The 72,089-nt window shown below is 44.5% G+C and overlaps 1 protein-coding gene across 3 annotated transcripts; it reads left to right on the top strand.

Moving 5' to 3' along the window:
• Window positions 1–13,808: 13,808 nt before the first annotated feature.
• Window positions 13,809–61,131, top strand: LOC115163536 (protein C-ets-1). Of its 3 annotated transcripts, none has more exons than XM_029715520.1 (10): window positions 13,809–13,900; window positions 15,121–15,215; window positions 18,557–18,713; window positions 48,439–48,558; window positions 49,238–49,438; window positions 50,007–50,084; window positions 50,548–50,793; window positions 52,206–52,466; window positions 59,050–59,168; window positions 59,617–61,131. In XM_029715520.1, the coding sequence occupies exons 2-10, from the start codon at window positions 15,147–15,149 to the stop codon at window positions 59,830–59,832; spliced, it is 1,467 nt and encodes a 488-aa protein (XP_029571380.1). In that variant the 5' UTR covers window positions 13,809–13,900; window positions 15,121–15,146; the 3' UTR covers window positions 59,833–61,131. The 3 variants fall into 3 exon arrangements, with proteins under 3 accessions (XP_029571380.1, XP_029571379.1, XP_029571381.1); XM_029715519.1 differs by having other exon boundaries at window positions 18,557–18,725; XM_029715521.1 differs by lacking the exons at window positions 13,809–13,900; window positions 15,121–15,215; window positions 18,557–18,713 and adding an exon at window positions 29,200–29,708.
• The last annotated feature ends 10,958 nt before the right edge of the window (window positions 61,132–72,089 follow it).

The following is a 72,089-nucleotide window of genomic DNA, read 5'->3' as shown; positions in this document are numbered from 1 at the left end:
CGTTCTGTCTCCTAGAGATGAACGTACTTTGGTGTGAAAAGTGCAAATCAATCTCAGAACAACAGCAAAGGACCTTTTGAAGATGCTGGAGGAAACAGGTAGAAAAGTATCTATATCCACAGTAAAAAGAGTCCTGTATCGACATAACCTGAAAGGCCGCTCAGCAAGGAAGAAGCCACTGCTCCAAAACCGCCATAAAAAAGTCAGATTACGGTTTGCAACTGCACATGGGGACAAAGATCGTACTTTTTGTAGAAATGTCCTCTGGTCTGATGAAACAAATATAGAACTGTTTGGCCATAATGACCATCGTTATGTTTGGAGGAAAAAGGGGGAGGCTTGCAAGCTGAAGAACACCATTCAACCGTGAAGCACAAGGGTGGCAGCATCATGTTGTGGGGTGCTTTGCTGCAGAAGGGACTGGTGCACTTCACAAAATAGATGGCATCATGAGGAAGGAAAATTATGTGGATATATTGAAGCAACATCTCAAGACATCAGTCAAGAAGTTAACCACTACAGAATTACCAGATCATCTGCAAACAGTAAACATTTGACTACCAAGTCTAGTAGGGTGAGACGGGGTGCTACAGAATGTTCTAGTACCCTTGCCAAATTATTTATATACTCTATATGTTGAAAAGAGTGGGGCTCAAGCTGCATCCCTGTCTTACCCCACAGCTCTGAGGAAAGAAATCTATGTGTTTATTGCCCATTTTAACTGCACACTTGTTGCTTGTATACATTGATTTTATAATATTGTATGCAACACCACTTTCCATCATTTCAAATCGAGTCAAAAGCTTTTTTGAAATCAGTCAAGCATGTTAAGACTGCTTTTGTTTTGTTTTGTTTGTTTGTTAGTTAGGGTGTATGCCTTTTCTGTCATACAATATTTTGTAAAAAATATTTGACATTTGCTCAGAACATTGTCGGAGTCTTTTGTTGAGGATTTTTCAGGGGTTCCTGTTGATGCCGATTCCATTGGTAATTATTGGGGTATCATGACTTCCACCGAAGTCGGTTCCTTTCCTTGTTCGGGCGGCGTTCGGCGGTCGGCGTCACCGGTCTTCTTCTTTTTACAGTTGAAGTCGGAAGTTTACATACACTAGGCCAAATACATCTAAACTCAGTTTTTCACAATTCCTGACATTTAATCCTACTAGAAATTCCCTGTCTTAGGTCAGTTAGAATCAGCACTTTATTAAGAATGTGAAATGTCAGAATAATAGTAGAGAGAATGATTTATTTCAGCTTTTGTTTCTTTCATCACATTCCCAGTGGGTCAGAAATGTACATACACTCAATTAGTATTTGGTAGCATTGCCTTTAAATTGTTTAACTTGGGTCAAACGTTTCGGGTAGCCTTCCACAAGCTTCCCACAATAAGTTGAGTGAATTTTGGCCCATTCCTCCTGACAGAGCTGGTGTAACTGAGTCAGGTTTGTGGGCCTCCTTGATCGCACACGTTTTTTCAGTTCTGCACACAAATTTTCTATAGGATTGAGGTCAGGGCTTTGTGATGGCCACTCCAATACCTTGGTTTTGTTGTCCTTAAGCCATTTTGCCACAACTTTGGAAGTATGCTTTGGGTCATTGTCCATTTGGAAGACCCATTTGCGAGCAAGCTTTAAAAGCAGAAGACACATTTCAGTTGAGAAAATAAAAAGATAACTATTTGACACACTGGAAAGAATAAACCAAAAAACTGAGCAGACTAGAATGCTATCTGGCCCCAAACAGAGAATAGAAAGTAGCAGAATACCTGACCACTGTGACTGAACCAAGGGGACGGGGTGGAAATTGTGTGTGTGGGGGGGGGGGGGGGGGGGGGGGGGGGGTTAGGTGGGCATGGGAAGGGGAGCCAAGTGGGATAGTCAGGAGGAAAGCTTGTGAGAAACACTACTCCGGAGGACAGTTGTGATGGGATAAGACTGAGTGTGAGTGAGAAGGGGTGAGATGGAGAGGAGATGGGGGCATTATTTATGTAGTTGTAATCTAACCCCCTGGCTGTATCTATCTACCTCCACAGAACAAAACCAGGACTCAAATGAACTATCCTGTCATTAATTACAGGCTCTGGCTCTGTAAACACTTCTCTAAGCCTGGCCTGATGGAGGGGAAGGAGGGAGTGGAGGGAGAGGAGGGAAGGGAAGAGGGAACCAGGGGTTAGGGGCTTCTGCTTTTCTCAGGATGAGCATTAGCAGGCCTCCATTGTTGGGAAAGTGTGTCTTGTCTTGATCTCTGCTGTTGCAGCTGGAGTACCTGCAGTATTGTGGGGCATTGTAGAGCAAAGTTCACATCCATTCAGATATGTTAATGAAACCAAGGCCTGGTAAGAATAAGGGAGAGTATGAGTGAGGGGTGGCAGGAGTGATGTATTTCCCTGGGCAGACAGGAAGACAGCACAGGCTCTGGACTGGACACTACCCAGACCCTGGTGAAAATCACTCACTGACAAGCAGCAACGTCTTCCCTCTCATCGCCCTGCCGTTGATAAGCCTCGCTGCACCTTCACAGATCACAGCGTAGATGAGCTGAGTGAGGCTGACAGATCTGCTTGTGCCACTTATGTTGCTATAAGTGCTAACACAACTGGACTAGGATGGAGTTACTGATTGTCCAAAACACACCGAAGAGAGAGTCACAAGGGAGGCTGTTTTACACTGTCATCTCCCTCTTTTTTCAAACCAAGCAAGCATCTCCAGCTGACCCCTCTCTCTCATCCTCCTCTCCAGCCCTCTTCTCTCTTCACCAGCTTTCTTGCACGTCTCTAATGAGAGTGTGTTTCACAAGCATTCAGAAAACCCCTCTTCTAACTACATGGCAAGCAGTTCTGGGCGGCTAATGAAGAAGAATAGCTAGTGCTGGCGCTGGGACTGGGGCCCAGGCTGGGGCTGAACAGAGGAGGGGAGGGGGGCTGCGTGGGTGTTTGTTTTGGAGCTCTGCCAGCAGCTTATCAAGGGCACGCTGGACTGAGCATCTTGTTCTCCCTCCTCTTTACTCCGTCTCCCGTCTGTCTCCCCCTTCTCTCATCTTTCTTTTCTGCTTCTTGAGCTAGAACTACGTTTATTGCAGTTAGTTAACTCACTGAAATGTTTCATAACACTGTTGTATTTGAAAAGAGACATAAGGAGGGGATGATTTTAATCCCTGTGTTGCAACTTGCAGTCACTTGGTACATTTGATGATCTTGAATAAAAATTCTGAGAACAAACATTCTATTGGGTCAAAATCAAACTCTGTACACGTGCCACCATCTCCAAAAATGGCAAGTCAAGTCCATACATGTGAATTGCTCTTCTAAAAGGTTTAACTTTTACTTTCTGGTCTTTCACTCAAGAGGTGAAGTGGGAAGCATTTGTTTTAATAGTACTGTGACAGTGTCAGTGTCATATTTCAAGACAACAACTTGTCTGCTGAGCTGAGCAACAGTCAACCACTATCATCTGATCCCAGGTCAGATGCAGGGAACAATGCTCTTCAGATTGAACTAAACACAGTCCCTGATGGGGACGGGGGGGGGACGGGGACTCAGCATGTGATTCTGTGGAACCGGGTCTGTCAAGGCAACGCTTAAACAGAAGATCCCTGTCCTGGGTACAGAAACATGAACCATCTGGGGCGAGTGCACGCTCCCAAACCATCAAATACTGAGGATGTTAGTCTGATTTAGTAGCCCTATTTAGGCCTGTTTAGACAACTTGCCAAAGGAATTGGTGTCTTAATTAAAGATAATATATCTCCCAAGACCTCTGCTTCATAGTCAGACTGCAACAAAGTCACAATTCTTTGGGTCAGAGTGTGACCTAACCTACCTAACCACTGCCACTTCTGTATAAACCCACTCAAACCAATACAGAGAGCCTTTCCATGACTTGAGTATTCATTGAGTTTAGTACTCCAATGTTTCTTTCTTTTTACCAATGCCAATATAGTATCTCAGCTTTTTCAACAACCTAAAACTCTACCATAGTGATCGCACATTGATACTGTCATAAAATATTACATCCTCACTTTAGTCATTTGAATTGGGTCTTTAATCTAAAAATATCTCGGCAAGGAATAAAACAAGTTTTGAGCAGAAAGATTAGGCCTCTGCCTCTCAAAGCACCACATCTCGGAAACAGAAACACACAGGGACCAAAATAGACGTTCTCCTCATAAAGAGCTCCTTCTTTGTAGTCGGCCTAGCAACATCTGCGGGGCAGTTTCTTCGGTAGGGAAAGGATTCGGGCGTCATATCAAAGAAAATGGCCATCTCCTGTGTGAGGGGAGTGGGAAGAGAACTCACCATTGTCATTCTCTCCCCTGAAAGAGACAAACGCAGCCCAGGCAGGTTTACCGACAGCAATCAGAACACTGCTAATAAAATACCATTAATATCACCTGTCAGCTCTATCTCTAAAATATCCCAAAATGACAAAATGAGACAAAGGCTTCTTGGTCTACACCCACTCAACATACCACAGCACACCATTGGGGAGAGGGGGAGGGTGTTGATTAAAACAATATTGGGAATAGGATGACAAAGGCATACTGTCAATGAGGCGACATAAGTACAACACACAGGACTGAGAGATCTTCTAAATTATATTCTTATTTTTCATTCACATTTTTTAGAGGGTGGATCAGCTTTAATATTGCAGATAGATTGTAGTTTCCATCAATGTAATTGTCTGCATTATTTCCAATCCCCCATATATCTGTTTTGTAAATATATATACTGTACCATTCAAAAGCTTGAACACACCTACTCATTCAAGGGTTTTTCTTAATTTTTTACTATTTTCTACATTGTAGAATAATAGTGAAGACATCAACTTTATGAAATAACACATATAGAATCAGGTAGTAACCAAAAAAGTGTTTAACAAATCGAAATACATTTTATATTTGAGATTCTTCAACGTAGCCACCCTTAGCCTTGGTGACAGCTTTGCACACTCTTAGCATTATCTCAATCAGCTTCATGTGGAAATCACCTGAAATGCATTTCAAATAGCAGGTGTGCCAGTCAATCCGGAAAATGTCAAGAACTTTTAAAGTTTCTTCAAGAGCAGTTTTAAAGTTTCTTCAACCATCAAGCTCTATGATGAAACTGTCTCTCATGATGACCGCCACAGGAAAGGAAGACATAGAGTTAGCTCTGCTGCAGAGGATAAGTTCATTAGAGTTACCAGCTTCAGAAATTGCAGCCCAAATACATGCTTAACAGAGTTCAAGTAACAGACACATCTCAACCTCATCTGTTCATAGGAAACTGCGTGAATCAGGCCTTCATGGTCGAATTGCTGCAAAGAAACCATTACTAAAGGACACCAATAAGAAGAAGACACTTGCTTGGGCTAAGAAACACAAGCAATGGACATTAGAGCGGTGGAAATCTGTCCTTTGGTCTGATGAGTCCAAATGTGAGATTTTTGGTTCCAACCGCCATGTCTTTGTGAAACGCAGAGCAGGTGAACGGACAATCTCTGCATGTGTGGTTCCCACCGTGAAGCACGGAGGAGGAGGTGTGATGGTGTGGGGCTAGTTTTCTGGTGACACTATCTGTGATTTCTTTTGAATTCAAGGCACACTTAACTAGCATGGCTGCCTCAGCATTCTGCAGCAATACACCATCCCCTCTGGTTTGCGCTTAGTGGGACAATCATTTGTTTTTCAACAGGACAATGACCCAAAACACCTCCAGGCAGTGTAAGGGCTATTTGACCAAGAAGGAGAGCTGACCTGGCCTCCACAATCACTCGACCTCAAGCCAATTGAGATGAATTGGGATGAGTTGGACCGCAGAGTGAAGGAATAGCATCCAACAAGTGCTCAGCATACGTGGAAACTCCTTCAAGACTGTTGGAATAGCATTTCAGGTGAAGCTGGTTGAGAGAAATCCAAGAGTGTGCAAAGCTGTCATCAAGGCAAAGGGTGGCTACTTTGAAGAATCTATATGTATTTTGATTTGTTTAACACTTTTTTGGTTACCACATGATTCCATATGTGTTATTTTATAGTTTTGATGTCTTCACTATTATTCTGCAATGTAGAAAATAGTAAAAATAAAAAAAAACCTTGAATGAATAGGTGTGTCCAAACTTTTGACTGGTTTTATATATATATATATTACATTTTTTATACATAGATTTTCCTTTATTATATTCCCCTAACCCTACCACCCTAATTGGAGTAAGTTATTGGACAACAACACTTAGGATTCTACTTCCAGGTTATACATTCTATTTACATTTTGCAGACAAGTGTATTTTACAACAGTTATCTTTTGTTTGTTTTTAATCCCATCCAGCTACCCTCAACCCCTTCCATCTGTCTCTGAAGACCATCCAGTTTTGATTTCTATTTGCCATATATTTTTAACTGTGCTGTTTCAGAAAAGTTCTGAACCTATATACATTTTACGGACACAGTATTTTTTAGTCCCACCCTTCAGCACCACTCAACCCCTCCCATTATAAGGGCACATATAGTTTATTTATAATCCAAAAGGAGTAGGCAAGAGAATGGTCGTGGACAGGCAAAAGGTCAAAACCTGATTCTGAGTCCAAGAGGTAAAGAGTGGCAGACAGGCTCGATGTCAGAGCAGGCAGAAGTGTCAGGCAGGCGGGTAAGTCCAGAAAAAACAGGCAAGGGTCAAAACCGGGAAGACTAGAAAAAGGGAATAGAAAACAGGAGCACGGGGAAACACGCTGGTTGACTTGAAAACATACAAGATGAACTGGCACAAAAAGACAGGAAACACTGGGATAAATACACTGGGGAAAATAAGCGACGCCTGGAGGAGGTTGAGACAATCACAAGAACAGGTGAAACAAATCAAAGTTTATTTGTCACGTGCAGCGAATAAAACAGGTGTAGACCTTAGAGTGAAATACTTACTTATAGGCTCTAACCAATAGTGCAAAAAAGGTATTAGGGCCTGGAAACAGATCAGGGCGTGACAGTAATCCCCTCTAGGGACTCCACCTGGCGTCCTACCTGGGGGCATACCTGGCTGACTGGGGTGTCGGCTGTGAAAATAGGCGATGAGGGCCGGGTCCAGGATGTCTTTAGCAGGAACCCAGCACCTCTCCTCCGGACCATAACTGGAAACCCCTGCCCCATGGTCGAACCCTCAGGAGGTGTCTCACCGTATATGTCGGCTGGCCATCGATGACCTGGGGGGAGGGATGGGCCTAGAAACAGAAGATAGAGGCCTCTGAGACAAGGGCTTAATCCTGGACACATGAAAAGTAGGGTGAACACAGAGGGTACGGGGCAACAGCAGACGGACAGCAGTGGGATTAATGACTCCAGAAATGGGGAAAGGACCAATGAAACGTGGAAAGTTTACGGGATTCTACCCGGAGGGGTAGGTCCCGAGTGGAACCAGAGTCCGGTGGTGGTCTGCTTGTCGACGATACCTGGAGGTTGTCTTGAGAAGAGCCGCCAGCTCTTTTCCAGGTACGCCAACAGCGACGAATGAACATCTAGGCTGAAGGTATGTTGACCTCCGCTTCTTGCTCTGGGAAGAGCGGGGGCTGATATCCCATGGAGCATTCGAAGGGGGATAGTCCAGTAGCCGGGTAGGGGAGAGTGTTCCTGGCATATTCTACCCAGATCAGTTGCCGACTCCAGGCGGTGGGGTTATTGGAAACAAGACACCGGAGGGCAGACTCCATATCTTGATTAGCTCGCTCCGACTGGCCGTTGGACTGGGGATGAAACCCCGTGGACAGGCTGACCGATGACCCGATAAGGGTGCAGAATGCCTTCCAGAATCGGGACGAAAACTGAGGACCCCGATCCGAGACAATGTTGACCGGGAGTCCATGGATTCGGAAGACGTGCTGCACCACGAGATGGGCCGTCTCCTTGGCGGAAGGTAATTTAGGAAGAGGGATGAAATGGGTGGCCTTGGAGAACCTGTCAACTACCGACAGGATGGTGGTGTTGCCATCTCATGGAGAAAGCCCAGTGACAGAATCCAGGGAAATATGGGACCAGGGGCAATGAGGAACAGGAAGTGGCTGAAGGAGACAGACGGAGCTTGCCGTGGAGTCTTGCTTTGGGCACACACCATGCATGCAGCGGTGAAGGCCGAGACATCAGGAGCCATGGTGAGCCACCAGAAGCGCTGTCGGAGGAAAGCCAGGGTACGACGAGCACTGGGATGACAGGTACGCCTGGAGGAATGAGCCCATTCCAGGACTTGGGACCGGACCGAATCAGGAATGAACATCAGATTATCGGGCCTCCCCCAGGGTCTGGCTGGGTACATTGTGCTTTGCGAACCAGAGCCTCAATACCCCAGACAACTGCAGCTGCCAAAAATGAGGCAGGGAGAATGGTCTCTGATTCCAAAGGTGTGGCAGCGGAACTGTACAGGGGGGAAAGGGTGTCCGGCTTCACATTTTTGGACCCTGAGCGGTAGGGGATGGTGAAATTAAACCTAATGAATAACAGAGCCCACCAGGCCTGCCTAGAGTTAAGGCGCTTGACTGTGCGGAGATATTCCTAATTCTTGTGGTCGGTCCAAACCAAAAATGGATGATCCGCCCCTTCCAGCCAATGCCTCCACTTCTCCAGGGCCATCTTTACTGGGAAAGAACGGCCCCTACTCCCACGTCGGAAGCGTCAACCTCCACCACAAACTGATGGGTCGGATCCGGATGGATGAGGATGGGGCAGTGGTGAATCGTTGCTTCAATTCCACAAAAGCCTTGTTTGCGGCTGGGGACCATGTGAACGGTACCTTGGGAGAGTTGAGTGCAGAGAAGGGAGTCGCCAGGTTGCTGTAGCCCCGAATGAAACGGCGGTAAAAATGAGCAAACCCCAGAAACCGCTATAGCTGCACCCTGGACATGGGTTGGGGCCAATCCACCACCGCTCTCACTTTTTCCGGATCCATCTGAACATTCCTTTCAGAGATGACGTATCCCAGAAAAGTGATTGTGGAGCGGTGGAACTCGCACTTCTCCGCTTTAACAAACAACTGGTTCTCCAGAAGATGCTGAAGAACTTGTCACATATGGAGAACGTGTTCCTGGGCAGAACAGGAGAAAACCAGGATGTCATCGAGGTACACAAAAACAAACCGAATCAACATGTCCCGGAGCACATCATTAAACAGAGCCTGGAAGACAGCAGGAGCATTATTGAATCCAAACCGCATGACCAAGTACTCATAGTGTCCATTTGCATATTGAAAGCAGTCTTCCACTCGTCTACTTCGCGTATCCGAACAAGGTGGTAGGCATTCCGGAGATCCAGTTTAGAAAAGATGGTTGCCCCCTGGAGAGGTTCGAATGCCGATGAAAGGAATGGTAGCGGGTACCGGTTCTTGACCTTGATGTCATTGAGACCCAGGTAATCAATACATGGACGCAGGGTCTTGTACTTCTTTCCCACAAAGAAGAACCCTGTGCCAGCAGGAGAGGCCGAAGGGCGAATACTTCCAGCCGCCAGAGAGTTATCAATGCACTCCTCCATAGCCTTGGTCTCAGGGCCAGACAGGGAATAAATCCAGCTTCAGGCGGTGTGGTGCCCGGGAGGAGGTCAATCGCACAATCGTAAGGACGATGTGGAGGAAGGGAGGTAGCACGAGCCTTACTGAAAACCTCCCGGAGGTCATGATACTCTGTAAGAATGGCAGAGAGATCCGAGGCCAAACTTAACCCAGCAGGCAGACGTTTATGGGAAGTCTGCGCTGCCTTCAGGCAGTTTGAGTGACAGAACGGGCTCCAACCCAGGATTGAACCTGTGGTCCAGTCAATATTGGGATTGTGCTTCTGGAGCCAAGAAAATCCCAAAGCCACAGGGATGTGAGGAGACTCAATGAGAAGCAGCTGTATTGACTCACTGTGATTACCAGATATCCGCAGTCATGGGAACTGTGCTGTACATGACTCTGCCAATGGAACGGCCGTCCAGTGCTCTGGCATCCTTGGGAACGGAAAGGGGTTGAGTGGGAATACCTAGTTCAGATACCAGGGTATTGTCCATGAAACTCTCATCAGCCCCAGAGTCAATGAGCACCCGAAAATACTTTGACTGGTCTCCCCACAGCAGAATAACAGCAAAAGGGGTAAGGGCAATTGAAATTCCCAGTCTGACTCACCAGAGTACTTGTACCTACTAATAATCTAGGTCTCCTCACTGGACAGGTAGCAATGAAATGCCCCGCAGCACCGCAATACAGACAACTGTTGGAGCTTAGCCTATGTGAACGTTCCCTAGGCAATAATCTAGCTCTTCCCAGTTGCATAGGTTCTGGTGTAGCTGACTCACCACTCGTCAATGATTCTCGAGGGAGCTCGGGTGGCATCGGATCCTCTTGGAAAAACCATCCTCGGGGACTTCCGGGATCCCTTGGAGGTGAGCGAGCCACTGCAGATGAACGAGTGTGCCCGAGACCAGACCTCCTCTCACTCCTGCGTTCCCTTAGGCTTCCATCAATTCTAATGGTGAGGGTGATGAGGGAGTCGAGGTCCACCGGTAGTTCCCGAGCAGCTAGCTCATCTTTTACCAACTCAGATAATCCGTGAAGAAAAGTATCGAAAAGAGACTCCGATTTCCAGGCACTCTCGGCGGCCAACGTGCAAAAATCAACCGTGTAGTCTGCTACACTACAGGAGTTTTGAAGTAATTCAAGAAGTTTACTGGCCGCCTCTCTCCGGGATACCGGAGAATCAAATGCCTTCCTCCCTTCTGCCATGAAATCCTACAGATGACAAACGGCGGATTATTGCTCCCAAACTGCCGTAGCCCAGGAAAGCGAGCTTCCCGACATTAGCATAATAACATACGCTATCTTAAATTGGTCTGAAGGAAACGAAGATGGTTGTAGCTCAAAAATAAGAGAGCACTGAGAAAGAAAACCCCCGCCAGGGTCCCCAGAATATTGCTCCAGAGGAGGTAAGCGGGATTATTGGGGAGCCGGGGTAGGCTGTACAAGTTCACCACTAATAGGGATAAATTACTGGGTGATTTGGGTTTCTCAGAGGTAGGACGCAGCCTCTGAGTTAACTCCCTGATTTGCTCTATAATCTCCTTAAACCCTTTGTCGTGGCGTTCCGTCAAGGAACAGAGCCCTTCCAGAAGGTCCTGTAACAGCTCCTCATGTCTCCCAAAAGTGGCTCCCTGCAGGGAGACAGCGTGGCGGAGCTGGTCTAAGTCTGCTGGGTCTGTCATGGCCAGTTCGTACTATAAGGGCACAAGACGAGACCCAGATGCAGACACAGGAGGCAGATGGTTAGAGTCTTTGTAGTTCATTTATAATCCAAAAAAAGTAGGCAAGAGAATGGTCGTGGACAGGCAAAAGGTCAAAACCAGATTCTGAGTACAATAGGTAAAGAGTGGCAGACAGGCTCGATGTCAGGTCAGGCAGAAGGGTCAGGCAGGCGGGTACGAAGTCCAGAAAAAACAGGCAAGGGTCAAAACCGGGAAGACTAGAAAAAGGGGATAGAAAACAGGAGCATGGGAAAACACACTGGTTGACTTTAAAAAAGACAAGATGAACTGGCACAGAAAGACAGGGAACACTGGGGAAAATAAGCGACACCTGGAGGAGATGGAGACAACCCCAAGAACAGGTGAAACAGATCAGGGCGTGACACCCATCTATCTTTGAACACCATCCAGGTTTGATTTCTATTTGCCATAACGATATTCTTAATGATTTACTCATGTTCTACTGGCTCATCTGGAGAGTACTGCTCTTACTTTTCACTTCAGTTTAAACACAATAGTTCACCCAAAATCTTAGTTTGTTAGATGTTTTTATACTTCAATAGTGTTCCAACTTTACCATGCCAATCCTGTGCCAGTTCACTGAGGACTGACACCTGCAGAACTCTCCTGATGCCTATAGACAACAGATGGTTTGGAAATGGGTTCAGTTTGACTTCAAACCACATTTGCGGTATGAAAATGTCTGCCAAACTTTGGGTGAACTATTCCTTTAATACCCAGAAGAGTCTGTCTGATGGCCTAGTGACTAACAGTAGGGTAGACTTGGGCTTCATGCAGAAGACATAGCTAACCATGAAGCAAAAAAGCAAATAGCCATCTCAAAGTAAAACATAGTGAAATAAATAAGCAGAGTACATATAACTGTAGTTTCACTAAGACAAAAAACAGGAGGGAAAAAATTTACGTCAAGTAACACCATGACATTGGTGAAAGGTACAGTAGGCAATAAAAAAGTTCCTACTCTTTGAATTATGGGGCTTACTGGTGGTGATGGCATGGTGTTCACTATCTGTTTAATGTAAAGCATGACTGCAGTTGAGCCAGAGAGAGAAGGAAAGAGTGAGAGAGAGAGTGACTGAGCGTAAAAAGGTGGCAGAACAATGGCATGAGGTTAAGTGATGAGAGTTGCTTCATGTGGAGCAGAAGTGTATTGGGGCCTCCCCTTTGAACTCCCAATGCCGATAATTGAAACAGCATTGAGGGGGCATTAGAATAGATCTGGATCGCATTCCTGCCCCTTTATTCAATTTAGTTCATCAGAGGGGCGAGCCCGATCTCCTCTTTTCGCATGGCAATAACTCATCCCCTCCCCTTTTGCCCCCGACGTGTTGCCCATCTGTGCCCTGAGGGGGCCAAGGTAGAACAGGGGGGGCCGGGGGCGAGGGGCCCACGTCAGGGCTTCAAACGGGATGCTGAGAAAGCGCAGGCCACGCGCCCCAGCCCAGCTTGCCACTGGGCTCCTTGTCTACAGCACTCGTTCACGCCTTTCACCTTGGACTTGAACAAGATGTACTTTCAAGAGGCAGTCTCTGCCAGGGGCACTTTATCATTCAAACAAATGTTCTACCAGGGTCAGGAGAACATCACAGAGTCACAAGGTGTTTCAGATGAGTCGCAAGTGTTGAGCTGATAAATCCCTGCTTTTCGCATTTCACCATCATGTTTTCCAGTAGAATGCTTTTTTACAGATAGAAAAATACTTATAGTGCAGTTAATAACCAGATGAATAGATACATATCATGTTGTTTCCTGTGTATCACAGCACCCTATCAGATACAGAGGGCTTGTAGACTTCCCGGCATGTGGAATCACCTCTTCTCATTTCGTAGATGACTGGCTGAGGTTTCCGTCAGGGCTCTAATCAGCGTCACACACGCATGGCCTGGGATGGGGCAGAATGGCGATGAGGCACCAGCCACTAGAGAACTGTGGAGGGGCAAATAGATGACAAATATTCAGGAACCAGATACCTCTCAAGGGTATCCTTTATAGACCCGGAGGCAGCCATGAGCCGCAGCTACATGTGCTGTTTGAGACACCTTGGTGGTGGCACACTGTTGATGAGCACATGCCTTCTGACACCAGGCAGGATAGAAAGGGCTCTTGGCCTGTATGTCCTAACAACTGACTGACCACTCCCTAGGTCTCACCCTTTCCTGACACTTCACTGATGTGATACTGTGTGGCCTGTGTGCACATAATTGGGGACTTTTTCCAGGCCACCCAGGAAGCCTATTCATTGTCACCAAGTTCCAACTACACCTGCAAAACCAAGCGAGATGATCATATCATTGGCTTGATAGTAAGAATTCAAGATGACACTGAAAAAAGTCTATATGATTATCAAACCTGCATAGGACTGATGGTGAAAACCCAGATGTGTCAGTAAACAATAACACGTTTTTCTATTTGGATAACAACAGTTCGGTTACTCAGCGATTGTGTGGAAAACCCCGAAGGGAATTTGAGTGGGTCTCGGTATGATTCGAGGGTGGGACTTAAATCCGGCAAGTGCATATTCCTTCCTCCTTGGACTCACTATAAGCCCAGGTACAGCATCAGTGCATTGAGTCTGTCTACCGCTGAACTGTCACAGCCAACTAGCCTACAGAGCGTACCACTCAACAAACCTGCAGAAAGTTTCACTCACAACACGGTAAGTTTATACTCTTACCAATTTTACAAATCCAGTAGATATATGTTGGTAGATAATAATGTTGTTTACATATACATAGGAGAAACAACAGGAGTGTGATGTGTCGGGTTGTAAAGCTCGCTTTGAAGTGCAGTCGCGTTTCCCGTGAGGAATGCTGTTGAAGCGTGAATGAACCGTGCAATCTGGTGCATTTTGAATTAAACGGAGAAGACCGCGTTTATTTGATCAAACGTACATCAAAATAGTTGAATAGTTAATAGTTGAAAAAAATGTTAATTACAGCTTAATAATATTTGTGGTATATCTGCATTGATATGCAATAGCATATCACGTGCGTCTCTGTTTGGATTCTCTGCTGTGCCATTGGCCATTGACCCAGTCATTTGGAAAATATGTTTATATAAAATGTTTTACCTCACAATAAACCTTGCATTGAATGCAAACTATTGGTGTCCTAATGTAATTTTGTGACTTTGGCTGCATATATTTATGATATATATTTTTCTATTGTAGTCAATTACAACAGTTATCACTTGACAATGATAAAGTATTTGTGATGTGTGCTATATAAGGCATACATTCGAAGCTACTTGTCCCTACCCACGTTGTCTGTCAGCTCTCCTCTCAGCTGGGTTCCTGTTCCCCGTCTGTTGATGTTTCTACTAGTAAACACATGATAATGAGATGCCCAAAGTGAGTGGGAGGGAAGGAAGGAGAGTGGGAGGGAGGGACAGAGGAGGGGGAGGTAAGGGGGGGGGTGTAGTGTGACTTAACATGTTCAGCCCTGAATATTGAAAAAGCTGCCTCATATAAATGTCCAAATATGGCGACACACTAGCAACTGAATTCATTATAATCTTGACTGGGATGTTGTAGGCTAGAATTTAGTATCTGTTATTGCATTGTTGTCCATGCTAATTTTTGTATTTTATTTTTTCCCCATGCAAAGAGGAAATGATCAAGTTGTTATTCATTAAAGATCCTCTATTTCTAAACCCATTTCCATCAAGTGATTATGTAATTTAAAGTCAACATTGCAAAAAGGAAGAATTATCACAATGTTGTTTTGGATGTCTGCATTAGATGTTACACAGGGCAGTTTGGGGTGGTGCCACTCTATGTAGAACTGTGGTGACAGCTTATTGTAGTCACACAGTGTAAACAGTGTGTGATTGATAGGGGCTCCGCCTCGGTTGTTTGTATGCTGATCCCTTCCACAGGCCTGCTGCTCCATCCAGACCCCAGGATGAGTTACTACATGGATCCAGTTTCCTCCTACTCGACCCTTCACCCCTGTGACCATCTGGGCGCGATGGTAAGACTCCGACCACCATAAATCACACTCCCGTTACAGCCTGTGGACGGGCTCGCTAGCTACCTACCACATGCCACGGTGTAGGAGGAGTATGCAAGTGTGTGTTAGCAATGCACCTCTGGATTCCATCAACCTACTGCAACACTAGAGCGTTGTTAAGTTTACTATAAAAAATCGGCACTTTATTTGTTGTTAAAAAAATGCTGCTATCAGTTCTTCATTCTAGACCACTATGGACCAGAGGTGAATGTAAGGTAGACATTGTCTTGGGAGGCTGCAGTGGAATAAGAGATGGACAACGAAGACCAAGGTCTGAAACCAATAGTTTCAATCAACTCTGCTCTGCAAAACAATTATTACCTCCTAACCATATCGGCAGTAAATGCTTTGACGTGGGGGCCCAACCATCACTGAGTCTATTTGGAGTCATGCAGAGCACCCTCACAGAAAAACACTTTACCATGTAATACCTTCTTGATGTGCCATAGAGCAGGTTATTTAGGCTATTTGTAAACACAGTCTTTTTAACACCATCCAAATGAAAGGACCATATGAATACAGCCTGTCAGATCACAGGAATCAGGGACATTGGGATTCCTGTCAGGTGAGCTCTGAAAGGTGAAGGCCGGGAAGCGCTGGCAGAAATGTTCCCATTTGTATGCAGAATGCAGCCCTGTTAGACAAAGAGGACGAGGTCACATGCAAATATCAACCCAACCTGGCTCTGGTACAAAACATAGAGGGATAAAGCTCCCTCGCCCCTAATTGGCTCAGGTGGTTCTGCATGCCTTTGAAATTTAGATTACTGTACCCGAGGCTGACGTGGTCAAAAGGTGAACCTAGGTTGCCACAGCTTTTCCTATGAATTGACATGTATTAGTAGAGAAAGGTCCTCTGATTTCCCCGCCCTCTGCCTTTGTGATTTTCCATGTTATTCTGGATGCAAAGAGGTTGTTTATGTGAAAGAAATGGCCAAGGTTTCTTCCATGTTTTGTGACCATGTCCTGTAAAATGAGACTGTGGAAGAGGCTGTAGTTGAATTGCCCCTGACTCTCATACTTTCACATATCAGATGTGTGGCCTCAAAGGTTCATCCACACAAGGGATGGAGGACTCATGGCAACCTACTTTTGCTGGTCCTCCAATATCACTTTGGTGGTTGATGTATTTGATACCATTCCACCTATTCCGCTCCAGCCATTACCATGAGCCCGTCCTCCCCAATTAAGGTGCTACCAACCTCCTGTGCTTAACAGTGCCGATACGACTGCCCCCTTCCCCTGGCTATCACTCCCCTCTCCCTGCCAGACTGGACTGATAGTGCCGTCATCGGCCCACGTACCCCCTAGAGACTTCACTAGATTAGACTCCACTCCACAGTCCCCTCTCACTAGTAGCTGGCTGTAAAGCTGACAGCCTACTGATAAACCCGGCATCGCTTTAACAAGAGTCCTTATCAGATGGGCAGTCATTCAGGTACCCTGATCTGAGGTCTCTACTCCTAGCCATGCCTGTTGTGAAGACCGACCAGCCAGTAGTCAGTTAAGTGGCGAGGTTACAGGAGCCACCACTATTGTCCCTATGGTGAGCTGATAGAGCTGATAGATGGAAACTGCTACTGTAGAGGCTCCTATGCTTCTTGCTACTGGTGATCACATCCCTGCCAGGTATGCATCAGATATCACTTTCAGAGGGTCACCAGAGTATGATCACCCATTTCTTGAAGTAGTGCATCAGAACTACATCATGTTCCATGTGCTTGCTTAGTGCGATTTTGAGTCAATGGAAAATGTTCTCAGAATAGTCCTGACCCGTTATCTACTCTCCTGCTATTTCTTGTATCCACATACGTACAGTTTCCTATATGGTCCTCCTCCCAACTACTCATTCACTTTGGACTTCCCCTCAGTCCAATCTGAGGGGACAACAGATTGAAACAAAGATAAACCTATTGAATCAAATTTAGCCTTCGTTTTATCTGTACTGAAAGCATAAAACAAAACCATCTCCACTCCAAAATAGTATTTTTTAAACTCTAGCTTGGTCTCTTCCCCCCTTACAATCGAGCTCATTGATATTCTTACAGTAACTCAGTAAACCTTTTACTCACATGTACAGTAAGCAAACACAGTTTGAAAGTAAACAAAATGTGAGGTTAAGATATACTGCATCTGTGCCTTGCTGTTGCTGTGCAGTAGGAACCAGGTTAGGGTTGGGAGATATATCATCTTTTAAGGTATGGATCCACACACCGGTATGGATTTTTACAGTACTAAATACCGTAAATTCCGGACTATAAGCCACAACTTTTTTCCCAGCTTTGAACCTCGCGGCTGAAACAATGACGCGGCTAATATATGGATTTTTCCCGCTTTCAATTTTTTCTCCTCCAAAAAAACACAATCTGTGACGTGCTCAGTTTTTTGGCGGCATGAAGCTTTCATTAGACCAATGAAATTGCCGAACGGGTTAAGGTCAAACAACTTTTTTGTTTACTGTTTAGATTAAATCGAGCGCTCTCAAACTTCCCATCATTCTGATTACGATAGTCATTTTGTCACCCTCATCATTGCAAAGACACGGAGAAATGCATATGATGCAGCTTTCAAGTTGAAGACGATTGATCTGGCTGTTGGAAAAGGAAATAGAGCTGCTGCACGGGAGCTTGGTCTTAATGAGTCGATGATAAGACGTTGGAAACAGCAGCGTGAGGAATTGACTCAGTGCAAAAAGACAACTAAAGCTTACTGCTAATTTTTTATTTTTTGTTACAAGCCGTGTTTCGTTAAAGCCTATTTATTTTTGTTACAAGCCGTGTTTCGTTAAAGCCTATTTATTTTTGTTACAAGCCGTGTTTCGTTAAAGCCTGTGTAAAGTTCATTTGTTTCAATGTACCGGTAGGCACCTGCGGCTTATAGACAAGTGCAGCTTATTTATGTTCAAAATAATACTTATTTAAAAATTCAGTGGGTGCGGCTTATATTCAGGTGCGCTTAATAATCCGGAAATTACGGTATAAAGGTAATTTATTACATTGTTAAATAAATGAAAAGTTCTACAAATTGGACTACTTCATTGTCAGGTTTGTCCTAGTTTGGTTGAGTATAAAACTATCATAATGGAGAAAGCTCATTAAAACTACTTAGAATTAATTTGTTGCCATCCTAAGGTCATGCACTACTCATAAAACATTTAAAACATATTATTCAGAAACATAAAATACCACCATGCTGTCAAAAATAAGAAACATATTGTGATATAATATTTTGGGCCATATTGCCCAGACCTAGACCATTTCCAGGCTCAGTTAGTTAACCCCCTGTTTTGTGTTGCCTTTACAGAGGCAGAGTGGAGGAGTGGCTATGGGACCACTGACCCAGCTCCCTGGCATGGTGGTTCACCCCCAGCAGCAGCAGCACTACCCCCCATCCAGAACCTTTTACCCCCAGGACATCACCCTGCAGGAGGTCCCCAATGGACACGACCTCGTACCCACAGGTAGGAGCCAAAGTAAGCCTCTGACTAAGAACAAATCCTACAGAACACAGTTGTTTGCCTGTTCGATCAGGTCACTGTACTTAATACAGTGAATTAAGCAAGCAAAGTGAAATCTGCCTTTTAAATTTCTCAAAGGATTACATGGATTGCCTCATATAAACGGAAACTAGATTGGGGTAAAATGGAACTGAGATTGGGGGTGAAAGAGATTGTTCATTGTGGATTAAGTGTTCACTGCAAACAAATTACTTTGAGTGGAGAGGGGTGGCAAATGAACTGTGACTCACATACAGGCACACACACACCTCATCCCCACATCTTACATGGACACACACACACACACACACACACACACACACACACACACACACACACACACACACACACACACACACACACACACACACACACACACACACACACACACACACACACCAGTCCAGGCAGTCCGTCTTGCTCCAGAGTGCTGCATACAGAGCGGCCGGCTGAGCAGCCCCGGGCCCCCCTGTGGGTCTCCTCCCTGGGGACCATGGTGACGTTGACCCCAGGGCCGATGCCTTTACCAGATGCCTCCTCCTCTCCTCCTCTGGGGACCTCCACATGCCCCGCATTTTTCTGCCTGCACTCTGTTTTTTTCTGCCGTTTATTTTAAACTGGAACATTCCTCCCAGTGCATTGCCTCTGTTTGACTCTGGCCTCCCTCTTTCTTAAGAGTGATTTATTCAGGGGACTGGGACACACGCCATGGGGGATTGGGGGGGTGGTGCTTAGGCCAGGCACCAGCTTTCTTCCGTCTCCTCCCAGGCTGGATGCAGGGGCACAGGGGAAAAGAGGACAAAAGGACAGCCGTCTTTTTCCCAAGCCTCTGGTTCCCCCCGGGGGATAAGGTCGGGGTTGGATCTGATGGGATTTGCTGATGTTTGTTGCTGGAGACACACTCCTTTGGAGCCTCCAGTGGTTCCAGCGCTAAACCGTTGACATAAACATTATCACATGGAAAAAAACGACCTCCAGTTGACCCCCTCTCCCTCATGATGGTGATCAAGCAAACCACTGCCGTTCATTCGTCTGCGCAATGCAACCACCTGTAGACGCAATTAGAGTAATTTGGTGACCGCACAGAGTGTTATATACATGTTGTTGCTGTCATTGAAGTGTAGCCTCCCAGTGTATGGAGCTGAAACCTCCTAACCAGTAACCCTTGACATACTCCACTTCCTAAAACCGTTGATCTGACCTATATGTTTCTTAACCACAGTCGTTCCAGGTCATCTCAATAACCTGTTGAGAAAACCAACTATATAGTAAGGATAGAAGTGAAGAAGTCTTCTTTGGCTGTCTGTGCCACCAGCAAACGTGCTCTTCCTTTCCTGAAGCCACGCTTTACCGTGTGTGTAAGTTTGGCCTGAGACCACTCCTACACCTTGCTTAGCTTTGAACACATTTGCGTGTGCTTCCCTTTCATATTTTACAGCCCAAGTCACTGCGCACAATTAATTGGCAACATATTTCTGCTATTGAATATTTTGCCAGCTATTACATGTTTCCTTTCGTGGAACCAATGCAATTAAACACAGATACCACCTCAACTGCTGTTGAGTCACGCTAACATTATGGAAAATGACTGCCTGTGTGTCAGTATCCACCTAGAATGTCCAATACAGTATACAACTTGTGAAGAACCTCTTTGTGTTTCACTATGTATACGGCCAATAGAAACTGCCCTGGTTCTCTTTCATAGAAATGACAGCTATAATATCAGCACAGGTGCACTGAGTACTGGGGCCGGTAATGAAAATGTTCTCTACTTTTTATAGAGGACCACAACTTAAAGTTTGAAAGACTGAGCTCCTAACACAGTACTGTAACACCCTTTTAGTTTACATCGCTTGGATTTATAGCTTGTTGCTACAGTAACTGTGAGAGACCTGAGAGCTGATGTGGTGAAGGGATGTTGTATGTTAAAGGGCCTTTGCATGTTTGGCCCTGAGCCCACTGTCACACAGAGCTTCCAGACGTCCGCCATACCATGGCACTGTTTACAATAACCCCCCTCTCACCTTCCTCTCTTTTCCACTCATCTCCTTTCCAGTCCTCTCTGCTCCACTCTTCTCTTCTCCACTCCTCTCTTCTCCACTCACAGAAACCTAGACACTCTCACACCGCTGGGTCTGATCATAAACACCCACTTAGAGATTCATGATGTGTGTGCTGCACAGTCTCACTGAAACCCAGAAACACACAGACACACATACACACACACTTTACTTCCGGTAGTCGCTCACACCCCACATAGTCATTCATTAAATTCACACCAGTTCTCTGGCATGTATTGTATTACTGTATCCTCCCATTCAGTAAAAAGCCCACTTCCACACACATCCACTCCCAGGCACTCAGGATCTCACTGTACATTTAAACATCCACTCCCATTTAGAACACAGCTGTGATATGGAACCCAGGGACCATTGGTCTGGGTTTTATTTTACGTGATTTAACAGCTGGATAGTAGGGAGGGGGGATGGTCACAGGGCCAGGGCTGGGGGTGGTGGGTTGGAGGGAGGGAGGGAGGGAGGGAGGGAGGGAGGGAGGAGGAGAGTAAAGGAGTAAAGGAGGGGAGGGGGGAGAGATTGGGGACAGGGGGGTGGGCGTCTTCGCCTCTGATGAGGGGCACGTCCTCACGGGCGCAGGCCTATTTATTTTTTCTAAGAGTAAACAAGCAGCCTGCGGGGGTCTGGAGGTTATGGGAAAGGAGGAAACAGCGATGCTAATCAGGCCGAAGCACACTTCCCCCAACAATAAAACAAAATGAGGGGAAAAAAGAGAGACAACTCTGAAGCAGAGGGTCGCAGCGCAGCCCCACTTCGCTAGGCTATGTTTTTGTGAGTGGTTGTAGTAGTGACATTGGCTTTGTTTGTAGTGATAGCTGATAAGCTGGCATTGGGTCGGGGATGGCACAGCCATTAGGCATATGTAAAAATTGTTCCCTAGAGAGCCTCTGTACATAGCTGCATAGACCAGTTCTGGTAAGGGTAAGTGGGGTCAGTTCCTCTACGGTGACTAACGAGTGACCACATATACAGAACATTCAGTCCTCAAGGACATACAGTACCATCATGGGAAGAGGTGATGCAACTAATGCCAGCTCATCGGAAAGGTGGAACATGTGGGTATGATCCAAGAAAAGACCTCTATTGTAAAAATGCTATTATGTGGCTTAGTAATACCTACTGTCATTATACCCTTATGAGTGTGTCAGGACTGAACAATGTGTCAGTGTAGATAACGGGTAATGAGTATATTGTTATTACCATAATGGTATCATAATCATATCACATTTGGTATAGTGTGAGCTTTTATAGTCAACCAATGAATCCATCTAGTGATGTTAACACTATATTGTAATGCAGACCAGCTTCTAATTAACAGGCTGTAGTCTAACTGGGGATACGAGGGGCTTTCCTTTAGCTGCGGGGGGTGGTGGAGCTTCATCAGTGAGCTCTCTCTCTTTCTGTGAAAGAGAAGGATGGAGGGATGGAAAGAAGGAGGGAGACCTGGGAGGCTCAGAGACTCCGGGGGAGGGGGGGGTAATTTAATTATTTGCACAATGGAGTGATGGGGGGCACGTGGTGGCGCTAATGGAGGAAGAGACGTCCTTTTTAGTGAAGGCAATTGTTCAGAAAGAGCTGAGGGAGGCCCAGAACCACCCCCAGCATACTCACTCAAACACACACACAGTCGCGCACATTCTCACACACACACACACACACACACACACACACACACACACACACACACACACACACACACACACACACACATACACACACACGCACACGCACACACGCACACAGCCTGTGGTCCTGTCCCTACTCGAGGCCTATGATCTCAGCAGAACTGCATCCAGCTTATGGCATCCCCAGACGGCTAAGAGACCAGGGCCCACAAGGATCCCACTGTCTCGTTAGTGTGTGTGAGTGTATGTGTGGTGTGCTGTGTGTGTGGGTGTGGGTGTGTGTGTGTGTGTGTGTGTGTGTGTGTGTGTGTGTGTGTGTGTGTGTGTGTGTGTGTGTGTGTGTGTGTGTGTGTGTGTGTGTGTGTGTGTGTGTGTGTGTGTGTGACAGTTAACCCCTGGTAGCAGCAGCAGGGCCTTTCAGCTAGCTAACTGTCAGTTAACCTCTGGTAGCAGCAGTAGGTCCTTTCAGCTAGCTAGCTGTCAATTAACCCCTGGCAGCAGCAGGTGCACCAGTTATATGTCTGGATTAAGGAGAAGCAGGCAGCCATAACAGATGTGCCTGAGGAGCAGCTTTGCTTTAGCTATAGCTGCTAAACTGCAATGCTATTGCATGAACCCCTAACTGTCAAAACCATGGCAACAGCATTTGCCAGGTAAAGAAGCTAGACATTGAAACCCAAGTGCACATGTTGCCTGATCAGTGGGAGATGATGGTGGTGCTGCTCAGTCTCATGGGAGGGCTGTCACTTACACGTACAATGACATGTACAGATGTTTTCATTTCCATATCTATTCTTCCTGTAACTGTACAATGTATACATTACAGTACAAAGACCAGTGACTAATGTATTTGGGAAAGGGAAACCTAGTCAGTGGTACAACTGAAATATGTCTTCTGCATTTAACCCAACCCCTCTGAATCAGAGAGGTGCTGGGGGCTGCCTCAATCAACATCCACAGCACCCAGGGAACAGTGGGTTAACTGCCTTGCTCAAGGGCAGAACAACAGATTTTTACCTTGGATTCAATCCAGCAACCTTTCAATGACTGGCCCAACACTCTAATCACTAGGCTACCTGACGTGGTAGTATCCAGGAAACTGCATGTTTGGGTAAATAACAATAGCCCTAGTTCTTACAAATGTAGGATCTTCATTTGAGGCAGTTTGCTACAGGAGGAAAATAATCCTGCAGCAACAGGAAATGTGAATGATTATGTGGATTACAATTAATGGACATTTTTGTTGGGGTTGATACATTTTTCGTAAATTTCAAACTTCAGAAGCCTTTTTAAACCTCAAATGCACTACAAGTTGTACATTTCCTGAATTTCACTCCTGCAAATTAAGATCCTACATCTGTACCTGGCTTTTGTAATGATAGTGTTTTATTTATTTTAATATTTCCTCTCAGATTCTGTCTTTGAAGTGTTTTAGTAAAGGGAGACCCAGCTCTTATTCACTCTGTTGTAACCCTCATGGAAATGAGTTTAGCAGGTCAGAAAGATAATACTGAATGAAAACTAGGGTGTATCAACCAAGTAGAAAATGGGTACATCAGTCTACCTGCACTTATATGTGTCTGTGGAGCTCTCAAAACATTAAACAGAAGTTTATATTCAACTTGACCTATTTGCAGAACTTAGTAAGTTTCAAGCTAATATATTAAGTACATAGATACATTAATACCCACTTTAAATGTTCACCATTAACACATGGATGATACATATAAGGGAGCGAGAGGGGGCATAACGCACCCCCATTGAAAAGGCCACTCTGCTAGCTCCAGTCCAGATATTAGTCAGCAACGCTATTAGTCTTAATGGCTGTCCTCAGGCACAAAGGATCTGGGCTGTCCTTTTAAGAGTAGATACAAGGAGCTCATTAAGCCAAAACAAAGAGGGGCAGTGAGAGGGAGAGAGAGGAGAGTGACTGACTGAAATGAATTGAAAGGTACCCCTCCCACCCTCTTGACGGCCCCTTGTGATGAGCAGTGAGACCGCAGAGGCCACACGACATCTCTGCCTGGCATTTCCACTACGGCTGATCTGTCAAGTGAAACATTATCCAGGTTCGCTAATGGAGACGGTGAAAGATTTCTATTTAAAAATCCATACATGATCAATACCCCTGGCTCCCCTACCTCCCAATCCCATTTGGAGGTATACTGTAGCTACGTACATGCATAATCATGTTGCCTTGCATATTAGGATGGACCATATTGACTTATCTAGCTAACCATGTTATTTTGTGTATGCAGACCTGTGTAGATTGGATGCTGATACACTTGCTAAATCCAATGTCACTGTATTGTTTGTTTGAGGAATTAATTACACAGCTCAAAAACAATGAAATGATTGGACTTTAGCTGTCTACTTCTACCAGTAATATTGTCTTGGACAGACCATCTTACTGTTGTCAACATCGCTAGGTTCCACTAAAGAAGCAAAGAGACCTGCATGTGACAATTGCAATGACAATCTGTTGCCATGGCAGGTAATTTCCATATGGTTGTCTTTGTTCCAAGTGGAGCACCAGCACTCTTTCACTCTTGCTCATATATTCAGTCATTTTCCTACAAGAGGCAGAACTAAATCTTGATTCAATTTTTGAAATAACACGCTGCTTGTCCCTCATCGGAGTAGCCTAAAAAACGGACTAACACATAAAAAGTAGCTTATAGATAAAACAGTAACCCTTACAAATCAAATTAGCTGTGATGGCCATGATGACTGGGGCCCCAATTTGATTTGTGTCGATAAAGAGCCAATAGATCCATTTATTTTGAATTCTCTGTGTCCACTGAGCAGTGGCGATTTTAGCATTTATATCTTGGTGGGGCAAACTCCCCCCAAATAATGTTTTTATACATGCCAGGAAATCCACTACACAACACAACACTAAACAATACATGAATTGCACTATAACGGTGACAAACAGTGCCCACAAACTGTTGGGGCCTACATAAAGCTGTCCCAACAGCAGAGTCCCAACAGCAGTCCCAACACCTTACCACTGCTACACCTGGATATTAGCAGAGCCTTGTCTGGCAGTGAAACTGTTCATTCAGCCTTGTTGTGCTGTGCTCACTTGAACAGGAAGGTGGTGCGGCGGCCCTTCGTAGGCTAATTTTGTCATCAAACTTCATAATGAAAGTCTGGCATTCTCTGGATTTATGGGGTTTTCAAGACAACTGGGAACTCGGAAAAAAACAAGGTTGAATCATGACGTCAGTGATCTTCAGGTCAAAGCTCTAGAAAGAGGCCCGAGAATCCCGACTTGGAATTCTGAGTTGGATGCTCTTTTTTTTCAGAGTTCCCAGTTGTCTTGAACTCACTGAAGTATGAGAGTTCCCGGTTCCAAGTTTCCAGTTGTTTTGAACGCAGCATAAGTCATGCTGGATTGACAACTTGGCCAATGTTGAATGTTTATCCTTTCAAGCTTGGGAAAAAGACCCCTAAACCCAGACTTGGACCACGCACCCACTCCACTGAATAGCAGGCTAGTGATTTCTTTGCAATGCTTGCAGTTAGCCATTGATTCCTTCCAAACCACTCATTGTTGCAATTTCAAACTTGTGTAATGTTTACGTCCAATGGCCGATGAGCACCAATACGTTTTATGTATAATTTCTCTTCATATGACAAGGATTAAAAATAAATTGCCAGTAGTAGCTTGCTAGCTAAGATTTTGAAAGTATGATGTTGACATAATCAGTCCAATCAAAGCAACGGTAGATATAACGTGATTAGACATAATTTTATATGTGGCCAATGACCATGAGCCTTCTTGGATGGGCACTTCTAATGTAACCCTGCCATAGCAGCACCCAAGGGGCTTACATTTTCGAGCTCTCCCCATAGATTTTGCGGTGGTGTAGTGTCCCAATGAGTGATAGAACACTAAGCCAATCACAGGTGCAAATACAGAATATTACCAACCCCTATGCTCCATATGTTCTGCTGGCTGCCCAATCACCACAGAAAGCACTGAGCTAGGCTGAAACACCTGTTTGTATGGATGCTTTATTAACTCAATGATAAAACATTTTTATATTGTTTGCAAACTGATATGTGACACATATTAGTGCCAAAATAACATGCAAAACAGGGACAACATTTTTTAAATAATATATATATTTTGTGGCGGGGGGGGGGGGGCAAAATAGGCTCTGCCCCACTTGCCCTGAATGACGGGTCGCCACTGCCACTGATTGATTTTGGATATGTTTCAAGTTTCAGCAGCATCAAATCCTGTGCATTCTCCCAAGACGTCATCCCTTTTCAAAAGCCTAAGAGGCAGTTCTGTAAAAAGACAGGCTAGGTTTTTATTGATCAGTACAAGGTGAACAGGAAATACTCTGAGGTGTTTATGAGGACGCTTGGACCCTTGGAGTTGGACACAGATGGTCACCTTAGCCTGAAATGCTTGCTACAGTGCCTTCAGAAAGTATTCAGACCCCTTGAATTTTTCCACATTTTGTTAAGTTACAGCCTTATTTTAAAATTGATTAAATTGTTTTTTTCCCTCATCAATCTACACACAATACCCCATAATGACAAAGCAAAAACAGGTTTTTAGAAATGTTTGCTCATTTATATTAAAGAAAAAAACTGAAATATCACATTTACACAAGTATTCAGACCCTTTACTCAGTACTTTGTTGAAGCACCTTTTGCAGCGATTACAGCATCGAGTCTTCTTGGGTATGACGGTAAAAGCTTGGCACACCTGTACAGTACTTAGGGAGTTTAACCCATTCTTCTCTGCAGATTCTCTCAAGCTTTGTCAGGTTGGATGGAGAGCTTTGCTGCACAGCTATTTTCAGGTCTCTCCAGAGATATCCGATCGGGTTCAAGTCCACGCTCTGGCTGGGCCACTCAAGGACATTCAGAGACTTGTCCCGAAGCCACTCCTGCGTTGTCTTGACTGTGTGCTTAGGGTCGTTGTCCTGTTGGAAGGTGAACCTTCGCCCCAGTCTGAGGTCCTGAGCGCTCTGGAGCAGGTTTTCATCAAGGGTCTCTCTGTACTTTGCTCCGTTCATCTTTCCTCGATCTTGACTAGTCTCCCAGTCCCTGCTGCTGAAAAATATCCCCACAGCATGGTTCTAGCAACACCATGCTTCACCGTAGGGATGGTGCCAGGTTTACTCCAGATGTGTCGCTTGGCATTCCAGTCAAAGAGTTACATTTTGGGTTAGTCAGACCAGAGAATCTTGTTTCTCATGGTCTGAGAGTCTTTAGGTGCCTTTTGGCAAACTGCAAGCGGGCTGTCATGTACCTTTTACTGAGGAGTGGCTTCCATCTGGCCACTCTACCATAAAGGCCTGATTGGTGGAGTGTTGCAGAGATGGTTGTCCTTCTGGAAAGTTCTCCCATCTCTGAGGAGTGGCTTCCATCTGGCCACTCTACCATAAAGGCCTGATTGATGGAGTGTTGCAGAGATGGTTGTCCTTCTGGAATGTTCTCCCATCTCCACAGAGGAACTCTAGAGCTCTGTCAGAATGACCATCGGGTTCTTAGTCAAATCCCTGTCCAAGGCCCTTCTCCCCTGATTGCTCAGTTTGGCCGGGCAGCTAGCTCTAGGGACAGTCTTGGTGGTTCCAAACTTCTTCCATTTAAGAATGATGGAGGCCACTCTGTTCTTGGGGATCTTCAAAACCCTTCCCCAGATCTGTGCCTCAACACAATCCTGTCTTGGAGCTCAACAGACAATGTGTTCGACCTCATGGCGTGGTTTTTGCTCTGACATGCACTGTCAACGGTGGGAACTTACATAGACAAGTGTGTGCCTTTCCAAATCATATCCAATCAATTGAATTTACCACAGGTGGACCCCAATGAAGTTGGAGAAACATCTCAAGGATGATCAATGGAAACAGGATGCATGTGAGCTCAATTTCGAGTCTCATAGCAAAGGGTCTGAATACTTATGTAAATAAGGTATTCCTGTTTTTCCTTTTTATACATTTGCAAACATTTTGAAAAACCTGTTTTCGCTTTGTCATTACGGCGTATTGTGTGTAGATTGCTAAGGATTTTTATTTATTTAATCAATATTAGAATAAGGATGTAACGTAACAAAATGTGGAAAAAGTCAAGGGGTCTGCATACTTTCTGAAGGCACTATACTGGTCTGTATACTTGTCTATCAGACGCTAAGTAACCCTCCCTCACCTTTCTTTTAACTTGTGCCTTAGGGTGACAGTGAGACGTTTCAGAAACAATGGGAATTGTATAGGGTTATTGACTCACTGTATTAGGTATCTGGATAATATCTCTATCTGGATAATTATGTAATTTGTTCAATATTGTAATTGAGGACCTTCTTATAATGTTTCAGAAAAGTTGCCTTATGGGTGAGTCTTTGACATTAGGGTTATAGAACATGGATGAACTTCTGTGGGCCTATTGTTGTGTGTGTAAAATCTGTAAACAAAACGAATCTCTTAATACAAGAAATAGCCTAACTAATCAGCTGTCCAAAATAGCCTACTATCAGCCTCCGAATTGGACTAATTTGCGGGAACATGCGGATGATTGATTCTCATAGAAAGACAGCAGGCAAGAATGTAATTGAATTGTGAATCACTGGTGGAGTTCGTTTGCATGGCCCGATGCTCCGGTATGTTGGGGATTTCACTTAAAGGCCAATGGAATGGTGTAAAATGAGAACTCTGCTTACCCGGGGAACCGGGCCATGCAAAACGAGTTTGACCACTGGCGGTAGAAACGCCGCCCCTTCAGATGCCGGTGGTACATTTAGGCTCCACGGAGGGAACAACACAACCTCTTTCGTACTGCTCAGTCAGAGCGACAGAAACGCCCTGACGGAGATAGATAGAGGGAGGGAATGAGTGAGTGTGTGAGAGAGAGAGAGAGAGAGAGCGACAGAGAGAGAGAGCGACAGAGAGAGAGAGAGAGAGAGAGAGAGAGAGAGAGAGAGAGAGAGAGAGAGAGAGAGAGAGTGTAGCGGACAGAGAGCGATTGAAAGAGAAGTTTGTAGCCTACTGGATACATTTTGGTGGAGATAAATTGAAGCGGGAGGACAGGAAAAACGCAATATTGTTTTTGAGTAAATCAAAACTTTATTGGACGGCAAGGGAAGAAAGCAATTTTTTATAAATTATCACGGAATTATTGTGTTAGAGAGAGAGACAAAATTGATCATCCCGTTATCGAACAAATTGATCTGATGATCATGACGGCAGCTGTCGATATGAAACCGACATTAACCATCATAAAGTCTGAAAGAATGGACGGTGAGTAAAGAAACTTTTGTATTTTGACATATAACATTGTAATTACAGTTGCCTATGATCCCTCCGTATGTTTCATGTTGTGTGGCGCATAGCGGCTTGCATTTAAAACTCGGGTCAACTTTTGTAAGGCAAATGCCATCCTATGTAGTGCAACATGTATCAGTGGAGGTAATAAGTATTTCCCTATGATAAAGCCATCATTTAGCCTAACGGGATATGTCCGTGTCCTATCGCGTCTTCACAATTGTTGTGCATGCAAAACATTCATTTGTTTATTGTGTAAATGTTTGTGGATCCAGACAGTTGTTCTGGATAAAATAAGGGACAAGGGGAAATACATTATTAGTCTTATGCAATTTAGTCTAAATGGAATCCCCGTTTACATAATTGTATTTCTTAATCGTCAGTCTCATGTTCTCAACATACCGGTCTAATGCTCTGTGTCACACGGCTAGACTGTAAGCTAAAGCTGCAGCTGCTGAACCCTGCATTAGACTGACAATCATATTTCATGGATGAAGAGTTCATTTATGAGGAGGCATGATTTAATACATTAAAAAAACAGGCGTATGTGACCAACAAAATTTGATTTGATTTGAAGAGTTAATTTACGAGGAGTCATGATTTAACTATTTAACCTATATGAAAACTTAGTTAAACTATGGCAATGAACATGAGACTAAAGCAAGCAGTATGACATTGTGCCTACTAGTGTTTGAAAAGTTCCTGTGTGTTTAAAAAAATGATGTTCATTTGACAGTTGACACTTCTACTCAGTCATAAAAGGTTTGTTAATTTGAACACATTATTTATGGAGCTGTACAGTAGCCTTGTGCCTTTAGTATGTGCCTTTGGTTTTCAAATGAGTTCCCTCTCTAGAGAGTCAGCCTTCTCTTTCATGCTGAGTAGATCTTGCCTTGCCGGGGCACCTACTATCATAGTCCCATCTCCCTCCCTGGCCACCCAGAGTAGCCCCAGTCCAGGGAGGGGGGTGTCATATCAGGCATGCTGCTGTCTGCATGGGAAACCACCACTGGTGCCCAGTCATCAGTACTACCCCTCTCCTTTCCCCCTCTCCTCTCCTCCTCGTGCTGAGTGGTTTAGCCAGAGTCTCAAGAGAACCAGAGGCAGACGGGGTTGATGAGTGTGCAGGCCTGAAGGCTGGATATCCTGCCTGTTGCCCGTAAGGCCAGGTCATGGTTGCACTGGGCTGGGGCATGGAGTGCAAGCCCACATAACACAGTGTTTGAGTCTGTATTTAGAATTCAGTGGTTTCATTCCCTTCAAAGTGACTCTGTTCTTTTACATTCAGAGTCAGGTTGATTTCACTCTTTCTTCCTTCATTAAGAGGGCTGACTGGGCTTTAATAGCTAACATTAGGCTAATATTCAAATCTCTACGTTTATGGCTTCAGAAGTGTGCCAGCTGTTAAGGTGGCAAAGGCTTGAGACGTCATGGAAACATGATACATACACTTCTCCGTAACCCGTTATGCAGAAAAATAGGAAGAAAGTGTAATGACTCCTTGAGGTGAAGCACCTCGCGTGCGCACGTACACACACACACACACACACACACACACACACACACACACACACACACACACACACACACACACACACACACACACAAACACACACACACACACTCATGGTAACGCACTCATATCAAAAAGTTGCTGATAGCTGCAGTGGGGTTGCCAAAACATACCGCTATCTTGCAAAGCCATTTCGCAATGCTAGCTTCCTCTGCCGACCGTGTGTGCTGGGGTCAGGCTGTAGCTGTCAAGACTCTCTACATCAGACATACACATTACATCTACTCCTTCCCCGTTTCCGTGTAGCTAGCTTCTCTCACTGTAAATAGGACAGTAGACCAGTGGCCCACTGATGAAGTGAACCCTTCCTGCTCCTTCTGATCAAAAGAGGAAATTGCGATGTTCCCCCGTGGCTGAGTTATACTGAGTAGGCATGACAGAACATGACAGGATCTTTGTGAATGGTGGAAAGGGTTAAGTGAGCTATAGTGATGATACCTAGGCAGAGGATTTTGTTATTCTCTATCTATGTGCACACACACACACACACACACACACACACACACACACACACACACACACACACACACACACACACACACACACACACACACACACACACACACACACACACACACACACACACACACACACACACACACACACACACACACACACTCTCAAATCAAATGTATTTATAAAGCCCTTTTTACATCAGCAGATGTCACAAAGTGTTATACAGAAACCCAGCCTAAATCCCCAAACAGCAAGCAATGCAGATGTAAGATCACGGTGGCTGGGAAAAACTCCCTAGAAACGCAGGAACGTAGGAAGAAACCTAAAGAAGAACCAGGGTCTGAGGGGTGGCCAGTCCTCTTCTGGCTGTGCAGGGTGGAGATTATAAGAGTACATGGCCATTAAGGCCAGATTGTTCTTCAAGATGTTCAAACATTCATAGATGACCAACAGGGTCAAGTAATAATCACAATGGTTGTAGAGGGTGCAACGCACGCGCACATATACACACACACACACACACACACACACACACACACACACACACACACACACACACACACACACACACACACACACACACACACACACACACACACACAGCAAGACAATAGGATTAAGTGGTTGGAGTACATCTCATTGTCTTGTTTATTTTTCTATCTTTGTGAAGGTGAAGTGAGTGTCAGTTTACTGAAGCTTTTTTCACTATATCCCACTGAGATAATTTATTTTAAGTGCCTACAGACTGTGGAGGTTAGGGGTGATCCCAAACAAAGCTGTTTATATACCAAAAAGCAGGTTCCTGGGTGTTACTGTATAAGTACTGACATAGTAGATCCTTCATTCCCTCACAGAAGTCAGATTTTTGGGGAATTTGAAATGAGTAGCGTCAATGATATATTGGGAAATACAAGTGAAAGATTTCTACAAGCAAGTGAATACTTGGCAATAAAGTGCTGCTATATTGAATTTGATTTGACTGTAAGCCCAGTCCAGTGTAGAGCATGGTGCAGTAGCTGATTACTCAGTTTATCAAGTAGCCATAACAAAACGATAAAGCTAAGGAGTGGAGCTGCGAATGCTAAGATAAGTCCGATTCCTTCTGAAGATGGAGGGTGTTGGATTGCAAAATAACAGGGCCCCTTTTTCTGATTTCAAAAGAATGTAGCTCATGGCTTCTTTACAGTACTGTACTTACACTATTCCTACCACTCTGTATCGTGTATAAGGACATGTGCTTTCCTGTACTGACTGAGTCCTCCCTGCATGGTCTAGGATCCCTCTCTCTCTGTTCTGCAGGTCTGCAGGTCAGGGTTCATTGACTGAGAGGAATGTGTGTGGCAGGCAGGCCTGCTGGGTGCGAGTCTCCCTTTTATCCGGTTAAGACGCGGCTGCTTGTCTTAACTGGCATGCTGCACTACCGGGCCGGGCGGCTACACTCAGGGCCCCCTATGCCATCACATACCCATGTCACATACAGCCAGCCAGGGTCCACAACGGGCCAGGTGCCAGAGGCTGACGCCCGACTGTCCCTCCCCATTTTGGTGCCTGTTGGCATGGTGAGGAGTGTTTTCCTTCTGGGCAGGGTGGCTTAAATAAGCATGTGTCAGCTGAGGGCTGGTTTGACAGTGTCAGCACTCCTTCAGTAGTGCTGTGTAAAATGCAAAATGTGCCCGTGTTTGAGCCCGCCTGGCCGTTTGGCAGCTGTGCAAATAGCGGTGGGGCGATTCAGCCTCCTCTGATGTGGGTTGGCGCTGCTGGACCCAACAGAACAAACAGGTATGCAGAAGTCCATTTCACTTTGCCGAATCAAGCAATGGCCAACCAGGATGTTCGATCCAAAGCACTTTTTGGTGTCTGGTATTTGGTGCTTTGCCCATAGTAATTAGACAGTTTTTAGCTAAACAATGTCTCCATGATGCCAGGCTGCTGTTGTGCCCAGTGGGCACTGAATGCCCAGTCTCCTGAATGGGCCTCAGACTCATCCCATGTGGGGCAGATGTTTCAAAGGCTGGGCTGTTGGTAGAATGGTTGTCTATGAAGAGCAATACTTTACTACTGGCCACAATGACCCAGTGTCTCTGCTGTGAATGGGCTATGATGTCACCCTATAATATCATTAAATGGGTATCTCCTCCCTCCTCCTTCTCCTCCTTCATTCATTCATTCATCTCTCTGACCGTAGTCTTGCCCTGTTAATCTGTGAAATGTTATCGTGCGTGGGCAATATCGGCATGTCTCTCTTGTGACTACACGCATTAATTTTGCCTTTCAGAACTTAGTCATATAAAAGTAGGCGTGCTACCTTGTGATACATCAGTGTGCTAAATAGTAAGCATATGTGGAGAGAGAGCGCAAGAAAGGCATTTGAAGGTGTGGCACATACTGTAAGATGTGCTGAAAGCGTAGGCATGTGTGGAATCGGGTTGAAAAATGTATTTGGTTGTACTCTAAATCTTTTTGAAGTCCTATAACGGTATGTGAACTTCTTGAAAGATGATTTCTTTAGACCTTGTCAAAAACAGAGTAGATTCATCTCTTGGAGTGTAGCCTTCACCAATAAGCCTTCTCGAGACGCCAACCAAAACAAAGAAACAGCATGTCCACGAGTTAGGAAAGAAGAAGTAACAAGCTTGAAGGTTTTTTACAGCCTCCCCCCTCTCATTCCTCCTCTCCCCCTCTCCTTCCTCTTTTCCATCCCCTCTGTGGGCCACATGAGCATCTCTCAGTCTAACATCACCTCAGGCCTTGATGTGGCGTCGGTCTGTCTCATCCCAGCCATCTGTCAGTCTCTGCTAATCCCTGAGTCACAGCACCCGCCACACCACCGCGTGCCACCGGCTGCCTCCTGCCGCCACAGGCCCTTCCTCTCCCCATTACTCTACATTACTGTGCTGACTGGGAGAGCTAACTGGTGGGCTCCACGCTGCCTCACCAAACCATAGCTATGTCTGGAGGTGTGGCCAACCACCTCCCACACGTCCCACCATTCCCTGTGTGTTGCACTACATGTATTTCTGTCCCATACTGCTGTTTTACAGTTCCTCATCGGGAGGTTGTTTGCCCAGAGTAAACGATGCTTTGTCTGGTATAGACATCAATCTGGTGTCCTCCGAGGACGGCCCAGTCTTTTGCTTACGGCCAGTGGCGCAGATTTTCCTAATTCCCTTTTGTATGCATTTTCGGTTTTCTGCAGACCACCTGTTTTTGGAGTCAGCATGTGGGCTGCTTTTGTAATCAGGCTAGTAGTGAACGTCCCATGAGCCACAGACTGCGCTTTAATGTATGTCAACCCTACTACATCAGAGGGGTATTGACAAGCAGGTCTGCTCTCCTTAGCAGAGAACAATAAGGAAAGCTGTGGCGAGGGAGGAGAGCTGTATGATGTAGGTGAGACTCTGTGGCGCTCTCACGTCGAGTCGGGCCTCAGTGATGCAGGCACAGTCAAATCGGAGGCACATGTGCTCTGCTCTGGCACCCCAAGGAAGAGAGGTTGGGGTTGGGGCTCAGGCTGTGGTTGGTTGGTTGGGAGTTGGGTGTTTGTAACAGCTGGATGCCTTAGCATTTTTATTTATTTATTTCACCTTTATTTAACCAGGTAGGCCAGTTGAGAACAAGTTCTCATTTACAGCTGCGACCTGGCTCCTTCTCTCTCTTTCTTCATATCTGCATATTTTGGATGTAGTGAGTGGTCTGGCCTGGCAATCTCCAGACTGAGTGTTGCTAATAACAGTTACTGTGGGCATCTGGAGGAGTCCCAAGGGCCCATCCTAATGAGAACTTGTCTTTGACACCGTTCACTTCCACCACTAAAGAGCTGCTGGGACACAGTCCACTGGCAGTTTCTCATAAAACCACATTAAGAGGTCTCTCTACGTGCTCCTGCCTCAACACTCAGACCTCAGACTCCAGTGTGTTTTTATGGGAACCTCTGAGGAATAAATTACAAATGGTGAGTAAATGACAACATTCTTTTAGAAAGCCTAATTTCTTGCGTCATGTTTACTCACGTCAAGAGGAACACAATGTTAAGTCCAGTCATTCTTTGACAGTGTGAGTCACATCTACTCAATGTTTTGCCTATACCTGCATTTGGATGAGTGTGTGAGTGAGTGTAAGGGTTTGTACGCTTGCGTGCATATTTTCCATGAGTTGCTGTTATCTCTTACACATCATTTGATCAGCACACACACAGCTATATCTCTCTGAAGTGTTGCATTGCATCAAAAAACACCTATATTGAGATAGAGGTAAAAAAAGTAACCAGACGTTTGATATGTTGTACAAACACTAATTTCAACTCGAAAACAACACTGTTCCATCCAAAATAGAGAGTAATTCAACTATTTGACCTCCAACCATTTTCTAAGGGGGCCACAGCTATTTTCGGTCACACTAAAGGCACACAAGAAAGCTGTGAGAAACACATTAGTGATTGTAAAACACCAGAGGAATGTATGGTACGCAACATGAAAACAATGTGGTCTGCAGGGAATTTATTTATCCACTATCCATCTGTCGCCCATGCTTTAGAATGTGCAGAGTGCATTAAGCTGTGTGATGTAGAATTGTATCCATGGCTCATAGTGTTTGTGTGCGTAGAATGTCACAAAGAGAACTGTTGAATGAATGAATATTCCATTAATATGACATATTCCCCCTACTTTCAGTCGGTATCGCTTCCCGCCATATTACAGAATGGTGTCAGGAAACTGTACTCACGGAATGTTGCAGTATAGACTGAAAAGGGGCCAGGCACGGTGGGTTTGTTAGAAGAATGCAAGCGAGCAGGTAAACTGTTTGTCAGATATTTTGTGTGTTTGCTTTAACGCCTAAACAGTTCCCTCAGAGCATCCTCTGTGTGTTTACAGCAGGGCTGGGGCCAGGGAAAGATGCTACATGCCGCTAATCTCACACCACCTGCTCTGCTCTCTAGCATGTACTCTAACAGCTAACCAGAGCCCTGGTTAACTCACAAACAACATAGAACAGACTTCTCCTGCTTTTATCCCTTGTTCCTTGCCTTGGGTGGATTGGAGGGTTGTGAAATGCTGAAATGTGTTGTAGGTGTTTTTCATAGAGAGTTGGGGCATTGCACAATCTGTGTATGTAGTTTTGCAGAGTGAGACATTTTGTAACCCAGTCGTCACTTCTATTTTGAAGACGCATAAAACCATCTGCTCTTTCTCTATGATTGAAGCATTGAGTGTATGATCGTGAGCAGCATAGATGGTGACCATGAGCCATTAGTAAGAGCTTTGTCTCAGTTTTATCCCTTCTGCAGAAAGCAGGGAATTTCCACCGGCTTTCAAGAGAAATACACTCCACCAGGCATAGACAGCGATCAATTGAAAAAGGCAGCTAATGTTATCACGCAAGAACTAAGACTGGTAAACAATATGGAGTTAATGCACTTACTACACATCAGAAACTAATGTGATTTCAAAGATAGAGACGAGAGAGAAAGAGAGAAGAGCAGCTATGGGGCATTAGTCTCTGTTAGCATCAGAGTGGTGCTCCTTGAGAGCTATGTGTTTTGTTGTAAAGAGAGACAGACAGACTGAAGAGTAGCTATAGGTCTGGTCAACAGTAGTAGTAGCCACGGGTCTGGTCAACAGTAGTAGTAGCTATAGGTCTGGTCAACAGTAGTAGTAGCTATAGGTCTGGTCAACAGTAGTAGTAGTTACGGGTCTGGTCAACAGTAGTAGTAGCTATAGGTCTGGTCAACAGTAGTAGTAGTTACAGGTCTGGTCAACAGTAGTAGTAGTTACAGGTCTGGTGAACAGTAGTAGTAGTTACGGGTCTGGTCAACAGTAGTAGTAGTTATAGTAGTATTTACAGGTCTGGTCAACAGTAGTAGTAGTTACAGGTCTGGTCAACAGTGGTAGTAGTTATAGTCATATTTACAGGTCTGGTCAACAGTAGTAGTAGTTTCAGGTCTGGTCAACAGTAGTAGTAGTTACAGGTCTGGTCAACAGTGGTAGTAGTTACAGGTCTGGTCAACAGTAGTAGTAGTTACAGGTCTGGTCAACAGTAGTAGTAGTTACAGGTCTGGTCAACAGTAGTAGTAGTTACAGGTCTGGTCAACAGTGGTAGTAGTTACAAGTCTGGTCAACAGTAGTAGTAGTTACAGGTCTGGTCAACAGTAGTAGTAGTTACAGGTCTGGTCAACAGTGGTAGTAGTTACAGGTCTGGTCAACAGTAGTAGTAGTTACAGGTCTGGTCAACAGTAGTAGTAGTTACGGGTCTGGTCAACAGTAGTAGTAGTTACAGGTCTGGTCAACAGTAGTAGTAGTTACAGGTCTGGTCAACAGTAGTAGTAGTTACTGGTCTGGTCAACAGTAGTAGTAGTTACAGGTCTGGTCAACAGTAGTAGTAGTTACTGGTCTGGTCAACAGTAGTAGTAGTTACAGGTCTGGTCAACAGTAGTAGTAGTTACAGGTCTGGTCAACAGTAGTAGTAGTTACAGGTCTGGTCAACAGTAGTAGTAGTTACAGGTCTTGTCAACAGTAGTAGTAGTTACAGGTCTGGTCAACAGTAGTAGTAGTTACAGGTCTTGTCAACAGTAGTAGTAGTTACAGGTCTGGTCAACAGTAGTTGTAGTTACAGGTCTGGTCAACAGTAGTAGTAGTTACGGGTCTGGTCAACAGTAGTAGTAGTTACAGGTCTGGTCAACAGTAGTAGTAGTTACAGGTCTGGTCAACAGTAGTAGTAGTTACGGGTCTGGTCAACAGTAGTAGTAGTTACAGGTCTGGTCAACAGTAGTAGTAGTTACAGGTCTGGTCAACAGTAGTAGAAGTTACAGGTCTGGTCAACAGTAGCAGTAGTTACGGGTCTGGTCAACAGTAGTAGTAGTTACAGGTCTGGTCAACAGTAGTAGTTATATTTGTAGTTATGGGTCTGGTCAACAGTAGTAGTAGTTACAGGTCTGGTCAACCGTAGTAGTAGTTATAGTAGTATTTACAGGTCTGGTCAACAGTAGTAGTAGTTATAGTAGTAGTTACAGGTCTGGTCAACAGTAGTAGTAGTTACAGGTCTGGTCAACAGTAGTAGTAGTTACAGGTCTGGTCAACAGTAGTAGTTATATTTGTAGTTATGGGTCTGGTCAATAGTAGTAGTAGTTACAAGTCTGGTCAACAGTAGTAGTAGTTACGGGTCTGGTCAACAGTAGTAGTAGTTTCAGGTCTGGTCAACAGTAGTAGTAGTTACAGGTCTGGTCAACAGTAGTAGTAGTTACGGGTCTGGTCAACAGTAGTAGTAGTTATAGTAGTATTTACAGGTCTGGTCAACAGTAGTAGTAGTTACAGGTCTGGTCAACAGTAGTAGTAGTTACGGGTCTGGTCAACAGTAGTAGTAGTTTCAGGTCTGGTCAACAGTAGTAGTAGTTACAGGTCTGGTCAACAGTAGTAGTTGTTACAGGTCTGGTCAACAGCAGTAGTAGTTACGGGTCTGGTCAACAGTAGTAGTAGTTACAGGTCTGGTCAACAGTAGTAGTAGTTTCAGGTCTGGTCAACAGTAGTAGTTATAGTTGTAGTTATGGGTCTGGTCAACAGTAGTAGTAGTTACAGGTCTGGTCAACAGTAGTAGTTATAGTTGTAGTTATGGGTCTGGTCAACGGTAGTAGTAGTCACAGGGCTGGTCAACATTAGTAGTATTTTTTATTTTTTTTATTTTATTTCACCTTTATTTAACCAGTTAGGCTAGTTGAGAACAAGTTCTCATTTGCAACTGCGACCTGGCCAAGATAAAGCAAAGCAGTTCGACACATACAAGAACACAGAGTTACACATGGAATAAACAAACATATAATCAATAATACAGTAGAAAAAGTCTATATACAGCATTTGCAAATGAGGTAGTATGCAATAAATAGGCCATGGTGGCGAAGTAATTACAATATAGCAATTAAACACTGGAATGGTAGAATGTGCAGAAGATGAATGTGTAAGTAGAGATACTGGGGTGCAAAGGAGCAAGATAAATAAATAAATACAGTATGGGGATGAGGTAGGTGGATGGGCTATTTACAGATGGGCTATGTACAGGTGTAGTGATCTGTTAGCTGCTCTGACAGCTGGTGCTTAAAGCTAGTGAGGGAGATAAGTCTCCAGTCTCCAGTGATTTTTGCAGTTTGTTGCAGTCATTGGCAGCAGAGAACTGGAAGGAGAGGCGGCCAAAGGAATAATTGGCTTTGGGGGTGACCAGTGAGATATACCTGCTGGAGAGTGTGCTACGGGTGGGTGCTGCTATGGTGACCAGTGAGCTGAGATAAGGTGGGGCTTTACCTAGCAGAGACTTGTAGATGACCTGGAGCCAGTGGGTTTGGCGATGAGTATGAAGCGAGGGCCAGCCAACGAGAGCATACAGGTCACAGTGGTTGGTAGTATATGGGGCTTTGGTGACAAAACTGATGGCACTGTGATAGACTGCATCCAATTTGTTGAGTAGAGTGTTAGAGGCTATTTTGTAAATGACATCTCCGAAGTCGAGGATCGGTAGGATGGTCAGTTTTACGAGGGTATGTTTGGCAGCATGGGTGAAGGATGCTTTGTTGCGAAATAGGATGCCAATTCTAGATTTAATTTTGGATTGGAGATGTTTAATGTGAGTCTGGAAGGAGAGTTTACAGTCTAACCAGACACCTAGGTTTTTGTAGTTGTCCACATATTCTAAGTCAGAACAGTCCAGAGTAGTGATGCTGGACGGGCGGGCAGGTGCGGGCAGCAATCGGTTGAAGAGCATGCATTTAGTTTTACTTGCATTTAAGAGCAGTTGGAGGCCATGGAAGGAGACTTGTATGGCATTGAAGCTCATCTGGAGGATAGTTAACAGTGTCCAAAGAAGAGCCAGAAGTTTACAGAATGGTGTTGTCTGCGTAGAGGACATTCAAAGAGTCACCAGCAGCAAGAGCGACATCATTGATGTATACAGAGAAGAGAGTCGCCCCGAGAATTGAACCCTGTTGCACCCCCATAGAGACTGCCAGAGGTTCGGACGACAGACCCTCCGATTTGACATGCTGAACTCTATCAGAGAAGTATTTGGTCAACCATGCGTGGCAATCATTTGATAAACCAAGGCTGTTGAGTCTGCCAATAAGTATGTTGTGATTGACAGAGTCGAAAGCCTTAGCCAGGTCGATGAATATGGCTGCATAGTAATGTCTCTTATTGATGGCGGTTATGATATCGTTTAGGACCTTGAGCGTGTCTGAGGTGCACCCATGACCAGCTCTGAAACCAGATTGCATAGCGGAGAAGGTACGGTGGGATTCGAAATGGTCCGTAATCTGTTTGTTAACTTTGCCTTCGAAGACCTTAGAAAGGCAGAGTAGGACAGATATAGGTCTGTAGCAGTTTGGGTCTAGAGTGTCTCCCCCTTTGAAGAGGGGGATGACCGCGGCAGCTTTCCAATCTTTGGGAATCTCAGACGATACGAAAGAGAGGTTGAACAGGCTAGTAATAGGGGTTGCAACAATTTCGGCAGATCATTTTAGAAAGAGAGGGTCCAGATTGTCTAGCCCGGCTGATTTGTAGGGGTCCAGATTTTGCAGCTAGTAATTACGGGTCTGTTTCAACAGTACTAGTAGTTACAAGTCTAGTCAACAGTAGTAGTAGTTACTGGTCTGGTCAACAGTATCAGTTGTTACAGCACTGGTCAACAGTTGTAGTAGTTACAAGTCTGGTCAACAGCAGTAGTAGCTATAGTTGTAGTTATGGGTCTGGTCAACAGTAGTAGTAGTTACAGGTCTGGTCAAAAGTAGAAGTATTTACGGGTCTGGCCAACAGTGGTAGTAGTTACAAGTCTGGTCATCAGCAGTAGTAGTAGTTATGGGTCTGGTCAACAGTAGTAGTTGTAACAGGCCTGGTCAACATTAGTAGTAGTTATGGGTCTGGTCAACAGTAGTAGTAGTTACAGGTCTGGTCAACAGTAGTAGTAGTTACGGGTCTGGTCAACAGTAGTAGTAGTTACAGGTCTGGATAACAGTAGTAGTAGTTACAGGACTGGTCAACAGTAGTAGTAGTTACAGGTCTGGTCAACAGTAGTAATAGTTACGGGTCTGGTCAACAGTAGTAGTAGTTACAGGACTGGTCAACAGTAGTAGTAGTTACAGGTCTGGTCAACAGTAGTAGTAGTTACGGGTCTGGTCAACAGTAGTAGTAGTTAATGGTCTGGTCAACAGTAGTAGTAGTAACAGGTCTGGTGGTCAACAGTAGTAGTGCTTATGGGTCTGGTCAACAGTAGTAGTAGTTAATGGTCTGGTCAACGGTAGTAGTAGTTACAAATCTGGTCAACAGTAGTAGTGGTTACGGGTCTGGTCAACAGTAGTAGTAGTTCATGGTCTGGTCAACGGTAGTAGTAGTTACAAATCTGGTCAACAGTAGTAGTAGTTAATGGACTGGTCAACGGTAGTAGTAGTTACAAATCTGGTCAACAGTAGTAGTGGTTACGGGTCTGGTCAACGGTAGTAGTAGTTACAAATCTGGTCAACAGCAGTAGTATTTCCAGATCTGGTCAACAGTAGTAGTATTTACAAGTCTGGTCAACAGTTATAGTAGTTACGAGTCTGGTCAACAGTAGTAGTAGTTACAGGTCTTGTCAACAGTAGTAGTAGTTACAGGTCTGGTCAACAGTGGTAGTAGTACCAAGTCTGGTTAAAAGTAGTAGTGGTTACAAATCTGGTCCACAGTAGTAGTATTTACAGGTCTTGTCAACAGTAGTAGTAGTTACAGGTCTGGTCAACAGTAGTAGTAGTTACGGGTCTGGTCAACACTAGTAGTAGTTACAGGTCTGGTCAACAGTAGTAGTAGTTACAGGTCTGGATAACAGTAGTAGTAGTTACAAGTCTGGTTAACAGTAGTAGTAGTTACAGGTCTGGTCAACAGTGGTAGTATTTACAAGTCTGGATAACAGTAGTAGTAGTTACAAGTCTGGTTAACAGTAGTAGTAGTTACAGGTCTGGTCAACAGTGGTAGTATTTACAGGTCTGGTCAACAGTAGTAGTAGTTACAGGTCTGGTCAACAGTAGTAGTAGTTGCAAGTCTGGTCAACAGCAGTAGTATTTACAGGTCTGGTCAACAGTAGTAGTAGTTACAGGTCTGGTCAACAGTAGTAGTAGTTGCAAGTCTGGTCAACAGTAGTAGTAGTTGCAGGTCTTGTCAACAGTAGTAGTAGTTACAAATCTGGATAACAGTAGTAGTAGTTACAAGTCTGGTCAACAGTAGTAGTAGTTTCAGGTCTGGTCAACAGTAGTAGTAGTTACAAGTCTGGTCAACAGTGGTAGCAGTCACGGGTCTGGTCAACAGTAGTAGTAGTTATAGTAGTATTTACAGGTCTGGTCAACAGTAGTAGTCGTTACAGGTCTGGTCAACAGTAGTAGTCGTTGCAAGTCTGGTCAACAGTAGTAGTAGTTATAGTAGTATTTACAGGTCTGGTCAACAGTAGTAGTAGTTACAGGTCTGGTCAACAGTAGTAGTCGTTACAAGTCTGGTCAACAGCAGTAGTAGTTATAGTAGTATTTACAGGTCTGGCCAACAGTAGTAATAGTTACAGGTCTGGTCAACAGTAGTAGTCGTTGCAAGTCTGGTCAACAGTAGTAGTAGTTACAAGTCTGGTCAACAGTAGTAGTAGTTGCAAGTCTGGTCAACAGTTGTAGTAGTTACAAGTCTGGTCAACAGTAGTAGTAGTTGCAAGTCTGGTCAACAGTAGTAGTAGTTACAGGTCTGGTCAACAGTAGTAGTAGTTACGGGTCTGGTCAACAGTAGTAGTAGTTACGGGTCTGGTCAACAGTAGTAGTAGTTGCAAGTCTGGTCAACAGTAGTAGTAGTTACAGGTCTGGTCAACAGTAGTAGTAGTTACAGGTCTTGTCAACAGTAGTAGTAGTTACAGGTCTGGTCAACAGTAGTAGTATTTACAGGTCTGGTCAACAGTAGTAATAGTTACAGGACTGGTCAACAGTAGTAGTAGTTACAGGTCTGGTCAACAGTAGTAGTAGTTACAGGTCTGGTCAACAGTAGTAGTAGTTACAAGTCTGGTCAACAGTAGTAGTAGTTACAGGTCTTGTCAACAGTAGTAGTAGTTACAAGTCTGGTCAACAGTAGTAGTAGTTACAGGTCTTGTCAACAGTAGTAGTAGTTACAAGTCTGGTGAACAGTAGTAATAGTTACAGGACTGGTCAACAGTAGTAGTAGTTACAGGTCTGGTCAACAGTGGTAGTAGTTACAGGTCTGGTCAACAGTAGTAGTAGTGACAGGTCTGGTGAACAGTAGTAGTAGTTACAGGTCTGGTGAACAGTAGTTGTAGTTACAAGTCTGGTCGACAGTAGTAGTAGTGACAGGTCTGGTCTGGAGGCTGAGCACCACAGGCTTGTGAAGGGAGAGGACGCACAGCAGACAGTGGTGGAGCCCTAAGAATAGCAACTCTGTTTCAACAGGATGCAATGGACGGCTAGATGGATGGGGGGATAGCCCCAGCCTGTGACCTCAGAGCAGCGCCTGGGCTGGCCCTCATCTGGCCCTGGCCCACTGTCGGTCCTGCTGTAACACCACTAATCTACCGGCCCGGCAGCCTCCTCTAGCGAGTGGCAAGCGGCCACTTCTATTCCTGTCTCTGGCCCTGGCCCTCACATGGATATCCAAATAGCGACAGAACAAGCGGACCTCTCAGAATTTAGAGTGCCCTCTGACCCCCCCCCCCTCCCCTCCCCTTCCCCACCACTTATTTCCCCTGCTGCTCTACTCTGTAGGGCTGAATGCTCTCTCTTTAACTCAGCGGGGTTTATGACCCCGTGCTCCCAGACTGGGACTGATACAAATCTCCATCAAAGCCTCTCTCAGATAGCAGCGTCACCTCTGGACAGGGGGTCCCTGAGTTGGTAGGACCCCCTGGTGGTACCCACCACCGCTGCCTAATAAACCATAAAGCCTCAGAGGTATATTTTCGGTAAAGGGGTTAACCTGGGTTGGCCCTGAAAGGCCCAACCCGCTCAACCCACCTCTCACCTCTCTCTAGCTCTCTCTGGGAAGTGACACCTTAGCCTCAGGAAGTGGACTCAGTCGAATACATAAATATAGCCGTACCACCCACAAAGCGCTGTAGAGTGAGAGAAGGAGAAAGACAGGTGTATTGTTAGCCAAAGATGTTAATCTCACATTAGACTGAAATAAATCAGACCTTTATGGCTTTAAAAGCATTTCACTGCTGAAATATCTGGCAGTCCACTGAATAGCCCCGTAGACGTCCTCCCTTCTTTGATCGCACACCAACTCTCTTTCTCTCTCACACACAATGACAGACCTAAATGGACACACACACATTCATACACACTCAGTCTAGGACTATTTATAGCCACATGATAGCACAGTGCTTCTTTCTCCCATTGTGTCGGTAGAAGTTTCCTGCTCCATGCATGTCGTTGCATCATCTGAAGCAGAGGCAGCATCGTAGCAGGGGGTTTATGAATGAACACAGCAGTCTCAGCCAGAGGCAGGGAGATGGCACCATTCCCACTCTGATGTCAGACAGAGGGAGCACTCTGAGGCCTCCCTTTTCATTCATTCATCTCCCCCCAGTCAGTCCTGTGATCGACTCACATTACAGCTCAATGACTCATCCTTCCACTCTCCCTCCACTCCACTCACCTCACCCACCCTACCCCACCCTGACTTGCTCTGCCCCGCACCAGCCCCACCACGGTTCCTTAGGGCCATGGCCCCGGCCGCAAGATTTCACATCCTCGCTCCGGCGCACAGGCGAAGAAGACTAATAATTCGGTTCACGTGTCTCCCTCCTCCTGTTCCTCGCTGCTAATAGACCTGAGCGCCAGAGGTGTGGACTGGAACCTTTGTCTGCAGGGAAGGTTAGGAGTGGGGGAAGAGGTATGCTTTTCCGGCACACACAGCATTTATTCAGTGGGCGTCTCTGGGGACAGATATCATTGTGGAGCTCTGCACACCAACCAGGGGCTATCAATATATTTTACAGTAAATCTACAGGACATCTCTCTCCCACTGTCTATCAATGATAATATAGTCCCATTTTGCATACCATTTCTAATAAATAATTGAATGATCCATATTTTTTCCTAATTGGTAGGCAATAAGACTATTTACCATAAGCCACATGCAGGCACGGTCCTCCCTCTCTCCACTGTAATCTAAGTTGTGGGTGTCATAGATCACCAATCTTACCCTTCTCCTGTCATAATCACAATACATATTAAACCCAATCACACTGTCAGTCCACTAAATGGATGGGTCTTATCCTAAGATAGACTACCACTCTGTGTGTGAAGGTGGCTCGCAGATGCTTAAGTCTCAGTGATACTGACCCTGCCCAACCTGCCCTAATCAGACTCCCAGGCATTGAAACCATATCAGGGCCTCATAATTTAGCAGAGACACTATACCCAAGCCAGCCTCCCCAGTTATTAGATGTACAGTACATTAGCTATCTTACAGAGAACTGCATGGGTTGTTTAGAGAGGGAGTGAGTACCATTCACAGTATACTGTATGAAATGTAATCATTTGTAATGTGTAAGACAGAATCAAATTCAGTTCAGTCTATAGGAGTTTCATGCACCAGGAAATATCATGTTGAAGTTAAAACATGAATATTGTGCAGTTCAGACACACTCACATTGGTTAAGTTATAACCAATATGAGTCTTATCTGGGGTTTAAAACTGCCTGTTTCAGCTGGTGGGCGTCTGTACAATATGAACCCCCACCTGCTCACCCAGAGGGAGCTCTGTGTCTTTGATGGGACCCTGGTTTTAAGACAGCTTTAGGCCTGCGAAGCCCAGCGTGGGGATGGCGAGAGGGCAGCGCGAGCTGGTTCCAAAGTGCAGACAAACTCCACTCTATCCATGTAAAATAAACTTCAACATTCTCTCAGTCTCTGTCTTTGATAGATATCAAAGCCCAGGCACAGTCTGACTCTGAGCAAGCTCCATCTCATCTCAGCCAGCGAGCGCTCTCCACTAGCGCTATCTAACCCTACGTAGTTACTCAACAACCAGCCGTCTCGGTGGAGATGGTCAAGACGACCGTGCAGTCAGGGACATGGTGTACGCTATACAGTCAGGTCTCGTTTTATTTTAATTTCAGAATGGGCCTTGTCTGACAATAGTCTCTTCAGTCTTTTGTAATATGATACTAAAATAGCATGATACGGTAGAAATGCATAACCAAGCCAATAGAGTGGTTACTGTAATATGTAGTATAATCAGGACTTCCAAATGGAGAGAGAGGGAGCATGGAGGCCTAATCGAATCACACACCGGCAGTGTTATGGTTCGCTTCCATTTGGGCACTCTGCATAATTTGGCCTGTCAGCTTCCAGCGGTTAGACAGAGAGAGAGAGAGAGCCTTGGGTTCCAGACGGGCAGCGTTGAGTTACAGTTCCACAGAGGAACGACAGCTGTTGTGCATTCCAGACGAAGTCGGGAACGTTGATGAGCAGTGAAAACACGCATGAACTGCACATCGCCACGGCCTCCCCTTCGCTGGGCTGGCAGATCAAACCAGGGCAGAGATGCCAGAACATTTATGGCGTCGAGAGACAGCAGAGGGGTGACAAAACGTCTCCAGCCTCCCTCTGGGCCTGCTTGTGATCTGGTAGTTTACCTCACACGGCGAGAGGTGATAGAGACAGAGTGACATACAGCCGTGGTAATCACTTATGCCTTTCTTTGTTATGAAATGTGGCGATTTATATATTCATTCACAGAAGACTGTCACAGTCATTGTCTGTCTGTCTGTCTGTGTTTGTCTCGCTTTCTCTCTTTCCATGTCTTAGTTTTGTCTGTTGCTGTCTTGATCCAAGTAAAATTTTAGCACTCTAGTCTAGCGCTCCTGCCCTGGGGGCTTTCCCTCTCCCCCTCCCTCCACCCCTCTGTAGCCTGGTAGAGTCTAATTAGATCAATGCGAGTCATCAGGCACTGTTTAACGCCATCAAAGAGTACTCTGTCTCATGCTGGGTGCCCACTGGCTGTGAGGAGAGAACAGTGGGCCTGTGTGTCCGGGACCACAGAGACACTCACCCTCCACCCACCCACCCACCTCGACCCCTTACCCCCACCCCCTCCAGCCTGGCAGGGCTTAGGGTGACATCATCACCTCGTCCCTGACCTCTGGGGGGAAGGGGGCATAAGAGGTCACAGTGATAGGTATCAGCCCCACTCTGTGAGTCCTACCCACTGGGTCCCCAGTGAGAATGGCTTCTACCTTGTCCATATGTGAGGCATTCATGTATTATATTGCCAAACAAACAACTCTTTGCTTTGAGGCACTTGGACAACACGGACAGCGGAAGCTGGAGCATGTGTTGTTGGTGTGCACGCGTATGTGACCAAAGCGTTTGCGGCAGCTGCCATAGTATAATTGATTCTCTCCCAAGTCGATACACTGTCTGTCTGGACAGGATGTAATTGTTCAGCCAAGTGCTTCATCACGGCGGCTGTGTGTGTGTGTGTGTGTGTGTGTGTGTGTGTGTGTGTGTGTGTGTGTGTGTGTGTGTGTGTGTGTGTGTGTGTGTGTGTGTGTGAGTGTGTGTGTGTGTGTGTGTGTGTGTGTGTGTGTGTGTGTGTGTGTGTGTGTGTGTGTGTGTGTGTGTGTGGCCCTGTGTTCTGTGCGCTGAGTCTGACTGCTAGTCTCTCTCTCCTGTGTGACTGACAGATCTGGAGTGTGGAGACGTGCCCCTGCTCACTCCAGGGAGTAAAGAGATGATGTCTCAGGCTCTGAAGGACACGTTCAGCGGCTTCACAAAGGAACAGCAACGACTGGCCATTCCCAAAGGTAAAGCACTTAAACAAGGGCTTACTTTATCTTTCTGTGTCTTTCTCTCTCTTTCCCTTCCTATGTCTCACTTTACATGCATATTTTTTGATTACCCACTGTGACATATTTCCCTACACACACTCAAAACCTAAACCCCTCCTCTCAGTATGACTAAAGATAGCTAAGTGGTGATATTATATACAAAATGACAGATTGAGTGTATTGGTTGTCAGACAGACTGTAGGATTCAGAGAAAGCCGTGGTAGAGAGACAGACAGAAATTATTCATGATTGTTCTTCGATTGAGGCATACCACAGAGCTTACCATTTTGATATTATAGGATGCAGCATGTCTATGTTTGGTTTCCCCAGTCCAGCCCTCCCAGCCAGTCTGCAAATAGCTGGGGTTTCACTGTCAGTCTATTGTTAGTATCACCACTTATCTGTACCACCTCACCTCTTACCTCTAACAGCAGCAGCAGCACGTCTAAAATATGACCCACTGAAACTGCTAATGAAAATGAATGCGCTACAGAAATGGCTCTGTGGCCTGATAATACCTCACCTCCATTCTAATTCACGAGATGGTAGATTAAAACAGAGTGGAGTGGAGGTTTCTTGTCGCCATGTGTATGACTGTGACCTCAGGTGGCCCTTCAGTGACATGTCCCTCCCTCTCCCCCCATGTCCCTCTCAGACCCCAGGCAGTGGACAGAGAGCCACGTGGGAGAGTGGCTGACGTGGACGGTGAACGAGTTCAGCCTGAAGAGCGTGGACTTCCACAAGTTCTGTATGAACGGGGCCAGTATGTGTGCCCTGGGGAAGGAACGCTTCCTGGATCTAGCACCTGACTATGTGGGCGACATCCTCTGGGAACATCTAGAGATGCTTCAGAAAGGTAGGCCCAGGCTGTAGCATGATGTACTACAGTACACATAATGCTCTGTACAACATACCAGTCGGGGTTGGGCTCAATTAGAATTGAAGGCAGTCAATTCAGGTAGGGATTTTAATAACAAATTCAGAAATGTCCAAAATGTTGATATAAATAGCTTCTAGTTTTCAGTTCATTGAGAAGTCATTGAAAATAAATGCCCTTTTCAGAATATTGAATTACAATTTTTGTTTACTTCCTGAAATGACTGCCTTCAATTCAAAATTGAGCCCAACCCTGGTATCAATCATAAGCCTTAGAAATGCCTACTGTACCTATCACATTAGCTGTAGTGTGTGTTGAAGCACAGCATTGCCGCTGTAGTCTCTTTGTGCAAAACGGTTTCAAGTGTTAGCGCTGTTACCATTTAAATGGTAATCTGAGATGAAGAGGAAGACCTCCGTTTCCTCCTGGTCATTAATATTTAATCAGCCAGGCCCAACCATACTGAATGCAGTGTGTTTACGACTGTTAAAGGATACAGTAAATCAATGACAGGGTCAGTGACTGTTGATATCTATTTTTCATGAAGAAGACACAAAACATTTCCCTGTCAACGGCCTGACCTCCACCTTCCAGGAATCCCACTATACCTCAGACTACTTCGTCAGTAAGTATCACTGAAGAGACTAAATCCTATGTACGTAGTCTGGCTCTAATGCACTAATGGCTTGGTAATATGTAATATGTTATGTCAATCAATGTCTATACATAAAGAATGGGAATATAACTCAGCACAGTAGGTCCAGTAATTTTTTGTTGTTGCAGTTACACAACTGAGCTCTCCATTTCTCTCTCTCTCTCTCCCTCTCTCTCTCTCTCTCTCTCTGTCTCTCTGTCGCTCTCTCTCTCTCTCTCTCTCTCGCTCTCTCCCGCCCCCTCCTCTCTCTCCACCTCCCTCTCTCTCTCTATCACTCACTCTCTTCCCCCTCTCTCTCTCTCTCTCTCTCACTCTCTCCCGCCCCCTCCTTCTCTCTCTCCACCTCCCTCTCTGTCTCTATCTCTCACTCTCTTCCCGTCTCCCTCCCTCCCTCCTTCTCTCTCCTCCTCCTCCTCCTCCTGTGTTTCTCCAGGCTATGGCATTGAGCATGCCCAGTGCGTTCCTCCCTCTGAATACTCAGAGCCGGGCTTCATCACAGAGTCCTACCAGACCCTTCACCCAATCAGCTCCGAGGACCTGCTGTCACTCAAGTACGAGAGCGAATACCCAAACGTCATCCTCAGGGACATGCCCCTCAACACACTGCAGGGGGACTACTTCTCAGTCAAGCAGGAGGTGGTCTCCCCCGACAACATGTGTGTGGGCCGCATCAGCAGAGGTGAGGGGTCACAAACAAGATAGTGAAGGAAATGGTTGGAAATTAAGATTTTGTGAAGTGTGGCTGTTACAGCTGCTGTGTATTAGGTGCCCTATCTCAAAGAGGAACAAGTTAACTTGGGTAACTTGGGGCCATTACGTGAGTAGGCCTTTAGTCCATGTCTTAGTTGTGCATAAGACTGAGACTCTGATTCAGTCCATATAGTATGAATCTATGATAAGTCATTCCACGGTGTTGACTGTAACTCCTTGTGTGAGTCTTGAGGTCTAGCTAATTGGGTTGGGTTTGTGAACATCACTGTGTGCGTGTGATTTCGCTGACGCCCTCCAATCTTGCCCTGCCACATCACTGGATGTACCACGATAGAAGAAAGGAGGCCCTAAGGCTGGCTTGTGGTTCAAGCAAACCCGCCTCGAGGAGATAATAAGTCAATTGTTTATGTCAGAGTGAGAAGAGAACAAAGCCACACGGTGCGTTAGCGCTGTCTGTCCCTATAGCTTTCATGTAAAACAGCCCAAGCGAGGTAACCTTCAAGAACAACCACATTTTTTTCTCTCAAATTTCTCATCTCTGTTTTTTACATCTGAACCTTGAGGTGGTTCTCAGCAAGGACAGAGAGTGACAGAGAGTGACAGAGAGTGACAGAGAGTGACAGAGAGTGACAGATAGTGTCAGAGCGGGGTTTTTCTTTCTCATTAATCGTTCTGTTTACCTGCCACATGCACCACTGTTTGCTTTCCTACTGATGGTTTGGAGAAGAATTAACAGTGTGGTTTACATTGATACCAATAATGCGAGGATTTTCTTCTCAAAACCCCCGGTTTAACAAATTAATAAGGGGTGTCAGGGAGTTTACAGTACACAGGCCCGTCCAGTGGACTGACTAGGCATTCGCCTGCAAGGTATGTCCAGGCCTTGTACCTAATAAATCCCAGCGCATTGTGCTTTCTAAATGTGGGAAAGTATTTGTGGCACCACTGAAAACCACATGTGGCTTCAATTTGTGCAATTGAAGATTTCAGTATCAGTCGAGGCACTGGATTATCTTTCATTCTTTAATAGCGCTCAGTTGAAATGCTCCTTTTATCTTTGCCGAGGCCAGAAATAGCAAGGCAATTTGCATTGATCTTCTTCCAATTAGACAAAACCAAATAGCAGTTACACATGCTAAACTGAGTGTGAAATGAAGGGACCAGGACCATACATTACGTTATACAGAACAAAGAAGCTCAGTGAGAGTGTAATTTACTGCCAGTGTCTAATGTGTATTCCTGCCATAAATATTGTCCTCTGTCAAATCGTAATGTCACTGCTCTAAACTATTTACTTTCAGATAATTCTATTTTCATTCCCTCTCACACTATGAGGCAATAAAATGAACAGATTCTGCTCTCCCCCTCTCTGTCTCTCAGGTAAGCTGGGAGGCCAGGACTCGTTTGAGAGCAACGAGAGCTTTGAAAGCTGTGACCGTCTGACCCAGTCCTGGAGCAGCCAGTCCTCCTTCAGCAGTCTGCAGCGCGTCCCATCGTACGACAGCTTCGACTCCGAGGACTACCCCAGCACCCTACACGGACACAAGCCCAAGGGAACCTTCAAGGACTACGTCAGGGAGCGCTCAGACCTCAGCAAGGACAAACCTGTCATCCCCGCTGCAGCACTGGCAGGATACACAGGTTAGTCGAAATGAATGAAGAAAATACAGGTTACAGTTTGGAAAATGTGCGATCAACTACAATAAATATGGCCAAACGTTCATCCTTCTTACTTCTTACAGGCGTTTTTATGCCACCCAATGGAGCCATATGTTACATGTTTGCCAGGCAGTTGCAGCAGATGTACATACTGTAGGTGTGCCTCAGTGTAATTGGGTCTCTGTAACTGGCAGCACAGCTTCTGGCTGAGAGCGTTTATATACACACCTCTATAACAGCCTGCGGCACTGCAGCTCCAGAGTCATGCACTCACAGGAAACCAAGACATTTGCTCTCAGCCTCTTCTCTCCATCTCGCCTCGTCTTGCACCTCTGACTTTCTCATCTGCACCGTTTTATCTGCGGCCGCATCTCAACCTATTTTCCAGGTCGTCTTGGCAACCTGGGTGCAAACACAAAACAATACCTGCACTTAAAACTAGAGTAGATATATCTGTTCATCTGTTAAGGCCCCTTTCTACCTACAGTGCCTGATGAAAAAGCTACTCTATCTTCTATTCAAACACAAAGAAACACATCTTAGAAGTTTAAAAAAAGATCCAAGGTCTGGCACATTCTATTTTCGTATTCTTTTTATGGCAAGGTTTTCAGTTTGTTTTGTAAAAACATAGTGAAAAAGTTTACATTTTTTCTACTTAAATCCCTATTCACCATTTTACATTTTGGGACCTATAGCCATTACAGAAAAACTACATGATTGTGGAAAATCACATGAGTTCACACACAAATTCATGTGTTTTTTCCATAAGAGAGTTGAATTCTCCATGTTTCAACATAGAGCACAAGTATATACGGTGCATTCGGAAAGTATTCAGACCCCTTGATTTTTTCCAAATTTTGTTACGTTACAGCCTTATTCTAAAATGGATTAAATCTTTTTTCCCTCATCAATCTACACACAATACCCCATAATGACAAAGTGAAAACAGGTTTTTTGAATTTTTTTGCAAAAATAAATGAATACGTATTTACATAAGTATTCAGACCCTTTGCTATGAGACTCAGGTGCATCCTGTTTCCATTGATCATCCTTGAGATGCTTCTGCAACTTGATTGGAGTCTACCTGTGGTAAATTCAATTGATTGGACATGATTTGTTGACAGTGCATGTCAGAGCAAAAACCAAGCCATGAGGTCGAAGGAATTGTCCGTAGAGCTCAGAGACAGGATTTTGTTGAGGTACAGATCTGGGGAAGGGTACCACAACATTTCTGCAGCATTGAAGGTCCCCAAGAACACAGTGACCTCCATCATTCTTAAATGGAAGAAGTTTGGAACCACCGAGACTCTTCCTAGAGCTGGCCACCCAGGCAAACTGAGCAATCGGGGGAGAAGGGCCTTGGTCAGGGAGGTGACCAAGAACCCATGGTCACTCTGTAAGAACTCCAGAGTTCCTCTGTGTAGATGGGAGAACCTTCCAGAAGGACAGCGATCTCTGCAGCATTCCACCAATCAGGCCTTTATGGTAGTAGCCAGACGGAAGCCACTCCTCAGTAAAAGGCACATTAGAGTTTGCCAAAAGGCACCTAAAAACTCTCAGAGCATGAGAAACAAGATTCTCTGGTCTGATGAAACCATGATTGAACTATTTTGCCTGAATGCCAAGCGTCACGTCTGGAGTAAACCTGGCACCATCCCTACAGTGAATCATTGTGGTGGCAGCATCATGCTGTGGGGATGTTTTTCAGCGGCAGGGACTGGGAGACTAGTCAGGATTGAGAGATAGATGAACGGAGCAAAGTACAGAGAGATCCTTGATGAAAACCTGCTCCAGAGCGCTCAAGACCTCAGACTGGTGCGAAGGTTCACCTTCCAACAGAACCATGACCTTAAGCACACAGCCAAGACAACGCAGGAGTGGCTTCGGGACAAGTCTCTGAATGACCGTGAGTGGCCCAGCCAGAGCCTGGACTTGAACCCGATCGAACATCTCTGGAGAGACCTGAAAATAGCTGTGCATTGACACTCCCCAGGATCTTCAGAGAAGATTGGGACAGACCAAATACAGGTGTAACAAGCTTGTAGCGTTATACCCAAGGCGACTCGAGGCTGTAATCGCTGCCAAAGGTGCTTCAACAACATACTGAGTACATCTATGGAGACTTGAGAAGCAATTTAAGGGGAAATTGTCTCTCAATAGCTTTAATGCACTTGACACACTAGTTACAATGTCTCCTATTCTCTATCTAGTCTTTGGGGACTTTCTCCCCTCTGTGTTAAATTGCAGTCACAAGGTTGCTAGTAGAGGAGAGGGGAAATACCAGAACACACAGTGTTCGTCACTGACAATGTATTCTTCAGATTGCATTACTCATGGCCACAATTGGCATCTCATGGTAATTTGTAATCTGCAAAGTTGTCTGTACTAATCAATTATGTCAATTTCTTCATTCATGCATTCATCTTTGGATCATAATTGCATACCTACAGAGACGTACATTAGATGTACATTAGACATTTAAGATAAAATGAAAGACAGATATAAAAAATTGGCATGCCCTAATTGAAGGCTTTTACATGGCTACAGTATGCATTCGTAATATAATGCCAGCTAGTGGTACAGATGTAGAATCTTAATTTGATCCAACCTGTTGCAGGAGAACTTTCCTGCAATGGTTTAAAAAGTATTTTGAAGTTTGTAATTGCCAATTTGACATTTCAGACCTGATTTTCCCTTGCGAAAAATGTATTAACCCCTACAAAAATGTCAATTAATTATAATCCACATAATAATTAACATTTCCTGTTGCTGCAGGATTATTTTCCTGCTGTAGCAAATTGGCTCAAATTAAGATCCTACATATTTAGGCTATTTTCTGCATGTCATCATTCATGCATTTCTGCAAAGTAATTCACTTCCCTACTGTATGTGTTTAATGATGTAGCGTTAGTTATAAAACTACCATAGACTCATGTTCAGAGGCTAATCCATGTTCCAATATTTTCATTTTAGTCAGAATACTTTCTCAGAGCTTTTAGAGTCATGCAGAACTAAAGAGAAGAAAATGAACATAAGTGGTAAAAATACTTCAATATGCTTCAGAAAATAAGTGTCTAGCTGGCAACAACCATTGTTATTAACTGTTATTACCCTGTATGCTGTCCTGCAGCCAAGAGAAAGATCAACACCATTTGGCTCCCAAACAACAAATGAATTTTATTACTATGTGAAAAACAGAGAGAATCTTCCCAGAAAAGAGAAAAACATTTATGTAATATCTCAAATAGCTTTTGATGAAAACGTGTGTTTTGGCTTCCATTCCCAGTAGCTGTGCACTGACAGGCACACACACGGTTCCCTGTCACACACAGTGATGAGCTGGTGTGATGAAGAAGGTGTGAGATAAGTGAGGCTCAGTCAGTCGTCAACTCTCTCTGAGGTTGACTGTGTTTCTCGTCTCCAATCACACTTCTGTCACCTCTGGGGATGCAGCAGGCAGTCAGTCACTGTGCCTTGGGGCCAACTACAGCCTCCTTTTCTCTCTCTCTCTCTCTCTGTCTCTCTCTCTCTCTCCCTCTCTTTCCATCTCTCTGTTCACCCTGCATAGGCTACAGTCTCATCTGTAAAGCCTAAAGGCAGATCCTAAACAGTACTATGAATGCAAGCACCCCCACCCTTTCTCCACAGTATACGCTTTTTCAATGAGGCCCATTGTGCATGGGGGCTTTTAACATATTTTTGGAAAAACATTTTAGGGTCGCCAAACATTCTCGTGTGAGAGAGCTTGAGGGGGCTGGAAAGGGGCACTGTTGTATCACCCTTATGTGGGCCCACGGTTACAGTAGCAGGCTTTTTTGAATGTGCCTTCATCAGGAGGAGAGCTACTGTACAGTAGTCAGTTGAAAATAGCTGGTTATTATTTTCTGAAATGTGGGTATTGCGTCTTTGCATTCATGTTCATAGCTGAGGGAAGCGAGCAGAAGCCTTGGATTGAAAACAACTTATTTTGCTTTCAGGTGTTCAACCCACACTTCCATTTCTCTGAAAGCTTTGGTGTGTGTCGTATGAGGGTGATTTTATGAGGCATGTCTGGGAGGTAACAGCTCCGCTCTGCTACAGCTTTGCTAAGTAGGCGCTGCATAGCCAGGTGTGATATTTTTTTGTCAGTACAGAAAACCACAAGATCAAAGAGTACACTTTGTTTTTCTCTCCTGCTACTATTTATTTTTCTTTTCAACACGATTGTAAGTTCTGGTCGTCACATTTGGTCCATTTGTTTAATTTGCAAATATATGTAAAAAATGTCAATCAAATTGTAGGTAAATGCATTCAATTGCTTTTATGGTATATTGCATTATTAGTACAGACCTGAACATAACAGAAAATCAAGCAACATTTGTTTACAAATTAGATTAAATGTAATGTTCCTAATGGCTGATCTCTGGGAGTTTACACTTCACTACATACACACATACAATGCCTTGCAAAGTATTCACCACTCTTGGCGTTTTTCCTATTTTGTTGTATTACAACCTGTAATATAAATTGATTTTTATTTGGATTTCATGTAATGGACATACACAAAATAGTCCAAATTGGTGAAGTGAAATGAAAAAAAATTAATTATAATTTTTTTAAACACGGAAAAGTGGTGGGGCATATGTATTCACCCCCTTTGCTATGAAGCCCCTAAATAAGATCTGGTGCAACCAATTACCTTCAGAAGTCACATAGTTAGTTAAATAAAGTCCACCTGTGTGAAATCTAAGTGTCACATGATCTGTCACATGATCTCACTATATAAACATACACCTGCTCTGAAAGGCCCCAGAGTCTGCAACACCACTAAGCAAGGGGCACCACCAAGCAAGCGGCAACATGAAGACCAAGGAGCTCTCCAAACAGGTCAGGGACAAAGTTGTGGAGAAGTAAAAATCAGGGTTGAGTTATAAAAAAATATCCGAAACTTTGACCATCCCACAGAGCACCATTAAATCCATTATAAAAATGTTTCAAAGAATATGGCACCACAACAAACCTGCCAAGAGAGGGCCGCCCACCAAAACGGACCAGGCAAGGAGGGCATTAATCAGAGAGGCAACAAAGAGACCAAAGATAACCCCGAAGGAACTGCTAAGCTCCACAGCGGAGATTGGAGTATCTGTCCATAGGACAACTTTAAGCCGTACACTCCACAGAGCTGGGCTTTTACGGAAGAGTGGCCAGAAAAAAGCCATTGCTTAAAGAAATAAATAAGCAAACACGTTCTGTGTTTGCCAAAAGGCATATGGGAGACTCCACAAACATATGGAAGAAGGTACTCTGGTCAGATGAGACTAAAATTGAGCTTTTTGGCCATCAAGGAAACGCTATGTCTGGCACAAACCCAACACCTCTCATCACCCCAAGAACACCATCTCCACAGTGAAGCATGGTGGTGGCAGCATCATGCTGTGGAGATATTTTTCATCAGCAGGGACTGGGAAACTGGTCAGAATTTAAGTAATGATGGATGGTGCTAAATACAGGGAAATTCTTGAGGGAAACCTGTTTCAGTCTTCCAGAGATTTGAGACTGGGACGGAGGTTCACCTTCCAGCAGGACAATGACCCTAAGCATACTTCTAAAGCAACACTCGAGTGGTTTAAGGGGAAATATTTAAATGTCTTGGAATGGCCTAGTCAAAGCCCAGACCTCAATCTAATTGAGAATCTGCGGTATGACTTAAAGATTGCTGTACACCAGCAGGAACCCATCCAACTGGAGAAGTTTTGCCTTGAAGAATAGGCAAAAATCCCAGTGGCTAGATGTGCCAAGCTTATAGAGACATATCCCAAAAGACTTGCAGCTGTAATTGCTGCAAAAGGTGGCTCTATAAAGTATTGACTTATGGGGGTGAATAGTTATGCACACTCAAGTTTTCAGTTTTTTAGTCTTAATTCTTGTTTTTTCACAAAACAAAATATTTTGCATCTTCACAGTGGTAGGCATGTTGTGTAAATCAAATGATACAAACCCCACAAAAATCCATTTTAATTCCAGGTTGTAAGGCAACAAAATAGGAAAAATGCCAAGGGGGGTGAATACTTTCGCAAGGCTCTGTACACACACACACACACACACACGCACGCACGCACGCACGCACACACACACACACACACACACACACAGCCAAGGCCTCATATGAAGACCCCCTCTTATTTTAAACACTGTGATTTCATTGCCATGAAATTCATACAGACAGACAAAAACACGCTGTGAAGCTCAGCTCCACATACTGCAGAGGGCAAAGTGTAGACAAAGGGATTCATGATGAATGGGACCCTTGTCTGTGAAAACACTGTTTTCTCTCCACTATCGTGCCTTGTACATGTCTGATTCTGAGTGCAATATTTGTATTTCTATAGTAGGAGATGAATGACCCCAAGACAAGTAGTTAATGAGAAGCATGAGGAGAACAGTCAGTCAAAGATATGCTGTGTTTGCATGCGGCTGATGATGTCATGTTCAGTAATACTCATCTGTATTATACTGAAAACAAGGCTCCTCTCAGTGTTCTTACCTTGTTCTCCTCTCTCTCCCTTCTCCTGGTTCTGCTCTGCAGGCAGCGGCCCAATCCAGCTGTGGCAGTTTCTGCTGGAGCTTCTGACGGACAAGTCCTGTCAGTCCTTCATCAGTTGGACAGGAGACGGCTGGGAGTTCAAGCTGTCCGACCCTGACGAGGTGAGAGGTCACCACCACTGACCTCACATGGCATGGGGGCCCTAAACAGTTAGACATATTTGAAATTTTTTTTTATTGAAACTTTATTTAACTAGGCAAGTCAGTTAAGAAAAAAATCTTATTTACAATGACGGCCTACCCCGGCCAAACCTGGACGACGCTGGGCCAATTGTGTGCTGCCCTACAGGATTCCCAATCACGGCTGGATGTGATGCAGCCTGGATATTGAGCTTGATGTCTTTTTAATGTGACGCCAACAACAGTGTTATTTGCCTTACTTAGACTCAAAGAAACCTTAGCGGTATCAGGTACATTTAGCTACATTAAATATTGATCCATGTCAAGAGAAGACATGTGCACGATAATATTGTAATGTGAGATTAGTGCAGAGCTCTGTCTCAAGGTTGATACATGGTGTAACAGGGTGCCTTTTCCCTCTGTGACTCAGGTGGCTCGGAGGTGGGGGAAGAGGAAAAACAAGCCCAAGATGAACTACGAAAAGCTGAGCCGAGGCCTGCGCTACTACTATGACAAGAACATCATCCACAAGACATCAGGGAAGCGCTATGTCTACCGCTTTGTCTGTGACTTAAAAAGCCTGCTGGGATACACCCCCGAGGAGCTCCACGCCATGCTGGACGTCAAGCCTGATGTGGACGAGTGAAAACAGAGGGATGAGAGAACAGAAAAAGTAGAAGAATAGGAGAGTAAAGGAGCCGAGGGGACAAGGTTTCAGAGATTGATGCCGTCCGGTAAAAGAGGGCACCCATTTTGGGACCAAACCTAAACTGTGGTCTGTATCATTTTGAGCTGTTGTCAGATGATGTTCAAAAAGGAAGGACATGCCAAACGTGAAAATTGATAATATGTTGCATTTGAGATAGTGTGTATGGTAGCTATATGTATATACTGGTATTACTTAGTAGCTCAAGGCACATGGAAAGCTATCAGTTAGAATAGAGTGGCCATTTAGCCTAAGTAGCACAAGAAACTGACATTGAGGAAGGGGGCCAAGAGACAGTTTGGCAAGAGACAGTTTGGCATGTGCTTCCATTATAGGGAAGGACATGAATTGAGAGTTCCTGCTATGAAATCTGTTGCCAAATATAAAATGTAAAGTAGTGGAAATAGGTCAGTGTTTCTCTGCCACTCCACACAATAGGCATGGGTAGAGTTCTCAGCTTGGACCAAAAAAGTGTTGTTTTTGTTACTATTGTTTCAGAAGCATAATGTTTGTGTCAGTATTATCGTTGAGATTCAACTCCTGGTGTACTGTTTAGTCTCAGTCCGACCAGGGTTCCCCCATTTTTTTAAATATTTTTTTTTATGAAGGTATTATGAAACCAAACGTTGCGCCATTTAATGTTAAGTTAGTCCTGTCTCCTCTCTGTGAAAGCCCAATAACTGAAATATGCTGATATGACTATCAGACGACACTAGACACTGGCCTTTTTACTCATTTTCATAGGTTGGATGGAGTTACTTACTCATACCAAGAATGGTTGATAGACACCTGAAAGTAACCGTTGCTTTAAAACTGACGCTTTCAGCTTCGCACATTTGCCGCTTCACTATAAAAAATATACTGTCTTACCACCAGTAATAAAAATCCTTAGACACCCTTTCTGTGGTGAGTTTTGAAAGTATTTGGACATGAAAGAGTCAAACGTGCCCATCACAATCTGTACATTGAGTGGTTTTCCAAACCCCCATTTTAGCATTGCTTTAGAAGAGAGCAGAGAGGGAGGGACCTGTTGTTGACAAATTGAATTGCGAGGCATGTACGAGGGATGGTTTTTGTAGTCAAAAGAGAGAGCTTAGGAATGTAGAGTGTACTGTATTTGTGTGTTACGTGGTGTTCTCTGAATGAAGGGAAGCTGCCATAGCTAGCTAAGGTATATCAAGGTGCATGATGGTAGTAGGGTGAAAAGAGAAGAGCTCAAAGCAAGGAGAGTAAACTTTGGATGACTGTTTGAAAAAGAGAGATGAGAGGAGGACTGGGTAGTTTTGGGAGGGAACCGTGGAGTTGTGAAGTTAATCAGTAGTGGCTGAAAGAGAATTATCATCATTATGGCATGAGGATGAGATGAATGCTTGTGCTGTTGTACAGCTTGGAGTCTTTTGTTAACTGAAGTGTTTGTATAGATGCTCCATTTCACCAATGAGGAGGTAGAGATCGACAGGAAACAGGACTACCATAAACAGTTGGGCTAAAGGACTACTGGGAGAGATGTGGCATTATATGCTATTTTCTTACCATGATGTGTACATGCTTTTCTATTTCTAAGACGTAAGGACACCCAATTCAGTAAATGGAAAGGATCAATGAAATTACATGCCCTGAATACTATATGTACTTGTACAGCTTGCTCAAGAGCCACAGTAGTTGTGCTGGTTGGGTTTTGAGTAATGTCATCAGTGGGAACATGACTATACGCAGGTCTTATGGGAAAAGCCAAAGTCAAGAAATATCATCTTAAAATACAAATGTTATTGTTTACAGTGGCTGAATGTTACCCATTCTGATGAAAATAGGTTTTGAAATGTTTATTTGTACAGATTGTATTTCATAATGCTTTATTAAGACCCAGATTAAACAAATAAGCAAGAGACAAAGCAGGAATAATAACCAAACCCATGTGAGGTCTGGGCGATCGATAGCGCTTTGGGTATGTCCACCATCTTGAAGGACAGGGACTGTTATTCCCTCACATTCAAAGTGTTGTTTCTGCTTTGATCTTTTGAGTTGTTGGAAAGCACCCAGTGTTAGGACTCAGCGAAGATATTTGGCTGGACTGACTGTAGTTCCCTTTTGAGATTATAGGAAAGGGATTTCTGTCCATATTAGTTACTTTTTAGTTGGGCAACTGACCACAGGGTTGGTTTTTCTAGTGTCAGTCAGCACAAACACACACACACACACACACACACACACACACACAAACACACACACACACACACAAACACACACACACACACACACACACACGCACACACACACAGACACACACACACACACACACACACACACACACACACACACACACACACACACACACACACACACAGACCACAGACACACACACACGCACACACACACACAGACCACACACACACACACACACACACACACACACACGTAATCTTGTGTAGAGAAAGTTGAATTCTCTTGAACAAATCAATCTACCCAATCTCTGTGGTTCATTATGCACACCTCATTTCCAGGATTCACATCACTGTTTGATTATTACTGTTCAGATTTTTTTCCTCCAAAAAATGTTTTATGTTAGGGCAACTGTTCATATATTTAAATATATGCTTAACTCGTTGTTGACGATGCCTTCCAGCTCCTAGCCAGTCACCATTTTGAGTAGATCAGAATATAATATCTTTGTTTCAATGGACATATACTGTGTCTGTTTGGACTTCTAAGTCAAGTTTGTTTCAGTAAATGTCATATACGTTAAGTTGTAGACACAAGTATTGCACAGATCTTTCTAAATGGACTAAATACATAAATACACAGATACCTTGCGATATTAGCATATCTCAGACTGATCCATTAGGAAACCTTTTTTGTTATGGATGGTGTTGTTTTTTGTATATTTTATAGTGTTTCTGTATTTTTGTTAATGAGATAATTTTTTATGTATTTAGTTCACAAACATTTGAATATTTTTCAGTAATTTATATTTTATAAAAGAAAAAGATGCAGACAGCTGGTGCTTTCATGGGAAATAAAGGTAGCACAGGAAAAAAATGTAGCGTTTTTCTTTCGATATAGAGAATAGACCTGTCTGTTAAAGAAAAAGGCTGATGCTGGCCCATCATTGATTTCTGCTGGAAAGTTTTATAAACTGTTGCTTCTATTTCTTAATGTACTTAAAAAATGTTACGTTATAAAAAAATATATGTGAACAAATATTTCATACTTTGTGTGTATTGTGTGGTTATTTCTTCTAATATTACCAGAGCAAAAAAGGCTTTTGAAACATTACATCTATACTGTTACTTACAGTACATTGGAAACAAGTTAAATATCTATTAAAGAAAGCAGATTAGCAGATTGCAGTCTTACTTGGCTTCCTGGCCTTGACTACATGCCAAAAGAAAGGTTAGTCAGTTAATCTATCTTTTTGTAAACATAATAGAAGTACCTACACATTATCCTCAAAGATTTCTGCGTACTCATGTTAATAACCACCTGCGCATGTACTGGATGAACACATCTAGGCCTATTCACCTCACACATTGCATACGAATAACTCACATCCAAAACCCGCCTGAGCAAGTCAGTATCTCACTCAATCATGATAACACTGAGACTGTGTAAGGCAGCCCAATTCTGATATTTATTCCACTAATTGGTCTTTTGACCAGTAAAATCAGATATTTTCACATCAAATCTTTTTCAGAGCTGATCTGATTGGTCAAAAGACCAATTAGTAGAAAAAAAAATCTGAATTGGGCTACCCAAATACATCTACAATGTGAAGATCAACAGTATGTATTGGTCTCGGTCTCAGAACCCAGTTTGGGCCTGGTGGCAGATCCAGGTCCCCTCTGAAAGGCATGCTGGGATGTCGCTGGTGTGTACCTGGCTAACAAGAGTGTCACTTCCACGGTGACGTCAAAGCAGAAACAGGCACGCTGGGCCCATTCATGTGTTTGTAGCCCTAGGGTCCTAGTAATTCCACTATAGATTAAAAAAAAACATAGATGCTGTGACCGCTCCCCAGCCACTGCCCTGGCCAACACAGCACAGCTGTCTGGCTCCTCTAGAACAGCACATAGGGCAAAAGGCCAAGGACCAGTACCAATACAGACTGGTGTCTTTATCCCACAATGGTCTGTAGCAAACTAAACTTGATAAATGATTGGCATAAAGATTAAATATTTTATATTCCTTTACTGGGATGCTACTGTATATTGGCTTGGTTTGAGATGTCACATCAGGACAGAGGCTAGTCATTGAAATCCATACCATATTTAGAACGATTGTCTAGTACATCATAGCGTGCAATATGTTCGTTCTTGGTTCAAATAAGCTGTAGTGAATACGTTTAGGTTAGAACAGGAGAACATTGAATGAGACATTGATAGAACATTTGTAGGAAGTATTAAAACTATAGTCTCAGACTCCTTAACAAAATAAAGTGTATTATCTTTACTGGGACTTGGATGCAACATGACTAAAACTTTCCGTACCTGCAACTTTCTATAAATATAGCAGACAGGATGTAGATACTGACACACGTTCGCATGCACGCATACACATACACACACATACACACACATACATACTGTATTGCTGGCTAATTTCCCCCTGGACAGGATGAATATGTATTTAGCAGAGGGTGGCTTAAGTTAGGCAGGTTGTTCTTCTAACATTCAGCATTCCACACCCCTGGGCCTGTGATCCAGACCAGACACTATAACCAGGCAACATAGTCTTTAAACACTTCACTGGAAGCTCTGGGAGCCCCTTTTGCCAAAGAACCTGGAACATAACCCAACACATTATGATACCATTCACACCTGCTGGTTTCACAACCAAAGAGAGAGACACTCAGACGAGGTGGGGATTTCACATGGTTCTTTTTTGTATCTCACTCAACTCACAGACTGCTATAATCACTGGTGTAAAGAGAAAAGAGAGAGAACCGAACAGCGGAACAGAAAATAAAACCGTAGCGCCTGGCGGTGTCACCGAGACGGAGATGTCTGCCTCCCTGTCTGAGACCCCATGTCGCTCACAGCTTATTTCGCTCCAGAAACGGAGAGAGACGCATTTGTCAGACTTCAACCCAAATATTTATCTAATGGCCCCGCTTGCGAAGCTTCATCTGTCTCCTACGCCTAGTCTTCCCATGAGTGAGAAAGGATGAGGAGGAGAAGGAGGAGGAGGAAGAGGAGGAGGATGATGAAGAGGAGGAGGATGAAGAGGAGGAGGAGGAGGATGAAGAGGATGAGGATGAAGAGGATGAGAAGGAAGAGGAAGAGGAGGAGGATGGTACACACTAAGGTTCAGATAGATAGCTGCGCTATATAGGCTGGTGAATTGTGTTGCTCAACACAGTTAAAGATGACATGGTTAACCTGAAAAGACTGAGATGAAGGGGAAGAATAGAGTAGGAGGAGGATAGGAGGTTTGACTGGCGGTGTGGTCATGAGATTCCCATATCCACCTGACCTAAACAGGAAAAACTCCTAGCCCTACTTAGAAAGTATGGTGTGCAGGCCTATTGCATAGTTGTTTAAGAAATGTGTATAGGATGGTGGTAGGACCCACGATGCCTCCCAGATCTCTGCCTCTTTCAGTACTTAATCACAGCTCCTCTGTAGGGAGAGAGGGAGAGTGTGACGCAGACAGATACAGCTCATTGCTTCCATTATGCAGAGAAGGCATGAAATATGACCAACATTCCCCTCGGCCCCCCATTGGTGGTAACACAACAGAGTTGGTTCTATTCTGGTCTTATTGTGCGGCTGGTAGCCTAGTGGTTAGAGCGTTGGACTAGTAATCAGAAGGTTGCAAGATTGAATACCCGACCTGACAAGGTAAAAATCTGTCGTTCTGCCCCTGAACAAGGCAGTTAACCCACTGTTCCTAGGCCGTCATTGAAAATAAGAATTTGTTCTTAACTGACTTGCCTAGTTAAATAAAGGTAAAATGTAAAAAAAATGTTCTTCATCGTAGAGTCTCCTTGGTTGGGTCTGTATGGACCCAGGGTAGGAGTGGTGTCTGGGGAACACATAAACACATTAGCCCATGCCTGTTACAAGAGATATATATTTTCCAACGGTCTGACTCTTCTCATGGGTCCTGCTGTTACCGAACGTCACTCAGAGATGGAGGATTTACACAATCACCACAGTGGTCAGAGACTGAGTAAACACCCATAAAGCAGTTTGACGTTTATGCAACGTACATGTAATTAACAAACTTCATTGACACAAAAAAATACATTTTATTTACTCTGACTTCCCACTCAGGGAAAAGGAGGTAGTCAATCTCCTGCTTTTTTATTTTCTTTCTCATTCAGCTGTGTGTATTGTGGTGGAGGAGATGGGTTGACCCACATGTCACTGCAGGTGGAGGACTGTATTATACAGGTTTATGAAGGTCACGGCTGGGGCATCCTCAGCTTGGGCTTCAATTTGCATTTTTATTGCTGTTGTCGCATCCCCAGTTAATATGCCATTGACTTCCAGAGGCACCCCTCGTCCTCCTGGTATCCCTTCTGAAATGAGAGCCAGTCTTGGGGCTGGTGGGCCACCCACCCTGCATTCATGAGGGCCTTGGTACCAGGGACCTGGCATTCTGGGCAGGAAATGGACTGGCTTCACATGGTAATGTGGACTTTCCATTAGTAATGGTGATTGATTTAAAACCCATGCACTACAGCACCTGTCAGATACAGGGCCACAATGAGGGGGGGCTTCTTTGTGAGGAGGTGAAGGAGATGTGTGTCTGAGGAGTGGAGTGGTCTTTCCCGGTTAATGGGAGAGTGAGGAGGATTGGTTGGGTGAAGGGGTGGTCGTGAAGGTGTTGAGCCACTCTCCTGCATTCATTAGAAAATGTCTACTCCAGACGACAACAACAAAGGGCCAATACGCCATAATTTATTTTCCTGAATAAAGGTAATTTTCAATTTTGGTTCTTAAGAGGCCAATGTATTACTTAACTTGAATAGGGACACTGAATTTGATATTTATAGGTCTATATTTAAATGTCTATAGGAAGCGTTTCAGTTGGAAATAAGAATGTGATTCCATGCATGTGTTCCTCTCTTTGTACAAGTGGATTGTGTGTGTGTGTGTCAGCGTACTTGCGTGTTTGTGTGTGTGCAGCTGGATTACAACAGGTTTTGGTCACTGTCCAGTTGTATGACCACATTTTTTTCTCTTCTCTTTTACTGCGAGTCGGCTGGGATTCAGCAACTTTCCCAGGACATCTGCTCAGAGCACCCACGTTAGAGTCATTAGCCAATCAGTCGGTTTTGAACGCCCCTCAGACCAGCATGTGCCGTGCTGTGATTGGCTTCTGGAGCCAGGGCCCAGAAAGAGAAGGCCTGAGAATTTTCCCCCCAAAATTATTTTCTGCCCTGGCTCTCGCCAACATCTGTTTCCAATCACAGTCAGCGAGCAGCCCCCCCCCCCCCCCCCCCCCCCCCCCCCCGTCTGGCTTTCACGCACACATACCAGTCCCATGCAGGCCACCCCCTCAACTCCTGCCACTGCCGCCCACCCCTCAAAGGCCCACAGTCCTCTCTTTCTCCGCTAAGGAACCTCCATTCCCTCTCCCTTTCTATTAACTTCTCGCTTGTAACAACTCCTTGTATTACATTCATAAGGAGTATGAAATCTTTCAAACAACCTTCAACAAATAAGGGAATAAGGGAAGGGTTAATGGTCTACCTTTGTCTGAGGGACATTGAGTCTGTCCTCAAATTAAGTTGATTTCATTAAATGTTATAAAGTCATTATTACAATAAATCAAAACAATATTATTCTCTAATGTCCTTGGTTAGAAATATAACTGGCTTGAGAGTTAAGCTCTTTTCCATTGTGGGTGTGAGAGTTGTGGGTAGTTAAAGAGAGAGTGGATCAGATGTGAATATCTTAAATGAGCTAAAGTGAACACGCAAACACACGCACTCACGCACACAGCTCGATCATGGAATCCCACTCCCCCCTCTCCCTGAGAACACAGGGAGAGGGTCAACCCTCTTCACCAAAGCCCCTTGGCTTCTACTCGCTTTCTTTTCTCTTCATATGTAGCTTGTCTTTCCCCCTTTACTTTCAACCCCCAGCTCCTCCACCTTAATGAAACTATTTCAGCCTCATGTGTGGTCAGTTGTAGCTCTTCTTGCGTGACTTTCAACCATGCAGATCAAATCAATAAACAGTGAAAACCCTGCTTATCATAGCAGGTACTTTCCATACATATTCAGAAATAAGTATGGCGAATCACTGTAGGCGAACAAAAACACACACGCTAAGGGGGCTGTCTTACTGTATTATTTCTGCCAGATAACAACTCTGTGGCTTCAAGGCTAAACATGGGAAACAAGTTTTTGGAGAGAAATGTTAGTCAGAGAAAGGTTAAGGATTTTTCCAACTCCCACTAACATGTACTGTTCAACCTGTACTGTGCAGTGCAAACACAATGGATGTCGTATGCATCAATAAATCAAGGACAACGAACACTGTAGCTCTGATGCCAGAAGTGAACCACACACTACCATCATTTGCTGAACAGCCACTGATAAAGGGTACAACAAACATATTAGTTCTAAGGCACAAACACATGTCATTGTTTTCTAGTGAGTGCCAGAGAGTAACCTCAGAAGTAGATGCAGACTGTGCTTGAGCTTCCTTCCCATTGACCTTTGACCCTTAACTTCATTGGCTCTCTGGCCTGCTCCTGCTGAAGCTTCTGATGAAGCTGTTGATTTAGTGCCCAGTAGTGCTGACTGCTCTTCCTGGGTAATCTCGGGCCTAGCCTGGACTGGCATTAAATCTACTATCTCTGTCAAGAGGGAGCTAGGGTAAAACTACAGACCGGGTTTTTAGGTTGTATCTTTTGCCTAAGACATTTTCTGGTCAATCGCATTGATCCAACCTGAACTGAATACAAATAAAACATTACGAGTATTTTAATTGACCGTCTTCTTTCCTGTATTTGCTGCACAGGCACTTGTGAAAGTAGAAGAGTTGAGTGTCCCTTAGGTTACCTCTGACTGTGGGAATTGGGGTCTCCTTCGCTTGGCAGAGAGCAGAGCTGAGGAGGCAGTAGACAGCCAGGTCGTGTTTGGTCTATGGTCTCTGGTTACAGTGGTTTCTCACCAGCCTACTCTCACCGTCCACCAGCCTCTCAGAGGTGGCTGACCAGGACGCCAGAGTGCAAGCACTGCAATAAACAAAAATAAAAACATGGACACAGAACAAACATGGATGAATGTGTGTGACTGCAGCCTGTGCTAACTAAGCAGAAGAGGGGAAAAATAAACGAAAGTGATATTCAGCACCTGCTATCCCACATTCCTTAGTGACTCATGGGGAATTGGTGACCTGTTTCTTTTCTCGCTTCACAGTAAGGGCTCTATTCAATCCATATCGTGGAAATGCTGCGCTAAAGTCCAATTACATTTTAAAGGCAATGCTCCCTCATTGGCAAAAACAGCATTCACGGTAAATGATGCATATGTTGGCTCAATCGCTTCAGCAATAGGGATTTAATAGAGCCCTGAGTATTTTTCTATATTTTTAAGGCTGATGAATTATGTTGTCAATTTATAATATGCCTCTACAGCTGCCAAAAAAATGGTTCCTCATCTGAAGCTAAAAGACTTCAGTCCAAACTGGGTGACACTTTAAACGTATGCTGTTTAACAGAAAAAAATGCAAAATGTTCACAAAGTCTTACTTTGACTGAAAACACGAGAGAGTTACAGCAGATACTGTCCTCAGGAGGAATTCAGCCCTCCCTATCTCTTCCAATGGCCACATTGAGTAAAGTAATCTGTGACAACTTTTGGCATCTTAGAGGTTAAAGCTTTGTGAGAAAGGACAAGAGTGTTTAGAGTTTGTGTGAACAAAGACATACACAACATGAATGAACTCACACAACATGAATGAACTCACACAACATGAATGAACTCATTTTCTTGCAATAATACAGTAAAATATCTCCCGTCTGCCTTCAGCCATAAACTAGGCGGGCAAAAACATACACAAAAAAACATTCCTGAATTGATTGGTCTGCTGGCCGGTGGCTTTGCCAGTGGTCAGGGCAGCTAGGGCGCCAGGGGAGAAGGCCAATGGGACTTGGGGGGTTTGAGTGGCTTTCTGCCCATGAGTAGGCATCTCAACGGATGGCTATGAGCCCTCAACTGGTAGAAGTTGGTCACAGGTGGAGTTGCACATCAATGCTCTTTGGTGCTGCAGTTGCTAATGGAAATACAATGTTCTTCAAGGGAACTATCAAGAGCTCCTAAAGGTCAGAAATCATAGTCACCCTTACGCATTCATTTATTCGTTTTCTGTATTTAAAATGTCACAACCTTACTGATGTAATATGGAAACATCTGAAGGAGTTGATAGACAGGTGATTATGGCTAGATAAGGTTTCAGTTTGGCAAGAACATAGAAACATGTTCTCTTTTCACTGTAGTTCAAAGGGTAACACTGTCTATATTTGGAAACAGAGGTATTTTGAAGTCATTCCTGAAGTCGCTCTAAAGTTAGTCAGTGGTATATTTTTCCTTGTCCACGATCACACTACAAAATCATAATCTCCCCTGGTTATTTTCAGTGGATGGCAACATTCCACACACCCACCGTGTACAATACCTAGAATATAGATTGGTAAGTACCACTGCTTCTCTCCATGGAAGCTGAAATCATGCAATCAACTATGCCATGTTGCCAGTAGTATTTTTCCACACAATCTTTCTGTATGACTAAGTAGACACATCAGCCTTCTCTCACAGTTTCAGAGAGTGTGACATCACAAGACACTGTCCAAGATGACACTGTCCAAGATGACACTGTCCAAACTCCCTCCTATGACCTAGCATCCCCTGCCAGACCCCCTCCCATACACCCCCAAGGCCCTTAGGCCTACATTGCGTGTATCTCATGAAAGCCAGAGAGAGAAAGTGGAAAAAAGAGTGAGAAAAAGTTCCCCGGGCCTGCTTCCCAAGCATGTGTTGCCCAGACTCAGGCAGCAATATAAACATGGCCCTCCAAGTGACTAAGGCCTACTGTAAACCACAGTTAGGGTCTGTCTGTGCCAGCTGGGTACCACCCCACTGAGTCAATGAAACTTTAAAAGACAAGAGAGAAAATACAATGTAACACATACAATCAATAGTGAGGGAACGTGAGGGGGAGGAAGGAAAGCAGTTTTTCACACACTGCATAGCAGACAAACTCACCTCAGGTCACCCACTTTCCCACACAAGGATCCCAGTGACATATGGACATTGAGTTAGTGTTGGAAGAACTTCCCATAACTTTGTGTGACTGCATGTGTGTCTGTGTATATGTGTGTGTGTCTGTGTATATGTGTGTGGATCTGTGTATTATGTCTGTGTGTGTGTCTGTGTGTGTGTGTGTGTGTATGTGTTTGTGAGTGTGTGTGTCTGTGTGTGTGTGTATGTGTCTGTGTGTGTGTCTGTGTGTGTGTGTGTGTGTGTATGTGTTTGTGAGTGTGTGTTTCTATGTGTGTGTGTCTGTGTGTGTGTATGTGTCTGTGTGTGTGTCTGTGTGTGAGTGTATGTGTCTGTATGTGTGTCTGTGTGTGTGTGTGTGTGTGTGTGTATGTGTGTGTGTGTGAGAGTGTGTGTGTCTGTGTGTGTATGTGTCTGTGTGTGTGTCTGTGTGTGTGTGTATGTGTTTGTGAGTGTGTGTGTCTGTGTGTGTGTGTATGTGTCTGTGTGTATGTGTCTGTGTGTGTGTCTGTGTGTATGTGTTTGTGAGTGTGTGTCTGTGTGTGTGTGTATGTGTCTGTGTGTGTGTCTGTGTGTGTGTGTGTATGTGTTTGTGTGTGTGTGTGTTTGTGTGTATGTGTCTGTGTGTGTGTCTGTGTGTATGTGTTTGTGAGTGTGTGTCTGTGTATATGTGTGTGGATCTGTGTATTATGTCTGTGTGTCTGTCTGTGTGTGTGTCTGTGTGTGTGTTTGTGTTTGTGAGTGTGTGTGACTGTGTGTATGTGTCTGTGTGTGTGTCTGTGTGTGTGTATGTGTTTGTGAGTGTGTGTGTCTGTGTGTGTGTGTGTCTGTGTGTGTGTGTCTGTGTGTGTGTCTGTGTGTATGTGTGTGTGTGTGTGTGTATGTGTTTGTGTGTGTGTCTGTGTGTGTGTGTGTGTGTGTTTGTGAGTGTGTGTGACTGTGTGTGTGTATGTGTCTGTGT

This window comes from Salmo trutta, chromosome 26 (genome assembly GCF_901001165.1).
Source record: "Salmo trutta chromosome 26, fSalTru1.1, whole genome shotgun sequence".
Lineage (NCBI taxonomy): Eukaryota > Metazoa > Chordata > Actinopteri > Salmoniformes > Salmonidae > Salmo > Salmo trutta.
The sequence above is the reverse complement of the archived record's forward strand: the minus strand, read 5'-3'. Positions and strand labels throughout refer to the sequence as shown.

Excerpts from the sequence above, each read along its gene's own strand:
- LOC115163536 (XM_029715519.1), top strand. The coding sequence starts at position 15,147 with ATGAGTTACTACATGGATCCAGTTTCCTCCTACTCGACCCTTCACCCC. Across the intron at positions 18,726-48,438 it reads ACCCACAGGTAGGAGCCAAA|ATCTGGAGTGTGGAGACGTG; the intron begins GTAAGCCTCTGA and ends TGTGACTGACAG. Across the intron at positions 49,439-50,006 it reads TCTAGAGATGCTTCAGAAAG|AAGACACAAAACATTTCCCT; the intron begins GTAGGCCCAGGC and ends TTTTTCATGAAG.